This window comes from Leucoraja erinacea, chromosome 6 (assembly GCF_028641065.1).
Source record: "Leucoraja erinacea ecotype New England chromosome 6, Leri_hhj_1, whole genome shotgun sequence".
In the NCBI taxonomy this organism is placed as follows: Eukaryota; Metazoa; Chordata; class Chondrichthyes; order Rajiformes; family Rajidae; genus Leucoraja; species Leucoraja erinaceus.
Window position 1 is genome coordinate 58654699 of NC_073382.1, and position 70288 is coordinate 58724986.

The window sequence follows — 70288 nt, forward strand, 5'->3', positions numbered from 1 at the left end:
CTTTGGTTGCATGCTATCCAGTCACATTATGTTTACAATCAAGCTATACAGGTAGTGCAAGGAGAAAAATATAATACAGAATATAGTATTACAGCATTTCAGTATTAAAACTGAGAGAAAGTCCAAATTTAAAAAAAGCAAGAGCCACAATGAGATAGGTTAGATCACCATTATACCCTTGGCTTATTTATGGGAGGACTGTTCAGTGGTCTGAAGGAAGCGAGAAAGAAGTTCTTCTTAAATCAGGTAGTGTGTGCTTTCAAACGTTTGTCTCATCTACACGACGGGAGATGGAAGAAGAGAAAATGACTGGGTAGTAAATGGTCCTTGATTATGTTGGCTGCCTTCCCAAGACAGGATGTAAAGTAGATGGAGTTGATGGGGGTGATGCTGGTATGTGTGATGGAATGGGCTACATCGACAACTCTCTGCAATTTCTTATGATCTTGTGCTGCGCTCTTCCCAAACAAAGGCTTTCACTGCTGTATCTGTAGATGTTTGTAAGAGTCATTGGAGACATGCTGATTTTCCTTGGTCTTATTAATCTAATTTACAGAGCCAGGAATTGACTCAAATTCTCAAAAGCAATCTAACTAGATCATAGCTCAGTTCAGATTTTCAGTGTGGTTCATTTCTCCCACAAGAGCTACGGTGCACATTCCTCCCAAACCTAAAGTTACTTAGTAATAGTGTGTGTTTGTAAAATCCTCAGAGTTTACTGGAAGGCTAAGCAAACCAATGTTGGTTTCCCAGACAAACAGGATCTATTAAACTCAATCAGCAGCATTGGCATGCTCAACACCAGACACCAAAGTAGTCAGCACATGCCAAGTTCTGTGAGTGGAAGCAATTACCAAGCAGGTAGAGAAAAATATTTAAGGACGTAAAACCTTCTTGAAGAAATACAAGATTCTCATTAATTCCTCTGAGTCTCTGGCCCATGACTGTTCAATATCGAGAAGGACCATTTGAGATCGTGATGATTAGCATTAGCCTTGAGTTCATGCATTTGGAGTATACAGAAGTCCTGTAAAAAGAGCATGCTGCCTCACAAATCGCCTACTTGCCTGTCCGATCCATGGAAGAGCCTCCAATGGGATCTGGGCAGAGAATTTTCAAGTTCTCTCCCAAATCATACATCAATTCCAGCAGCTCCAGGAAATGTCCCACTATAACCATCATTTTCTCAGGGCGATTAGGGCCACATTTAATGCAGCATTCAGAGGCACAAGCACCGTGAGAATTTAAACATGGTTCTCAGAGCTCCTTCAATCAATCTGCATTATTTTCATAACACTAGTTCTGGAAGTTAAGTCAATTCAGAATAAATTCCTCCCTTACTTTAAAAGAAACATTCTTTATTCAACCTCGTTGATTTTGGCCTCAGCTCATTTTAAACGCAGCAATAATGTGTCCTTTTCTCTGGATTAATGTCCAGGATTTCCTTTCCTTTTTATGCTAAACGCAGATGTCTGTTTGCATGTATGTGTGAGTGCATGTAAATATGAATTATAGGTAATTAATTAAATCTGTTCCTATGTATGAGATGTTTTCCTAAACAAAAAAGGGTAAATTATCCCTGTTAATAGGCATACTATAGTAAGGATGCAAACTGCAGTTAAAACAACACTGGGTTTTAATTTAGACATGATATCTCTAATTATTGAATACATTTACAAGTTACTCTTCAATTGTAGTAATTTTGCATATTTCTGAATAGTCTGTATTGGGCAATATTGCTAGCATGTGGCATAAAGAATTTATGAAAATCATTAGTTTGAATGAAAATATTTTGCAAATAGACGCGCATCCTAACAATGAACATAATTATATGTTATCATAGGTTAGAAGTGTCCTTTCATTGTTCTGGGAGTCATTTATATTTGATATCATCAATATATCTTTCCCGGATGTATGGCAGCTTTTCTGCTCTTATGATACCCAGTTATACAAGGTAAATAAATATTGCCACTGATATATCTATAACATTCTGTATATATAACATGCCTGTAATATAATATAACATTATGTAATATAACATAATGTAATATAACATTGGATGCATTCTCTTGGTTGTACATTTTATGAAAATCTTTATAGATTACTAGACCAAGGGGGACCTGTTGGGTCCCGTCCCCTCAATGAGCGGTTGCGGTGCGGTGGGGTGGGGGGGGGGGGGCTGCAGCGTCTCTACCAGGCGCTAGCCCCGAGCTAGGCTGCGGCCGGCGTGGGCCCGAGCGAGGCCCGGAGCGATCTGAGGACAGTCAAAAGCAGCAGAGGGCCGGCCGATCATGGCTTCCGCGAGGGGAAGCCCACCCACCCACGTGACAGACGATCGGGCGGAGGAGGCAGAGAGACGGTCATATCATGTGACGGCCAGGTGTGATCGGGTTCACCAGCGAAGAAAATGCGGCATGATTCCCCAAGTCGGCGGAATCGCAGGTTTTCATAGACAGCCTCGCCCAGAGGTAGTAATGGCCGCCACAATCAACTTTCCATCGCGCTGTTCTGCGCCCTCACCTGCGCCCATGCGGCGCCAACGGACGTCGCTGCAATGTTCTAGAACTTCAAGGAGCCCAGTGCACGACCTGAGCAGCAGTTTAAAAATGCTAAGTGACAAATTTAAAGAAGTGAAAGTTAAGAAGCCAAGAAGTACAGAAGACAGACAGGGGTCACATCACTCGCAGCGCGAGCAGAGGCAGGCAGAGCCATTGTGACATCATCAGCGAGACCATCTTGTTTACTTACCAAGTTATTTGAAATTTTTTAACATTTTCATGAATAACTCGGGAAATAATGCATCAAATTTTCAGATGAGGCGATTTTTGACATCACGGCGTAAATCTCTATCAGAAATGTAAAAATGTCGCCGTTAACGTGTTGTGTTTTCGAGGAGATGTGAATCAAAGGCGAACAAATACACACACACACAAATACACAAATAAATACATCCACATCCAAAATCTGAGTTTTATAATTATAGAGATAAGATTAGATGTTGACAAATAAAAACAATGATAACTTGACAACTTTTTATTAAAACATAAAACAAAGAAAAGTGCTGCACAGAAACAGGCCCATTATTTACCCAGCCCAGCATGTCCATAATGTCTATGCTGGACATGAGGCCTATATACATTAATCTTATCTGCCTGCACATGATCCACAACCTTTGGGCGCATAGGGGATACACATTTAATGGATCCTTACAAAAGATAGGAAATGCACCAGGTTGTACGATAATGTGTAGGACCACCACACATAACATTCCAGCCAGTCCCTTATTATCCAAACACTGCAACAGACCCACTTCATAGACATAGATAGAAACAAAGAAAATAGGTGCAGGAGGAGGCCATTCGGCCCTTCGATCCAGCACCGCCATTCATTGTGATCATGGCTGATGGTCCCCAATTAATAACCCATGCCTGCCTGCTCCTCATATCCCTTGATTCCACTAGCCCCTAGAGCTCTATCTAACTCTCTCTTAAATCCATCCAGTGATTTGGCCTCCACTGCCCTCTGTGGCAGGGAATTCCACAAATTCACAACTCTCTGGGTGAAAATGTTTTTTTGCTCACCTCAGTCTTAAATGTCCTCCCCTTTATTCTAAGACTGTGGCCCCTGGTTCTGGACTCACCCAACATAGGGAACATTTTTCCTGCTAGCTTGTCCAGTCCTTTTATAATTTTATAAGTTTCTTTTAAGATACCCCCTCATCCTTCTAAACTCCAGTGAATACAAGCCTAGTCTATTCAATCTTTCCTCATATGACAGTCCCCCCCATCCCAGGGATCAATCTCGTGAACCTACGCTGCACTGCCTCAATCACAAGGATGTCCTTCCTCAAATTAGGAGACCAAAACTGTACACAATACTCCAGATGTGGTCTTACTAGAGCCCTATACAACTGCAGAAGAACCTCTTTACCCCTATACTGAAATCCTCTTGTTATGAAGGCCAACATTCCATTAGCTTTCTTCACTGCCTGCTGTACCTGCACGCCAACTTTCAGTGACTGGTGTACAAGGACAACCAGGTCTTGCTGCACCTTCCCCTTACCTAACCTAACCCCATTGAGATAATAATCTGCCCCCTTGTTTTTGCCGCCAAAGTGGATAACCTCACACTTATCTATATTATACTGCGTCTGCCATGTATCTGCCCACTTACTCAACCTGTCCAGGTCCCTCTGCAACCTCTTAACATCCTCTTCACAGTTCACACTGCCACCCAGCTTTGTGTCATCTGCAAACTTGCTAGTGTTTCTCCTAATTCCCTCTTCCAAATCATTAATATATATGGTAAATAGTTGCGGCCCCAACACCGAGCCTTGCGGCACTCCACTCGCCACTGCCTGCTATTCTGAAAAGAACACGTTCACTCCTACTCTTTGCTTCCTGTCTGCCAACCAATTTTCTATCCCTGTCACCACCCTACCCCCAACACCATGTGCTCTAATTTTAGTCACCATTCTCCCGTGCGGGACCTTATCAAAGGCTTTCTGAAAGTCTAGATACACTACATCCACTGGCTCCCCTTCATCCATTTTACTTGTCACATCCTCAAAAAATTCCAGAAGATTAGTCAAGCATGATTTCCGTTTCATAAATCCATGTTGACTTGGACTAATCCTTTTACTGCTATCCAAATGCCCCATTATTACCTCTTTAATAATTGACTCCAGCATCTTTCCCACCACCGGTCAGGCTAACTGGTCTGTAATTCCCCGCTTTCTCTCTTGCTCCTTTCTTGAAAAGTGTGATAACATTAGCTTTCCTCCAATCCACAGGAACTGATTCTGAATCTATTGAACATTGGAAAATGATCACCAATGCGTCCACTATTTCCAGAGCCACCTCCCTGAGGACCCTGGGATGCAGACCATTAGGCCCAGGGGATTTATCATCCTTCAGTCCCATTAGCCTACCCAATACTATTTCTCACCTAATGAACATTTCTTTCAGTTCCTCTACCCCCTTAGATCCTCTGTCTTCCAGTAAAGAAGCTTTTATTGACCTTCTTTATATTCCTGGCCAGCTTCCACTCATATTTCATCTTTTCAGCCATATTGCCTGTTTTGTTTCCTTCTGTTGTCCTATGAAAGTTTCCCAATCCTCTGGCATCCGGCTACTCTTTGTTGCATTATACATCTTTTCTTTTAGTTTTATTCTATCCATAACTTCTCTTGTCATCCACGGTTGCCTCCTGCTCCCCTTAGAATCTTTTTTCCTTTTTGGAATGAAATGATCCTGTGTCTTCCGGATTATGTCCAGACATTCCTGCCATTGCTGCCATTGCTGTTCCACTATCATTCCAGACAGGATCCATTTCCAGTCTACCTTGGCCAGCTCCTCTCTCATGCTTTCATAGTCCCCATTTGTTCAACTGCATCACTGATACTTCCAATTTAACCTTCTCCTTCTCAAATTGCAGATTAAAACTAATCATATTATGATCACTACGTCCAAGCAGCTCCTTTACCTCGAGTTCTTTTATCAAATCTGGTTCATTAGACAACACTAAATCCAGAATTGCCTTTTCTCTGGTTGGCTCCATTACAAGCTGCTCTAAGAATTTATCTCGGAGGCACTCTACAAACTCTCTTTCATGGGGTCTTGAACCAACATGATTTTCCCAGTCTACCTGCATATTGAAATCCCCCATCACCATAGTGGCATTACCTTTGTTACTCACCAGTTTTAACTCCTGCTGCAACTTACACCCTACATCCGGGCTATTATTTGGGGGTCTGTAGATAACACCAATTAGTGTCTTCCCTCACCAGCAGAGCTACCCCCGCCCCCCTCCTCTGCCCACTTGCCTGTCCTTTCTATAAAATGTATAACCCTGACTATTAAGTTCCCAGGCCCGATCCTCTTGCAGCCACGTCTCAGTAATCTCCACAATGTCTTATCTACCAACCTCTAACTGAGCCTCAAGCTCATCTACTGTAATTCTTATACTTCGTGCATTCATATACAATACTTTTATTCCTGGGAAAGAAAGCTCACAAAGGGAGAGGAGAGTATGCGAAGTGTAATAGGGATCGATGTGAAAGTTGAGATGCGTAAGGAATATACTTTTATTATCGATCCCTATTACACTTGGCCATACTCTCCTATCCCTTTGTGAGCTTTCTTTCACATTGATTCTGGGGTTATTAACGATCCCTTTAACTCTGTCCTTGACTATCTCATTTGATCCCCCCCACCCCACTGCTCGTCCTGGCCTAACAACCTGACAAACAACCACCCCCCCCCCCCCCCCCCCCCCCCCATACCCTCCTGAAGTCCTTATTTAGTTCAATCAGTGTTCATCTATTTAAAAATAATATATATATATATATTTCTTTTTGCATAAATGTTTTATATACCTTTGCATGCAGCGCTTCCTATTCCTCAAATTCTGGGAGGTCCGCTACCAGCTTTTATGTCTTGCTCTTTCTGAGTACGAAGGTGTAGAATGATGGCCATTTATAACTGCAACCTTTCTGGTTTTTTTTCTCCAGTACCTCTAATAATTGCAATGTAAAACTGGAAACTTGTGAAGTATGTAGCAGTATCATTTCACTGTATTGGTGAATGTTGGGGTATCAACATCCAGCCTCACATTTTTGGTCCTCTTGACCAAAAGATGACTTGCTCTAAATTTGTAATTATTTGATTTGATTATATCTGGCCAGTTAATTTTTAGCAGGTGGTGCAGCAGCAGAGTTGCTATCTTACCGCACCAGAGACCCAGGCTCAATGCTTGCCTGTATGGAGTTTGGATGTGGGTTTTCCCCGGGTGTTCTGGTTTTCTCCCACACACCATAGACTTACAGGTTAATTGGTTTTGGTAAAATTGTAAATTGTGCTTAATGTGTAGGATAGTGCGGGGATCGCTGGTCTGCGCGGAGTCGGTGGGTTGAAGAGATGTTTCCGCATTGCATCTCTGAACTAAAATAAATCCTCAGAGCAAAACCTAGTAATAATGCAATATTTTAAGTATTATTCTTTTGTTACTTTTTTCAATATTTTCTGCTTATTAACAAAAGGTAAATTGCTAATAAATGCTTCATATGAAATATCTTAAAATTATCAAAGATGAAACATGATTTTTGGCATGGTTTACTAATATGATGAAAAGCCAAGTTTAACCAATATTTCTGTGTCAACAGATGATAGAAGAAATTCTTCTTCGTGATTTTCTAGGTGATTTTTCTGTGCAACATCTTCAAAATGCCAGATCCTTTGCCAAAAAGTTTAAGAGTTGGTTGGGTGATGCATTGGAAGGCACGCCATTACTGTTGCAGTCACTTAAAATGAGAGGTATATTTTTGTGATTAATTAATTCTTAATATTTTACAGATATATATTCCCCTTGAGCCATGATCACAATGAATGGCGGTGCTGGCTTGAAGGGCCGAATGGCCTCCTCCTGCACCTATGTTCTATGTTTCTATGTATCTGTCATCACACCCCTCCTGCTTTTGGTTTTTTACACCACTGTTTTCCCCCAAATTACTGATTTGCATCATTTTCTGTTATTATTTCATGTTTTATAATGCCTCAGTCTCTCCAACTATTCTGAAGTTCAAGGAAACCCCCTTCTTATAAACCAATTCTGCCAACAACCTCTTTTGACCCATATTCTCCACCCTGATTTTTGACCTGTATCAATTTTTCCTTGATTTCTTTGATAGTCAAGCAATATTAATTTCCAACACGTTTACATTCAAAAGTACTTAACCTTGAGTTATATGGAACATAGATAGCACAAAGAATAGTACAGCACAAGAACAGGCCTTTTGGCCCACAATGTCTGTGTTAAACATGATGCCAAGTCTGAAGATAGACACAAAAAGATGGAGTAACTCAACGGGTCAGGCAGCATCTCTGGAGAGAAGGAATAGGTGACGTTTCGGGTTGAGACCCTTGTTCAGACTTCGGGCTGTTTGTTACATTGTTTAACACAGTATCATTGCACAAGTGTCGATCAAAGCAATTGCTTGTCAATATCAGTGGCCTTCCGCATTGTAACTGGCAGCCGGTGTTCTTAAAGAGACAGGTGTCTGATTACTGTGGGAACGTCCTTCCACTAAAACCAAAATCGGTTATAAAGAGGTCCGTAATAATGAGGGCAAACTGTACTCAACTTGTATCTACTTAACATAGAAACAAAGAACTGCAGGTGCTGATTTATACCAAAGATGGACACAATGTGCTGGAGTAACTCAGTGGGTCAGACAGCATCTCTGGAGAAAAAGGATTGGTGACATTTTGTGTCGAGACCCTTCTTCTGTTGAAGTCTGAAGAAGGGTCCTGACCCGAGGGGAGGGAGGGATTGGGGGAGCGTAGGAAGTGAGGGAAAATAAGAGGGAGGAGGTGAGGCGGGAGGAGGGGGAATAGAGGGAGAGAAGGGGGATAGTAGAGGAGGGGAGATTGGGGGAGGTAGGGAGTGGGCAATAGAGGGAGAGGAGGGTAGTGGAGAAGGTGAGGAGGGATAGTGGGGGGAAAGGGGGATTCTGATTCTGATTCTTCACCTGTCAGTACAAGGATGTGGCAGTTAGTTACAGCACCGACTCTCCCATTATGGATGATATTGTTAGCTTAACGTACACCAAGGAATAGATGTGAGACTCTAATGATCTCTTTGGCTCAACTGCTGGCATGATAAAATAAGTCATTGTGAGAGATCATTTGCCCACCTCCATTAAGCAATCAGAAACATTTAAGAGCTGTAGCAGGATTTTATTGAAAGGTGGAAATTCATGTTCTGGAATGACACTTGTTTCCACTTCCTATTGTTCTCCATAAAGAACTCCTAAAAAATCCAGGAAAACATTGTGTCAAGAATTCCATATCCTGGCACTTAATGATAGATGGTGCAATTCCAAAATTAATTAGAATCTTTATACTGGCATATCATTTTGCTACCGCTTTTTCTTTATGAATAATGTGTTTTAAATGTTATACATTTATCTGACATGACTTTAATATTTTTTTTAGCAGCTAATATGTTTGTCAATAGACTCCGAAGAAGAACTTGTATTTGCAATCTTGCAAAGGTAATGTGCACATAATACAATGAATACTTTTATATATTTGTTGGCGAAGAGGCAATAAGCATAAAACACACACAATCTTAAAAAGTATTTCTGTTATCAAATCAAATTCATTTCATAAGTTTATATAATTATATTTCTCCAGTTTATTTTTAATATTTTCTTCACCCTTTCAATTATAAATATCATGCGGTAACTCTGAGTAAAGAGGCTAACAGTAGTTTACATTTCAGAAATGTAAAACTATAGGAACAAAGAGGTCCTTCTGCAGTTATACAGACCCCTAGTGAGACCACATCTGGAGTATTGTGTGCAGTTTCTGTCCCCTAATTTGAGGAAGGACATTCTTGCTATTGAGGGAGTGCAGCGTAGGTTTACAAGGTTAATTCCCGGGATGGCGGGGCTGTCATATGCTGAGAGAATGGAGCGGCTGGGCTTGTACACTCTGGAGTTGAGAAGGATGAGGATTCTCATTGAAACATATAAGATTGTTAATGGTTTGGACATGCTAGGGGCAGGAAACATGTTCCCGATGTTGGGGGAGTCCAGAACCAGGGGCCACAGTTAAAGAATAAAGAGTAAGCCAGTTAGAATGGAGATGAGGAAACACTTTTTCTCACAGAGAGTTGTGAGTGTGGAATTATCTGCCTCAGGTGGAGGCAGGTTCTCTGGATGCTTTCAAGAGAGAGCTAGATAGGGCTCTTAAAAATAGCGGAGTCAGGCGATATGGGGAGAAGGCAGGAACGGGGTACAGATTGGGACTGATCAGCCATGAACACATTAAATGGCGGTGCTGGCTTGAAGGGCCGAATGGTCTACTCCTGCATCTATTGTCTATAAAAGTTGTACATTGGCAGCATAAGGTAATCTGCTGTATATTGTTTCCCCATTTATTTATGTTGGAAATCACTGAACTTTTAATTTGAGGTGGAGATAGCTCTGTTCAATTGGGATCAATGAGTTCCCAATTCATTTGGGAATTGGTCATAGCTCTGCCTGCACAGAACAGCATAAAGCTGAGAAATGGCTCCAGAATAACTTGCTTCCACTTCCACAGTCATAAATGCATCATAAAGCATGGAACATTGAGAAAGTGAGTGACATCCATGACCATGAATTAGAGGATCAATACTGCTCCCAGAAATAATGGCCATTCTACAAGTAGTGCACCACGATAAGAAGAATGAAAAGAGGACGTGTAGACCAAAATCACCTGGAGGAAGAAAGGAGAAAATTAACCTGAGCAGGAAACTCAAATATTTAACATGTGGATTGATTGAGCACTTCTCTCATCTATGCCTCAGTGGGGAATAGCTCCTTGAACGATTATTTGAGAGTATTTCATTTACTAAGAAGATGATGATGGTGGAGGTATACTGTGTGCGGTAGCTATAAAGCAGTCAAATCCCTGTTGCCTTTGACTGTATGGGTATAAGACAACATGTTCTAAACATAGTGCTAGAACTAACTCCGGGTCAGGCAACATCTCTGGAGAAATAGGATATGTGACATTTCAAGTTGGGACCCTTCTTCAGATTGAAAATAGGGGGTGGGGGGAGGGGGGTGTTTGAAGAGCTGGAGGTGAGAAAAGACCGGGACCAGCCTGGGTAAACCCCTTCTTCCTCCTAGTCATTGAACCAGTTCCTCAGTTCTCCACTTTATATCCCTCTTGAATTCACACCTTCCCTAGCCAACAATGGACCCACCAGGGCACCACCCTGCCTGAGGACATTGTGGCATTTGCTTTCCATTCCAGTGTCATCCCACGTAGTTTCTCAGTAGAATACCATGGTGGTAATATGGCAAGGAATAGGAAAATCAACCAATAAGCTAAACAGTGAAATGTCGATATTAACATGATTTGAGTATAGAAACATAGAAACATAGAAAATAGGTGCAGGAGTAGGCCATTCGGCCCTTCGAGCCTGCACCGCCATTCAATATGATCATGGCTGATCATCCAACTCGGTATCCCATCCCTGCCTTCTCTCCATACCACCTGATCCCTTTAGCCACAAGGGCCACATCTAACTCCCTCTTAAATATAGCCAATGAACTGGCCTCAACTACCTTCTGTGGCAGACAATTCCAGAGATTCACCACTCTCTGTGTGAAAAATGTTTTCCTCATCTCAGTCCTAAAAGATTTCCCCCTTATCCTTAAACTGTGACCCCTTGTTCTGGACTTCCCCAACATCAGGAACAATCTTCCTGCATCTAGCCTGTCCAACCCCTTAAGAATGTTGTAAGTTTCTATAAGATCCCCCCTCAATCTCCTAAATTCTAGCGAGTACAAGCCGAGTCTATCCAGTATTTCTTCATATGAAAGTCCTGACATCCCAGGAATCAGTCTGGTGAACCTTCGCTGTACTCCCTCTATGGCAAGAATGTCTTTCCTCAGATTAGGAGACCAAAACTGTACACAATACTCCATGTGTGGTCTCACCAAGACCCTGTACAACTGCAGTAGAACCTCCCTGCTCCTATACTCAAATCCCAGTGTCAGTCTTGACAGGGAAATCAAAATCTCAGTCCTCTAATGAGATAAGGATAGGCAGCAATTTCTGTATATCTGACAGTTTCATAATGACCCCAACTGATTCTGCACAGGATCATGGAGCAATATTAATTCTGGAGACTTTGCAGATCTCACATGCCTTGTTTAGTTAGCCTGAAATAACCTTTATAAAGGAATGGTACTATTGACAAAAGAAATACACTATATAAAAGATTACAGATTTTTTTTTAATTACATCATTTATCTATAATTTGTTTCCATTCTAGAGTATGCACACAGTGTTGAATAATCATCGAATGGTTAGCACTTTAAAAGCTGATTTGCGTGCTGTCATCAGTCAAGGGTTGTTGAATATCCCCAACAAGTCCACAGAAGCATTCGGCCATTCACTGGAAGAAGAAGGCAATAGTTTTGAATGGAAATGTAAGTACCTTGCTTTTATTTGTTTGATTGATAAGGGTTTGTATTACAATTAATAAAATCTGGTGTATAATGGAAAAGCAGTTGTGGAATCCACATGTGATGGTTCACCAACATTTTCAGTAACTATTACAAAACAATCTATGTGTGTATGAAGGGGAATTTATTTTCAAAAATGAAAACTGATGAATTTCACCTTTTATTTTATTTTTTTCTTTGAGAAATAACTTACAATGACTTCCTCCCTCCACCATTCTACTGTCCACAAAAATCTGTCTTTGACACCATAATTTCATCTATATATTGACAGCAACATCACCCAAAAGTACAATGTGATCATCCAGATGTACATTGAGGTCACAAAACTCTACCTTGCTTCCTATTTTATTCTATTTTAGTTGAGCAGTACTCTCTAAATTGTGTAGTTGTTTGTCTGACATATGGAATTGAATGGGCAGAAATTTCTGCTTCCTAAATATTAGCTGGCCATTAGTTAATTTCCCTTCTCGAGCATTGCTATTGTTATGATCTCACTGCCATCAGTCTCAGCAGAACCAGGCTGTTCATAACTGGTATTATATTAAATATTGGTGCCTGGATTAAAGAGTATTAACTATAAATAACCATTGCACAAATTTGGAATGTTTCTTTCTGGAGCTTCGGAGGCTGATGGCAACCTGACAGAAGTATGTAAAATTATGAGATGCAGAGATGTGGTAGATAATCAGAGCTTATCACAGGATGGGAATACCATATACTACAGGGCATTATTTTCCGGGGGGGAGGGGGGGGGATTTAAAGGGAATTTACAAGGCACGTTGTTTACACAATGTGGTAGCTGCCTGGAACATGCAGCCATGGCAAGTGGCGGAAGTAGATATGATAGCAACATTTTGGAGGCATTCGAATAGACATGTGAACAGGCATGGAAATGAAGGATGTAGCCAAGTTTAAATTGGCACCAAGGTCAGCATAGACATTATGGGCCAAAGAGTTTTCCCAAAGGGCTAGTTCCAGTGCTCTACTGTTCTATGAATTTTTCCATGTCGCCACTCCATCGGTTGATTTCTACCTCCGTAATATTCCAGGTCAACACTTGTTTTAGCTTCTTTGAAGCTGAAACCCTCGGCTTTTGCTTTTGTTACTTTATGTCTTGACTAATTTGACGCACCCCAATCCGACCAACGTCATTTTCCCTGCTGTAAACCTCAGATCATCAAAATGATTGCTGGCTTTAACCAAAATCATGTCAAATCTTGTTATTCCTTCACCTTTGTCATATTAACATAGTTGGACAATGCATCAAGCTTTAACATTCTCATTCCTGTTTCCAAATCCTTCCATGAATACACTCCTCTCTGATGACCTCCCACATGAGCACCCTCTAAGATATATGTGCTCTGCCAAATTGGCTTCTTGAACTTTCTTGAATTTAATTACTCCAACTTTGGCTGTGCTTTCAAGCCTCTAATCGCCAGAATATCCTTTCAAATGCTTTCTGTCTCTTTCTACCCTTCTTTAAGAAGCAATTCAAAACCAACCACTTCGCTAAGGTTTTGGTCAATTAGTCTAATATTTCCTTGATGAAAGCAGTCCTTGACTGGTTTTAAATTTGGTTAATAAAACCCAAAAGTGTTGTGGAATGTTTTGCCATATTAAAGACGGAACATGTATTTAACTTATTTTCATATTGCTGGTGCTAGTTTTGGCACACTACTAATTTGTTTGCATTGAATTTTTATTTGTACTTATCACATTTCAGTATTTTTAACCAACTTTCTAGAGAAACGAGAAAGGTTTTCAAGTGTTGTGCTCTAAAACAAAATGTGCAGATATGTACTAGATATGGATACTGCTCCCAACTATATAGGATAAAATGGGAGAGATGTTAATTAATTCTGTTCATGTTCATTCTGTATTTCTCTCCACTGTTGCTCTCTAACCCACTAGCTGTAGGACAGATTGAACAAGAAAGTGCAAAGACCACAAATTACATGTTCAGACAATATTGCTTCATTGCTGAGTTAGAGTGCAACTATGCATTGCGCAACATTAGTTCACCTCTAAAAAAAATGATGCTCAGATTACTAAAAGTAATAGTACAGACTTAATTACACAAAGAGCTGGATTGGCAATCTGAATCACATTGAGGGTCTCTCATGTGAAGCATACTTTATTTTGATTTTGTCTCCACGTGTGGACATATTGTGATCCTTTGGACAGGGGAGTCCTGTGGTGTGCCTGCTCTGTGCATGGAAGAGACACTCAGTCTGCGGAAAATGCAGAGCTAATTATAGCACGTCACGCACCATACATTTCCCCCCACCCCATGCCAGCAAAATTGAAATATTTGAGTGCAACTACGACCTTCCTTGGATACACACGTAGCACTGTAAATGGCTTGTTGTAAGCTCCCCCCAGTCTAGTTTCTGTCAATAAAATACTGAATAAAGCACTTGCGCCACTAAACTTTTTTTTGGATAACACAACACAAATTCCTCCATACAATACCTAACCACCACGGGTTTGATCCTTGTATCTGCTTGGCCAAGCCCTTCTAGCCTCGTGCAAGCAGAGACACTCCAAAAGATCTCACAGTCCCAAGCGTTCTTCCAGAAGATCGACATCGGACCTTGTGGGAGCTACCTTTTATAGGTCCCCGAATCTTGAGGGGCCGAACCACATGGTGGTGGGCTCTATACAGTTCAATAACATACATAGATTAGCACAGTACATGATAGACAGTTCCCAATAATACAGTAACTAATACAATGTATCTGACGAAGTTTCTAGGTGGAAGTTAATACAGATTAATTATGCAACATGTGCCTGGGGATTCAGACAACCCAGACAAAACGCAACATCTTAACCAATCGACTGTCCAAATGAAGCTTCGCAACATTATTTACACTATGTATATCTGGTTTGCAGTGACCCAATCAGTTCCATGCAATTTACACCTTATTGTAAGAATCTGCAGATGTCCCATTCTCTCCCTGCCACTCTTATCTAGACTCCAGACAAACTGGCACCATTCAGCAACTTGTCCCAGTTCTGCAAAAGGCACATTTCACTTGACCAAAATGGCCTAGCAGCACACAAGCCTTTACTCCATTTTAATGTCCTGGCATCTCCAATTTGGCCAGAATTAACATTCCTTCCTTTTATCATATATGATAAACCATCATTTATGATAACCAAATAATCAGATAATCAAATTATCATATATACATATCTGTGACTATTACATTTTCCATCTATTAACAACAACAAGACGATGATGTTTCTTCCCAGAATCTTATCAAACTTCCTGAGTTTTCGTGGGCGTAACATCACAATTTCCGTCTGATGAGTCTTCACCTCCCGAGTTTTTGTGGGTGCAAATTCCCTCCATCCATGTTGTTGCCCATTCTTCCATCCCTTTCCATTGTTGGACCTATAACCTGTAATTCCTCAAAAACATGGGACAAAGCAAGTACCATTATTGCACTAATGCTTTCCCATACATTCCACTGTAATGTACAAGCTCTTTTCTATTTCACTATCACTATTCTGCTCTATAATATCTTCTTTACTATCCTAGGATCAACACTAATCAGCCCTCTCCGTATTCACACGATAATCTTCAATGTATATATGATGATGGTTTCTCATATAAATTTCAGCTGGGTTCAGTCCAGATTTCCCTACAGGTGTGACACTTATTTAAAGCAAACCATGATGAATGTTTCAATTCAACCAAATTCAGTCTCAGCTTTCAATTTAACACTCTCTGTGTGAAAAATGTTTTTCTCATCTCGGTCCTAAAAGACTTCCCCCTTATCCTTAAACTGTGACCCCTTGTTCTGGACTTCCCCAACATCGGGAACAATCTTCCTGCATCTAGCCTGTCCAACCCCTTAAGAATTTTGTAAGTTTCAATAAGATCCCCCCTCAATCTTCTAAATTCTAGCGAGTACAAGCCGAGTCTATCCAGTCTTTCTTCATATGAAAGTCCTGCCATCACAGTCTGGTGAACCTTCACTGTACTCCCTCTATGGCAAGAATGTCTTTCCTCAGATTAGGAGACCAAAACTGTACACAATACTCCAGGTGTGGTCTCACCAAGGCCTTGTACAACTGCAGTAGAACCTCCCAGCTCCTATACGCAAATCCTTTTGCTATGAATGCTAACATACCATTCGCTTTCTTCACTGCCTGCTGCATCTGCATGCCTACTGTCAATGACTGGTGTACTATGACACCCAGGTCTCGTTGCATCTCCCCTTTTCCTAATCGGCCACCATTCAGATAATAGTCTACTTTCCTGTTCTTGCCACCAAAGTGGATAACCTCACATTTATTCACATTATACTGCATATGCCATGCATTTGCTCACTCACCCAACCTATCCAAGTCACCTTGCAGCCTCCTAGCATCCTCCTCACAGCTAACACTGCCCCCCAGCTTCGTGTCAAACCCGCAAATTTGGAGATGTTGCATTCAATTCCCTCGTCCAAATCATTAATATATATTGTAAATAGCTGGGGTCCCAGCAGTGAGCCTTGCGGTACCCCACTAGTCACTGCCTGCCATGTAACGGGTATAGCTTGGACCCAATAGCAGCACAGAATCAGGCAGGTATAATTGGTAATGAACCTTATTACGATACTGTAACACAGAGTAGTAACACAGGAATGGGTACACCGTACTCACACAGAGGCTCAGGATTGAGCGAGGGTTCCGAAGAGGGGCAGGCAGGAGACGTAGTTGGGGTAGCGGAAGGTCCGGTAACCAGGAGATCCAACACACGATGCAAACAAACCAGCGAGGGACAGACGAAAGGAGAGTCGAAGCCAGGCAGGTAGTCGTGGAGCCGTTGCAGGGATATACCAAACAGCCCAGGAGATGGGCAGACAGAAACCAGGTCGGGGACAGAAGGCTGAGGTGCTATCCGGGAAGACGACAGGACGGAATGGTCAGGGGCTGGCAGGTTCGAATCCGTGTAGGCAGTCGGGAAATCGCTGGAGAGTCTTGCATGAATGCCGAGAACAATCTGGTACTGTGTGAACAGTGAGGAGAGTCTATATACCGGGTTAATAGGTGATCAGAGGCAACTGAGTGCAACAGGTGAGGAGAGTTAGACTGATGAGAGCGAAGTGGCAGGCAGGCAGGTGAGGAGAAGGAGGGACCGGTGGAAAAGTACTGGGAGGTGAAGTTGATGAGAATGAGGAGAGGGCAGACTATGACATGCCATTCTGAAAAGGACCCTACTCCTACTCTTTGCTTCCTGTCTGCCAGCCAGTTCTCTATCCACATCAATACCGAACCCCCAATACCGTGTGCTTTAAGTTTGCATACTAATCTCGTATGTGGGACCTTGTCGAAAGCCTTCTGAAAGACCAGATGTAACATATCCACTGGTTCTCCCTTATCCACTCCTCATCCTTGAAAAATTCTATAAGATTCGTCAGACATGATTGACCTTTCATAAATCCATGCTGACTTTCTCCAATGATTTCACCACTTTCCAAATGTGCTGCTATCCCATCTTTAATAACAGACTCTAGCATTTTCCCCACTACCGATGCTAGACTAACTGGTCTGTAATTCCCCGTTTTCTCTCTCCATCCCTTTTTAAAAAATGGGGTTACATTAGCTACCCTCCAATCCTCAGGAACTACTCCAGAATCTAAAGAGTTTTGAAAAATTATCACTAATGCATCCACTATTTCTGGGGCTACTTCCTTAAGTACTCTGGGATGCAGCCTATCTGGCCCTGGGGATTTATCGGCCTTTAATCCATTCAATTTACCTAACACCACTTCCCGACTAACCTGGATTTCACTCAGTTCCTCTATCTCATTTGGCCCCCCGGTCTACAGTTGTTTTAACTAATCTTTTTCTCTTCACGAAGGGTTTCGGCCCGAAACGTTGCCTATTTCCTTCGCTCCATAGATGCTGCTGCACCCGCTGAGTTTCTCCAGCTTTTCTGTGTAACCTTCTATAAAAAACCTTTGCAGTTTCCAAAACACAATGACCAACGTCTAGCAGATTCACACCTTCTCACACAATTGTACATTCAATCTTTCCCACTCGCTAGTCAAATCACTCTACTCAATCGCTCTATTCAATTGTTCAACTCAATCGCCTATTCAATCGCGCTCTCAACTTTCTTATCAGCTCGATCACAATCACCTCATTCAACTTTCAGCCTGTAATCAAAGAATCTCCGGTCTCCCAAACTAAGGCTCTTAATATTTACATTTTAGCAGCAATCTCTCCCACTCAGAACACTAAGTTCACAAAGACAAATAAACCCGAACCACGCAAGTAAAACTATAATCAAACAAGAAACCATTCCCTCAATTTCAAGTAGACCAAGACACACCCCAATATAAACTACAAGCATCCACTTATTATGATGATGAATCACACACTCTAATAAAACGGAACGATTTCTCCCTCGACACAGCGATCGAAAGAATACGAACCCTGATCGAACCAACATGAATCGGATTCTAACAATACTAACAATCCCGATTTAAACAAATACCATATATTCAATTCAAATGCACTTTTACCCCAATTATCTAACAACCAAAATCCTTAAGCACTCACACAGACAATACAAGTAGCGGTCCGTGATCTTAACACACTCTAAAATTTCTTACATAGACAAATATTTATACAGTTCGGATCCGATAAAGATACTAAAAATGACAATGCTGGAAATTTAGTCAACCTGGGCCTGCACTTCATCCTCCAGCACCTAGACTGCCAGGGGACCTATGCGAGGATATTGTTTGTTCATTTTAGCTCTGCATTCAACACCATTGTGCCAGAGCTACTACATTCCAAACTTTCCGAGTTGACTGTGCCTCAACCCCTCTGTCGGTGGATCACCAGCTTCCTGACAGACAGGAAGCAGCATGTGAGGCTGGGAAAGCACATCTCGGACCCACAAACCCTCAGCATAGGAGCACCCCTCTCCACTACTCTCTCTACATCAATGACTGCACCTCCATTGACTCCTCTGTCAAGCTTCTCAAGTTTGCGGACGACACAACCATGATTGGACTGATCCAGGATGGGGAGGAATCTGCCTACAGACAGGAAGTGTCACAACTGGCGTCCTGGTGCCATCCCAACAACCTGGAGCTCAATGCTCTTAAGACAGTGGAATTGATTGTAGACCTTAGGAGAGTCCAGTCAAAAACAGAGGATGTACTTCCTGCGGCAGCTGAGGAAGCACCATCTGCCACAGGCAATGATGGTCCAATTCTGTACGGCCATTGTAGAGTCTGTCCTCACCTTCTCCATCATGGTCTGGTTTGGCTCAGCCACCAAGCACGACACCCGGACACTGCAGCGTATCTCGCCAATTGGATACCAAATCTGGGTTGGGATTTTTACCTGTCTGAATTTATAGTTATTAACAGCACTATGTGCTTATTTGGTTCATTATTGCTTATTTAAAAGAATATATTGGAAAGATCTACCCACAGCTGGCTGCTCACCTTTCAAAATTCATAGATACGTTTAAGATAATAGTTTTTAGACTTTAGATATACAGCATGGAAACAGGCCTTTCGACCACCAAGTCCACGCCAACCACTGATCAGCCCGTACACTAACCTGCACACACTATTTGGGTTTTTGACAGGATTTGTGATGCACAGATTTTCAATTATTTTTCACTGTAAACAGTCTTGTTGAATCTTGTTGATCTAAGGCCTTTGTGTGGTTCTGATGAGGTGCAGAAAATAGCACAGTTAGCCATGGGGTAAGAGACAGTGGTATCAAATATCACTGGACCACCACAAGCACCATATTTAACCATGTCACCATGGGTGCTTCATTGTGTGACTTTGGGAGCCTTGGCGCGTATGGACATGTTTGACTGCCATGCAGTTTATACATTGAACAAATAGTTATGTTTTCAAACTAAACTAGCAAAAATCAAGGCAGTGATATTCTGAGGGAACAAAACAATGTCCAATGAAAGTGCAAAAAAGCAATACAACTAATAGAAATGAAGCCAGAAGCATTTGTTATGCTGACAAATCTTCATACGCCAGATATCTTATTAATGTTTTCCAGATTCTAAATAATTCAAAGCCATCAGAAATATCTGAAAGCTGCAAATTTAAGAAAAGGAACCAGAAGCCAGAAGCAGGGGGAAACAATCAGTGAATGCATTGCTTAAGTAAAGAACTTAACTCAAATGGCAATGTGATGGCATTATGGATCATGCGTATGTGATAGCTTTGTGTGTGGGGTGATAAAGAACTCGCAATTCTTCAATCCTATTTCACACCTGCTTTTATCTCTGGCCTTTTTTCCAACCATCTTCCAGTCAACCCCCCCCCCCCCCCGCCCCTCACCTGTGTCCACCTGTTACCTGCCAACCTTTATCCAGCTTCTCTGCTCTTCCAGCTTTCTTCTCCCCCTCTACAATTAGTCTGAAGAAGGGTCTCGACACGAAATGCTACCTATTTATGTTCTCCAGAGATACTGCCTGACCTCCTGATTTACTCCAGCACTGTATCCTTTTGCCCATTAACCAGTATCTGCAGTTCCATATTTCTTCAAAATGACAGCAGAAAACGTCATTCTTTGCAGCTACATTCTGACAATGAGAAATTGGTATTATATCATAGCAATTCTACAAGAAACAATACCAATCAAAATGATGTCATCACAGCCAAGACACCTATTCAAGAAAGTTCAGACAAATATCATTGTTGGAAATCACTACCAAAATCATGAGAGGAATAGATTGGGCAGTCGCACAGTCTCTTGCCCAGAGCAGAGGAATCGAGAACCAGAGGACATAGGTTTATGGTGATGGGGGAATGATTCAATAGGAACCTATTAGGAACTTTTTTACACAAAGGATGATGGGTGCATGGAACGAGCTGCCAGAGGAGGTAGTTGACCCAGGTACTATTGCATTGTTAAAAATCATTTAGACAGCTACATAGATAGGACAGGTTTATAGGGATATGGGCCAAATGCGGGCAAGTGGGACTAGTATAGTGGGACATGTTGGACAGTGAGGGCAAGTAGGGCCAAAGGGCCTGTTTCAACGCTGTATGACTAAATGAAATATCTATTCTGGTAAATGGACTACACAGTGCAACACACCAGACAACAAGTACAGCTGCCCATCATTGTAGCATACTGTGAATACAGATCAAGTTTAATGAAAAAACACTGGCTGGGTAAACTCATGACAGTTTGTAAGGTTGGTTTTGCACACTGGCGTGTCAAAGACTCATCATGACGCATTGCTGGAAAGACGCAATATGCAGATTCATGACAGACTAGATACAAAGTCAGCCTATGGTTAACTAAATGGTATATTTCTGAAAACTGATCAGGGTGGGCCACACAGATCGTATTGTGCCGAAGGCAGACACAATGGTGCAGCTGTGTGGAGATTACAAAGCCATTATAAATCAAGTTGTAGGTGATGAATGACATCCATCACCTACAAGACTGGAAGAAAAATATTCATAAAACTGGATCCCTCCCATTGCCTGTGCACAAATGACTGTTGACTAAGGCAAGTAGATTCAGATAGACAATACAAATCACGCCCAAGGGAAATATTTTATCTAAGTACATGTGCAGACACAAATCTTTTCATTCATGTTTAGTTTTGCTGCATCACTCACCATTTCCTGACTGCTCCTCTCACACCACTCTGAGGTTTTCACCTCCAGCACTTCACTGCTTCCAAACACTGTCTCCTCATTGCCTCAGTCACTGTCTCCTCATTGCTCCAGTCACTACTTCAGTTAGTTTCTTCACTGTCTCCTCACTGCTCCCATCTCTCTCCTCACTGCCTCTATCACCAGTGGCGGACTGGCCAGGGTGTCAGCTTGCCCGATAGCAAGTGGGCCCCTGATAAAGTAGGCCCCCTATATCAAGTGGGCCCCTGATGAAGTGGCTGGCAACCAATATTTATAGACCCAGTCTGCCACTGCCTATCACTACCTCTCCACTGCCTCAGTCACTATATCCTCGCTGATTCAGTCTCTGTCTCCTCATTGTCTCCCGTCACTGCGTCTTCACTGTCTCCTCCTTTCAGTCTGGAAAAGTGGCTGACCTGAAAAGTTGTTTGCCCATTCCCTCCACCGATCTGCCTGAGTTCCTCCTGCACTTTGTGATCGGCTTAAGATAAGTTCCTACAGAACTTTGTTGTTTGCTTAAGATCAATTCCTCCAGCATTTGTTACTTGCTGGTTGATTGCTCTTTAATGCAAATAAAAGTTTAGGATATGAAATTTGAACTCGGTGTTGCTAGTAGCACAGTGACATTGTAAGATTGATTTTTTTTAATTGACCATTGTTTAAAGCAGCAGCATGGGAAACTCAACAGATTGTGTTTGAGACTGACCTGCAGGAAAATAAGTCACAATTTTGGATCAGTTGGCATTTCTCTTGTACTTGAGTCAGAAGATTATACTGTAGGTTCAGATATTCTGCAGAATGTGGTTACTAGATGTGCTATTCACAGGTTGTTTTAATAGCAGTAGATATTGATTATAGTCAGAGAGTGGTGAATCTGTGGAATTCATTGCCACAGAAGGCTGTGGAGGCCGTCTATGGATATTTTTAAGGCAGAGATAGATAGATTCTTGATTCGTATGGGTGTCGGGGGTTTTGGGGAGAAAGCAGGAGAATGTGGTTAAGAGCGAAAGATAGATTTTCCATGATTGCACGGCAGAATAGACTTGATGAGCCAAATGGTCTAATCCTGCTCCTATCACTTATGACATGATTCTACTTTTGTATTAACACCTGAGCAATTTATCAGTATCACACTGATTTAACAAGGGATGTCGGGATACAGCTCGGAGTGCATGCATATTGTGAGCTTTACCAGGTGGAGAAGTCCTCTGGTAGCTCAATGCAGGGGTATCTGGTCCATCCTTTAGTTGATCCTTTACAGCAGAGCTTGATATTCTGAGTGTGAGATGGAAAAAAGAGCTGATGAATGGGCGGTGTAGGCTTTTGTTGCATAATATTTGAATAGGTAAGTGTGCCGCAACTACTTGGCCTGAATCAGTGATTCTGTGGCAGATCAGAAAGAAATATCCAATGGTTCATGTATAGCTTGCATTCAGTGTTGTGCACATAGAAACATAGAAATTAGGTGCAGGAGTAGGCCATTCGGCCCTTCGAGCCTGCACCGCCATTCAATATGATCATGGCTGATCATCCAACTCAGTATCCCGTACCTGCCTTCTCTCCATACCCTCTGATCTCCTTAGCCACTAGGGCCAAATCTAATTCCCTCTTAAATTCAGCCAATGAACTAGCCTAAAGTTGATTTTGGCGAGACCATCTTTCCAATATCTCTGAGCTGAAAAAAGTTCTTCAAATCCGGTTTTAAAGATCTGACCCCCTGCCAAAGCTGTTTCCCCTTGTCCTGAAGTGGAAATCGGGACAATCTACTTATCTAGCCTGTCCAACCCCTGAAAAATTTTGATTTCTATAAGCTCCCCTCTCAATCTCCTAAATTCTAGAGCGTATAAACCCAGTCTATCCAGTCTTTCTTCATAAGACAGTCCTGACATCCCAGGAATCAGTCTGGTGAACCGTCTCTGCACTCCCTTTATGGCAATAATGTCCTTCCTCAGATTTGGAGACCAAAACTGTACGCAATACTCCAGGTGTGGTCTCACCAAGACCCTGTACAACTGCAGTAGAACCTCCCTGCTCCTATACTCAAATCCTTTTGCTATGAAACAGTGTTGTGCATCAAATTTAAAGTTGACCGTATAGGACCAGAGAAGCTAACCATGGGTAAGCTATTTTTTCAAACGTGATTTAGAATAATTATAGTAATATGAACACAGCTACAAAATAATTGCAAAAATATTTCAAACCACAATACAGCTAAAGTTGATTTTTGCGCCACATCTTTCCGATATAACATTGAGCTGAAACGCTGCAAACCATTGATCTGACCCCCTGCCAAGAATATTTCCAGTTGTTCTGAAGTGGAAATAGATGCTACTTATTGACAATGGGCCTGAAAAATGATTTCACGTGCTGCACCAGTGTCAAGAGAACACTATATATTCTCTCTGCATGTGAAAAACTTGAAGACATTTTAAGGCACTGAGAAATTGGATTGCGCAGGTTCTTCTTTTTAAGCAATTCATTTTCAAGGAAAAATCATTTTCAATGGAAAGTATGGACTTTCAGCCATTTCATTTGCATCCCAGACTCGCCTGATTGGCAGATGGTACAGGTCATGCATGTAGAGAAGGGCTTTCACAACATGCGAGGCTTTTATCTTTGAGACGCTTAAAAGGGGCCTGCGCTATGGAAGCGTTCGGTAGAGCTGCTCCCTCACAGTGTCAGAAGTCCAAGTTCAATCCTGTGTGAACTGCTCTCTATGTGGAGTTTGCACGTTCTTCCTGTGACTCTGTTTCCTTTAGGTGCTCTGGTTTTGTAGGTTAATTGGTCTTTCCAAATGGACCCTAGATCTTTACGAGATGGGACTCTTTTCTCATTTCAAGAATTACAGTCGAAATATCACCTGAAAGGTAATCAATATTTCAGATATCTTCAAATTCGAAACTATCTGAAAACATATACCCAAGACTACCAAACTTTGCTGCCAGATATACGAGACGAATGTATGAATAGAAATTCGGTCAAACAAGTTCATATTTGTATAACACCCTTTTAAATATAGAAATCCCATCGTCAGAAGCAATTAGAAGAGCCTGTGAAGAGGAACTAGACCGAAAAGGCAGATGGGAAGAAAACCTTTTATATATACACAAATATATATAACCTTTTATCTCCTTCAGGAAGCAACTACCCTGTATAACACATTCCTTTGCCTCTTGCATAAAATTACATAATTTTTGGAGAGGAATTTTTGAAATTCTCTCAAAAACACTCAAAACAAAATTGGACCCCATCACAGAATTGATTATTCTAGGTACATCTGAAGCCTGCTTTGAACTATCATTATTTCAAAGATGTTTCCTCAATTATGGCCTGATAACGGCGAAAAAAACGAATACTAAAATTTTGGAAACCTACATCTGGTCTCTACTCTTAAAATGTGGATTACAAACATGTCTGAGACGCTGCATCTTGAAAATATTAGACTTGTCTTAGCAGAAAAACCAGAGCATTTTTCGAAGACATGGACACCATTCATTGATTACAAGGATAGTATGGTGCAACACAATTTTGGAGTTAAATCTAATTACGGATTGGGTGATGGGTGGGGAGGGATGCGATGCAGGTATATCATCACTTTTTTTCTTTCTGTTTTTGTCTCTTTATTTCTCTGTCTTCCTTATTTATTTTACATACTCACTCTTTGGCAACACCACTTTGGTAGTCTAGGGGTTCTATCCTTGCACATTCCACTTTCTCTCTATCTTAACTACAGCTAAAAGTCAAAATTGAAGCTGTACAATAACTGTATTATGTCATATGCCGTTGGTTATATTTTTGTACACTTGCTTCTAATAAATAACAAATAAATTAAGAAAAACAAATTGACCCTAGTGTGCAGGGATTGGATGTGAATGCGGGATAGTATAGAAACTAGTGTGTATGGGTGATTGATAATTGTCATGGTCTCGGTGAGCCAAAGGGCCCATTTCCTCTAAATTAAATGTGTCCAGTATTTCTACCACTGATTTGCCATCTCTCTCCCCTTCCAAAACCTAACCCCACTACTGATTTGCATCTGCTGATCTTCACTCTAATCCTTCCTTCCTACTCAGTTTTCGTCAACACACTCTAAACCCTTGTGACCAGACTGGATTTCCTTGGTACGCTCCCTTTAAAACCTGCGGTATGCATTGCGTTGCTGGTACTGACCCCCCCAAATGTCAAAGAGGTCCACAGGAGGCATTGCTCAAAAATGCAGCCAGCATCATCAATCAGCCAAGACCCACACCCACCCTGGTCACACTCTCATTTCACTCTTGCCACTGGGAAGAAGGTAAAGAGCCTGAAAACTGTAACATCCAGGTTCAGGAGCAACTTCTTCCCAACTACCATCGGGCTATTAAATGCCACAAATTCCAATTAAACTCCAAACAACAAACTGCCTTGATTGCACTAGGGACTTCAGACTTTGTCTTGTTTTCTGCACAAATTGTTGATTGAACTTTTTAATATATTTTTATTATATTATCTATTGAGACTGTGTTGGCAAAGCTGTTGTGTTGCTGTAAGTGAGAAATTCAAACGTTCCTTTTTGGTATATATGGCAATAAAACACTCTTGATTCTTGACCTTTGACTCTTGGCCCTGGCTTTGGATGTCAAAAAATGAATATTACAGTAGTGGACCTTGAAAGAAAATGGTTGATAACCCTCTGCACACCACCTCAATAAAGTGAAAAAATAGGTAATTTGCAATTTCTTATAATGTGCAGCTAAAGATAACAAAAGTGTAAAACTTAATATCAAGACCAATCGTTCTCATTTATTCAAGAATTCTAGAATTTCAGAAATCTCTGCTAATTTGACTTCACAGTTCACTGCAATGCACTTTGTTTTGTATGGTAATTGCACTAAAAAGTCAGTTTGCTGCCGGTAATAATTGATAATAGACACACAGAGCGGTGCTATCTGCTCTGGTTTATAACATGGATATTTTAAATCCATAAATCGGTCCTAGAAAAGCATTTACTTTCACATCAGAAAATAAAATGCAATTCTGAACAGTCTGCTGTAATTTCTTCTTCTCGCAGGTTTTGATAGTCTACTGGCTTTACTGGATTCTGCTGCTGATATTAGAGCTTACTTTCAATGCGTTTCAACTCTGGTGCATCACTTTGTATTTCAGGTGAGTTATTTGCCAGACTTCTCATGATCCTATTCCCATTTCTTTGGTGAAGGTTTATATCGGCCTTATAACTTTGCTTTAGTCGCATATAACTGAGCATTTGAATGTAAATATTGTATGGTTTATCACCCATTCCATTCATAAAAAGATGTTACTTTTTCAAGCAACTTTGTTCCAAGAATTCAGCAACACAATGATGAATGTACTTCATATTTCAGCCCAGCATCTTCAAGGAGGAAGAGTTTACACAATTAGCTGCAAATTTCCAGCTGAGATGGAACTACTTTTTCTCTGCGATAAGCCGTGCTTTAACATTGTCAAATGCAGAATCCTTTGGTAAGACATGCTGCAAATACCTATGCTCCTGCATGTCCATGACTTATAAATGCAGAGTAAAGAGAAATATATATTTTTAAAATTAGAACTTTAGACTTTAGAGAAACAGAGCGGAAACAGGCCCTTCAGCACACCGAGTCGGCGCCAACCCGGGATCACCCCGTACACTAACACTATCCTACACAGGGACAATTTACAATTTTTTTTACCGAAGCCAATGAACCTACCAACCTGTATGTCTTTGGAATGTGGGAGGAAACCAGAGCACCTGGAGAAACCCCACAGGGGGAACACACACTCCATAGTGACAGCACCCTCAATCAGGATTGATTCCAGGTCTCTGGTGCTGTAAGGCAGCAGCTCGGCCACTGTGCCACTAGAAGCTTCTAAGCTACAACTTGTCTCAAAAATAGCATTCCTGTATTTTATCATGCATAGAATATAGAATATGGAACAATACCACACATTGTACAGGCCCTCATACCCACAATGACAATGCCAAACACAATGCCAAGTTAAACTAATGTTCTTTGGCTGTATCTCATCCATAACCCTCCGTTCCCTGCATATCCATGTGCCTTTCTAAAAGCATCTTAACTACCTCTATCGTGTCTGCCACCATCGTGTGTTCCATGCACCCACCACTCTCTGTGTAAAAATACATGCCCTGTATATCTCTTTTAAACATTGCCACTCTCACTTAAAGCTATGCCATCTACTCTTTGACATTTCCATCCTATGAGAAAGGTTCTGACTGCCTATCCTATCTAGGCCTCTCATGATATTATACGCTTCTATCAAGTCTCCCCTCAGCCTCTGCACACCAGAGAAAACAATCCAAATTTGTCCAACCTCTCCTCTCCTTATATGATAAATATCTCAATATTTTTAAATCATTGCGAATTTAAAAAGCACAGCAATTAAAATGACCATTGTTTAGAAAAACAATTCAAGACTTTTTGTATAAAAAAACAACTCTAATTTTAACAAAATGGTTTAATGTCTATTTATATTTAGACTAAAAATGAATCACAATTTTATTTAACAATCTATGGAATGAGATCTGGAGATATGCATTTTTCTAAGGAATCTGATACTTGTTCAATAGGTTCATGGCACTTGGTGAACCTTCTCATTTCTGAGTACCTGACACATGTACTCCAGTCCTACATGGAAGAGGAGATGGAAAAGTCAGTACCAGAAGGCATAGATCAGCCATCACATGGTGCAATTCAGGACCCTGACTTGGAATCTGTTCTCAAAACAATTGCAGCACCATCAGAATCCCTTCATGTAAAACCAGAACAAATAAGTGACAAGGACCTTAATCTGCAAGGTATCAACATCAAGCCTTTGGGACTCCAAATTGATACTTTGACTGGCAACAAGGTAACTTTAGTCTGATTCATAAAGGACTAAATTATGTGGTGAAAATAACTTTAAGGGTAACACTACTCTATATTGGACAGTCACTTTTGTTGAATGAACACATGCAGTTCAATTACAAAATATCAGAAGTTGCTGTTCAGCGATGTACAGCCAATGTAAAAATATCTTACTGTCTAATTGATAGTGATAGAAAAGCATAATTCATTCTCCTGTCATTGTTAATAATTATCTGTAGAACGTTTAAAATGTTAAGATGCTTTAAAGCTTGTGATTATTTCTTACAGATAATTCAAGTTTTGGTTGAAGATGAGCCAAGTAAAAGTACCCTTAAGCTGAATCTGTCATTAGGGAAGAAAGCAGTTGTCGCTTTAAAGAATGGTCAGACATTTGAAATCCACACATCTATGATGCCGCAACAGGTTGCTAGTGACATGCAGATATGAATGACTAGTTCACATTACATACAATGAAGATGTTCAAAAAACCCGAAATAGCATTGCTGCAGGAATGCTGTGATTTGGTAATATCTTACACTAAGGTGTAAGTGTAACCATTTCTAGAGAATTAACTTTAAATATATATTGATTTGATATTGATTTCTGATCAAACAAGCAAACAATTGTAAATTATACTACATAAAGTCGACTTTATGTAGTATAATTTACAATTGTTTGCTTGTTTGATCAGAAATAGAACTTTAGTTTGGAGAATCAGGGTGGGGAGAAGACATGGCAATGAAATTCAGATTTCTGTGATTCAGAATGAAAAATCAATTATACAAGCAGTCATCCACTGGCCATAAATATAATTTTCAAATACAAGGTTTATTCAAAATCAAAAGCTGAGTGTAAATGAAATGATTTTGTATAGCATGTTAATTGAAGAAAAATAATAAACAATTCATAACATAAATTGACTCTTCTTTCTTATTTCAAATTATTTTAATAATGACTAATTGTTAACAAGGAAGGTTCGATTGTAATCATGAATTGTCTTTCCGCTGACTGGTTAGCAGGCAACAAAAGCTTTTCATTATGCCTCGGTACACGTGACAATAAACTAAACTCAAACTAAATTAGAACCTGTGTTCAACAAGGAACTTCAGATGCTGGAAGATCGAAGGTACACAAAAATGCTGGAGAAACTCAGCGGGTGCAGCAGCATCTATGGAGCGAAGGAAATAGGCGACGTTTTGGGCCAAAACCCTTCTTCAGACCCTGTTTGGTAAATGGACTGCCCACTGAGTTGCCAGTGCAACAACGTCGGAGAAAAATCAACCATCGTTCATGTCCCTGGAACTTGTGCAGCGCTGGATGTCAGGTTTAAAGATGATTGCGTTTATTTTGACATACTCCAACACTTTTTTCAACACTCACTATCAATAAAGGATGAATACCTGCCATTCAAATGTGGGGTTACATGGCTATAGGAGCATCACTCCAAACTAATAAGTCTGTTTTTCTCCTACAGTGTGTCAGAAGGAACTGCAGATGCTGGTTTAAACCGAAGATAAACACAGAAAGCTGGAGTAACTCAGCGGGTCAGGCAGCATCTCTGGAGAAAAGGAATAGGTGATGTTTCAGGTCAAGACCCATCTTCAGATTGATAGGAGGAAGTGAAACGAGAGATATGGAACAAATTAATGAATGATATACAAAAAGTAACAATGATCAAAGAAACAGTCCATTATATCTTCTCCCGCAACCGCATGAGATGCAACACCTGTCCCCACACCTCCTCCCTCGACTCTGTCCAAGGACCCCAACCCCTTCCCATGCCCATACTGACATTTCTGTCCTGGGCCTCCTCCATTGTCAGAGTGAGGCCAAACACAAATTGGAGGAACAAGCACTTCATATTTTGCTGGGGCAGCTTACAACCCAGCGATATGAATTTTGATTTCTGGAGCTTCAAGTAACACTAGCATTCTCTCTCTCTGTCTCTCCCCCACCTTAGTTGTCGCACTAGTTTCACTGTCGTCCTGTTGAAACATAGAAAATGTTGAGTTTCATTGTCCGTATAACTCGTTATCACCGAGCCCACAGCCAACAATGGACCATTTCCTTGATCATGAATGGCACCTAATACCCACTGATGGTCCAAATAAATAGGATCCTTAGACATTCAAACATCCACTACTTTAGGCACCTCTTCAGGAATTAGTGATAAAGTGTACACAGAAATTGCTTGAGATGTCCCTATTTTTTAATTATAGAGATTTATTCATTGCTGGATCTAATAATTTAAAGACATTGATGTTATATTTGAACCACAAACCACAATGGAAAAAGTGACGATAAACTTTAAAAGTTAATATTTCCAAACTAGGTTTGACGACCCTAAATTCATCTCAACCGTTCCTCCAGCTGCATAAAGAATCAACTTCAATCCTATTTATTTTTACATTTCCAAAAAAATATTACCTAACCTGGAAGGAATAACCCACGCCACATTGTCTCGACCCAAAATATCACCCATTCCTTCTCTCCAGAGATGCTGCCTGTCCCACTGAGTTACTCCAGCACTTTGTGTCTATCTTCGATTTAAACCAGCACCTGTGCAGTTCTTTCCTAACCATGCATTTACATGTCCTTTTGATTAAGGAAACTTACTCTCTTTCTAATGGAACTTTGATTTATTTGCAGGGCGGTGTCAATTAGATCGATTATCATGAATGCCAACTAAAGGGTAAAGGACGGTAACACGATTTCAACGACACAGTACATGGAATTTCTCACAGAGGGTGATGGGTTTATGGAATGGGAGACCAGAGCACGCAGTTGAGGCAGAAACAATAACGTATATAAAAGACATGTGGACAGGTACATGGATAGATAACTGAAGAAGGGTTTCGGCCCGAAACGTTGCCTATTTCCTTCGCTCCATAGATGCTGCTGCACCCGCTGAGTTTCTCCAGCTTTTTTGTGTACCATGGATAGATAAAACGGACTTAGAGGGTATGGGCCAAACACGGGCTGGTGGGACTAGTATAGATGGAGCACCTTGGTTGGCATAGGCAAGCCGGGCTGGTGTCTATTTCCGTGCTGTAAGACTACGACTCTATAAAAACTGTTCTCTAATTGTTATTCGTGGTGATTTTGAGTTGGAGGCGCTGCCAATTGAAGACTACAAGGCTGGACAAGCGAGAGAGTGCGCCTTGCAGCCGCTGCCAGATGGTGGTGCTTTGAAGTCGAGCGGTGGGTACTGTGAGAGGGAAGGGAGTGGAGAAGTGTTTTGAAGTGGCTGTTTACCAGCGGCCAGTAGACATGGCCGGCTTGTCATTGTTTACCGTGCTGTTGCTGCTGGCCTGGGTGGCGCACCGCAGCCGCGGCTATGTGATCGTCAACTCCGTGTCCTGGGCCATCACCAACCAGGAGGAGACGGTGTCTACTGAGGACGACGAGGAGGAGGAGGACGGGAATGTGCTGCCCAACAGGCTCTTCCAGAGCGGCGGCAGCATCTGGAAAGCCTCGTACCCCGCCGCCGCCTACCAGCAGCGGCAGCCACGGCGGCGGGGGGACGGCGAGGGAGAGTCCCGGGCCGTGGCGGCCGAGATGCCGAGTCACAGAGAAGCGCTCGGCTTCCCCTCCAGGATGTTCTCGTACCGCAGGGACGGCCAAAGTGTGGAGAGGTCGTCCCCCAAGCAGCCTCAAGGGAAAGCCCGGCTCGCCCGCCACCTGCTCAGCTCCAGCACCTGGGGATTCCTGGCCACCCTCTCCACGCTGGACAAGGTACAGCCCGCCCCCTTCACACCCAGCCTCGTTGAATTGGGGTTAAAAGTGAAATAGCTGGACCGTGCTGATAGATGCAGCCGTGAACACGCTGCGGCAAAGTTGGGCAACGTTTAAGAGATTGTTTCCATCCCTTCAATAAGGTTGAATGAAGTGAACAGAGTGGTTGTGTATTGCAAACAAATACCATAGGTTTCTTACACTTTGCGGTTCCCAACAAATTATACATGTTGTAGGGTTATAGAGCACTGAACCAGGCTCTTCGGCCCAACGTCGGCCGGGGCTATCCTACCAACAACTGGAGAGCAATCCTGAGTGACCATCTACCTCATTGGAGACCCTCAGACTATGTTTGATCCGACTTTACGGGACTTTACATTTTTAAAAACTCTTTACATTCTGGAGTAGTTCCTGAGGATTGGAGGGCAGCTAATGTAACCCCACTTTTTAAAAAGGGAGGGAGAGAGAAAACGGGGAATTACAGACCAGTTAGTCTAACGTCGGTAGTGGGGAAACTGCTAGAATCAGTTATTAAAGATGGGATAGCAGCACATTTGGAAAGTGGTGAAATCATTAGACAAAGTCAGCATGGATTTATGAAAGGTAAATCATGTCTGACGAATCTTATAGAATTTTTTGAGGATGTAACTAGTAGAGTGGATAAGGGAGAACCAGTGGATGTGTTATATCTGGACATTTAGAAGGCCTTCGACAAGGTCCCACATAAGAGATTAGTATACAAACTTAAAGCACAAGGTATTGGTTCAGTATTGATGTGGATAGAGAACTGGCTGGCACAGGAAGCAAAGAGTAGGAGTAAACGGGTCCTTTTCAGAATGGCAGGCAGTGACTAGTAGGGTACCGCAAGGCTCAGTGCTGGGACCCCAGCTATTTACAATATATATTAATGATTTGGATGAGGGAATTGAATGCAACATCTCCAAGTTTGCGGATGACATGAAGCTGGGGGGCAGTGTTAGCTGTGAGGAGGATGCCAGGAGGCTGCAAGATGACTTGGATAGGCTGGGTGAGTGGGCAAATGCATGGCAGATGCAGTATAATGTGGATAAATGTGAGGTTATCCACTGGTGGCAAAAACAGGAAAGTAGACTATTATCTGAATGGTGGCCGATTAGGAAAAGGGGAGATGCAGCGAGACCTGGGTGTCATGGTACACCAGTCATTGAAAGTAGGCATGCAGGTGCAGCAGGCAGTGAAGAAAACGAATGGTATGTTAACATTCATAGCAAAAGGATTTGAGTATAGGAGCAGGGAGGTTCTACTGCAGTGGTACAGGGTCTTGCTGAGACCACACCTGGAGTATTGTGTACAGTTTTGGTCTCCTAATCTGAGGAAAGACATTCTTGCCATAGAGGGAGTACAGAGAAGGTTCACCAGACTGATTCCTGAGATGTCAGGACTTTCATATGAAGAAAGACTGGATAGACTCGGCTTGTACTCGCTAGAATTTAGAAGATTGAGGGGGGATCTTATTGAAACTTACAAAATTCTTAAGGGGTTGGACAGGCTAGATGCAGGAAGATTGTTCCCGATGTTGGGGAAGTCCAGAACAAGGGGTCACAGTTTAAGGATAAGGGGGAAATCTTTTAGGACTGAGATGAGAAAAACATTTTTCATACAGAGTGGTGAATCTCTGGAATTCTCTGCCACAGAAGGTAGTTAAGGCCAGGTCATTGGCTCTATTTACGAGGGAGTTAGATGTGGCCCTTGTGACCAAAGGGGTCAGTGGGTATGGAGAGAAAGCAGGTACAGGATACTGAGTTGGATGATCGGCCATGATCATATTGAATGGCGGTGCAGGCTCGAAGGGCCGAAGGGCCTACTCCTGCGCCTATTTTCTATGTTTCTATGACTGCGTCCAACTGCTGTCTGGTTCGTTGATCGGTTTGCTAGATATGAACTGTTTTGGGAGAGAAAAATGCTCACGGCAGACCAAACGTGTTAAACAGAAATTGGTCAGGTATTGAGCTTTACACAGTGAGAAATCATGTGAAAATATCACTGAATTTAATTTTAAATTTATGTAACTGCTTGTTATGCTGTTTAGTTTGGAGATACAACCAGATAGTCCACTGAGTTTGCACCGACCAGCGATTTTTGTTTTCCTATTTGACAATTTTATTTGGCGGCCAATCAAATGCTGTCTCTAAGGGGGTGGCATCCAATCACCAACCAGCTTGCCTTAAATATCCCATCCAATCAACAAATAGGTCTCCTCCCGTCCAATCAGCCGCTGTCTCCAAGGGCATTGTGTCCAATCACATAATTAGCAGCTACGGTGAATGTTGGAAGCCAGCGGAGCTACTGACAGTCAAACAGGAGGGAGCAGGAGAGATTCACACAGTGTAGAATCCATAGCACCTAATGTACAATTTCATAATATATACTAAATAACTGGGCTGACAGACCTTGGCTGGGAATCTGGGGTTCACCAAAATTGTTCCCAATTGGGCCCCGCACCCCCTAAGGCCGGCCCTGGGAATGGGTGACATTTTTGGCCCTTTAGAAGGGTCTGCTACGGTCAGGCAAACGCCTCCGTTGCCATGTTGTGAGAACGGAGGTTGAGAAGGAGTTTCTTCACAGAGGCCATTAGGAATGTAAACTCCTATCTCACCAGGGACTAACTTTACTGTACCATTCTACTGCTTTTTTTTAATTGCTGGTGTTTTTTCCTTTTTTCCTTCCACCCACAATATTTAATATGTAAAAGAATATGTGATTCTGTTCCATTCTGTTTGTAGTTTGTTTGTTTTTTTTTGCACAATGTCCGTGAGCATTGCCACTTTTCATTTCACTGCACATCTCGTATGTGCATGTGAGGAATAAACTTGACCTGACTTGACCCGAAACGTCAGCCATTCCTTCTCTCCAGAGAATACTACCTGTCCCGCAGAGTTAATCCAGCATTTTGTGTCTCTCTTCGGTTTAATCCAGCATCACCACTTCCTTCTCACACAATGAGACCCAACAAGATGACTTTGAAGCTAGTACCACGCAGGTGGGGGAAGGACGGAGAGAGAGGGGATATTAAAGAAATCAATATTCATACTCAATCGTGGAAATTAGTTGATATCTATAATTAAATTGATATTTTGTTCACCTTTAAATGTAAGTCTTGGATTCATGTATCACGGGAACAAATAAGCAAATGCAAGATGGTAATAATAAACTACAAATTAACTTCAGAAAATGAAACCTGTAGAGATTAATTTTGCCCTTCACTTTACAAAAAATAACCTCAGGGATTATGCAGTAAATGCCATTCAAATACTCTGCAACCTTGGGATAATATTGTTCGTGTTCAAATCGATAGGTAAGTCTTGATTTGTTCAATATTATAATTAGTTCAAAGATACAGCGTGGAAACAGGCCCTTCGGCCCCTCGAGTCCGTGCCGACCATCGATCACCCATGTTATCCTACTTTCTCGTCCAATCCCTACACACACTAGGGGGCAATTTACAGAGGGCCAATTAACCTACAATCCCGCACGTCTTTGGGATGTGGGAGGAAACCGGAGCACCCGGAGGAAACCCACGCGGTCACAGGGAGAACATGCAAACTCCACACAGACAGCACCCGAGACCAGGATTGAACTCGGGTCTCCGGCGCTGTGGGGCATTAATTGTAATGCTAATAATTGGGCCTCCGCTGATATGCCGGGATGATTACCCAATATTACTGATTATTAATCCAATGTATTATTGATTATATATGTTGCGCCCATTCTCCTTTATCTGTACATTGTGAGCGGCTTGCTTGCATTTACCAGATAGCACGCAACAAAAGCTTTTCCCTGTACCTCGCTACAGGGGGCAATAGTAAACTAAATCAATCTATTTACATGTATCTGTGTGTTGTTGCTTTAACCGGCCTGTTAAGGTGCAGCAACTGAGAATGTCATTGTTCTGATGTCGCTGCACACAACTAAACACTCTTATCTTCATTCTACACTTGAAATTACCACAATGACATTTAAACGACATTTGGACAGGTACACGTGTAGGAAGGAACTGCAGATGCTGGTTTAAACCGATAGACACAAAGTGCGGGAGTTATGCCCCTGTCCCACTTAGGAAATCTGAACGGAAACCTCTGGAGACCTTGCGCCCCACACAAGGTTTCCGTGAGGTTCCCGGAGGTTCCGGTCACTCTCCATGAGTCACCAGAGGTTTCGGTCACTTGCCTGGAAAGTCTCGACCGAAGCGTGAGCTGCGTCAACTGATCAAAGATCCTATAGGATCTTTGCTACCGACCACACACACACACACACCACACCACACAAACACATCGCGAAGGTGGGGGCCTGGGACAGCAAAGGAGCACTGTCTGCCCGATGAAGAGGAAGGTAAACGGCTGCCACAGAGCACGATAAATCCTATCGAGAGCGCGGGAGGGAGGGAGAGAAGGACAGAGAAAGGGAGAGAAAAGGGGAAGAGAAGGGGGAAGAGAACGGGCGGGAGAAGGAGTGGAGACAGTTTTTAAAAGTTTAATAAAGTTAGCGGGCATTTTACCTTCCAGCAGATCTTCTAGGTCCTGAAATACAATACAATTTATTTGTCGTTTGGACCCCGTTGAGGTCCAAACGAAATGTCGTTTCTGCAGTCATACATACAAAACAAAAAAGACCCAAGACACAACACAATTTACACAAACATCCTTCACAGCGCATCTTCTCCTCGCTGTGAAGGAAGGCAAAAAAACCATATCTCTCCCCTGCACCAAAGGACAGGCTCTTTAGTGAAAACTCCAATGAGCCAATCAAAATGGCCGGTCAGCGAAGGAGATGGCCTTCGACTGCCTGTAAGCAAATAGCAACCCCACTCCATTGGCTTCGACCCAACGCCAACCTATTTTTAGTCAAGGCCGGTTTTGGGTTTTTTGAAATAATCGCAGGAACATAGAAGAAGCCTCGACTATGCGAAAACCACTTTCCACCATTTGGGAAAGTGACCGGAACCTCTGGGAACCTCACGGAAACCTTGGGTAGGGCGCAAGGTCTCCAGAGGTCTCCGTTCAGGTTTCCTAAGTGGGACAGGGGCATAACACAGCAGGTCAGGCAGCATCTCTGTACGGAAGGAATTTGATGACGTTTTGGGTTGAGACCCTTCTTCAGACTGAAGGTCTGATTAATTGGCTTGGTATAAGTGTAAATTGTCCCTAGTGTGTGTAGGATAGTGTTAATGTGCGGGGATCGCTGGTCGGTGTGGACTCAGTGGGCCGATGGGCTGTTTCCGCACTGTATCTCTAAACTGAACCCTGTCCGGCTAGCAGGACTGTGTAGGGCAGAGTGTCGGGACACGGTGACATCTGGCTCTGATCTCCACAAAGCCAATCACGTATCGAGCAGCGCCGCAGATCAATGGGCCTCTGGTGCTTGGAGTCGGTCCACAGACACAGAGAGGAAATTGGATGTTACTCCGGCTTTTTGTGTCTATCGGCAACTTGGCGAGTGGGCTGGACAACGAGTGACACAGCTGGTCATGGCTCCCCTGATCTACGCTACTCTCATGCATTTATGGGCCTGCCCCACTGAGGCGACTCTTTAGGTTGGTCAACATGGGCCAAATGTTTGATTATAATCTGGTTTCCATACATTGATTTTGAAGCATTCATGCATGGTGGAGGTATAATGTAGTCATAGAGTGATACAGTGTGAAAACAGGCCTGTCGGCGCAACTTGCCCACACCCGCCAACATGTCCCAGCTACACTACCTGCTTTTGGGTCCATATCCCTCCAAACCTGTCCTATCCATGTATCAGTCTAACTGTTTCTTAAATGTTGGGATAGTCTCTGCCTCAACTACCTCCTCTGGCAGCTTGTTCCATACACCCACCACCCTTTGTGTGGAAAAACTTACCGGTTAAAAAGTTACCTCTTAAAAATACTTCATACAAAAAACATTGAAATCATACTTCTACAATGCACTAAAACATGATTTTAATACATCAAATTTCAAAAAGTCCCTACTGTGGAAGGGGGGGGACACACCCTCCCTCCACTCGGTTGCACCACTACCTCGCCGGGTACCCCCAAGGCAAGTGATCAGTGATCGCTCAGCCCTTCCCCCACTTTCAAAAACGCTCCGCAGCCCCTGGTTCAGACGGAGAACACTGCCAGATGTGAGCGGGGAACTGATCCCAGTTGTCCATGATGTCTGGATCCCAATGCTCAGCGCTTCGTGTTTCGGAGTTGGCTAATGTTATTGATTTGTAATTAGCCTGATTTGTAATTAGTTGACAAAACCTTAATTTATTCATCCGGAATATCCAGGGAGATGGGATAAGTGTAATATTTAAATGACATGCAAGGTGTCAGCCTGTCTGTCACAACATACAGCCCCAATAACCCATTATTTCCTTCAGTTAAATATTGGGAAGGTAGCACTACTGTCATTTGCCACTCAACTATTATGTTTGTTTACCTCACTGACTATTTCTAAACTCGCCCCCCCCCCCCTCCCCCCCCAAATTCCTTTGACAGGTTGAATAGAAATGTCCCCAGTCTCGTTGTTTTATTAATTGAACGCGTAGATGAACATCCTCAAGAAGTGTAATCAGGTGGAAACTGATCCAGGTGCTATGATTAAGTGCTTGTTCAAAGAAGGGGCATATTTTAAAGGAGTGACAGAGATACTTGCAGGAGAATGTGTGAGGAGGTTATTATTTGTCTTTAGTTTTAGCATGAACCAGGACATCTGAAGATTCAAAGTTTAATATACTAATTGTGCTGATACTGATTCCAACCAACGACGTAATGAATATCATCCATTCCGGAGGTTTTATTTTTCTGATGCCATTTAAACTTCACTTGGATTTCAATCACTTCAATGTAAAAATAATTGGGAATGGGGAGCATTGGAACAAGAATTTGCTCTCGGTACATATTAACTGCAATATTATAATGTATGCACGTTGGTAGGTGCAATCAAAACAAAGATCTTTTTATCATTGTTATGTTATGAATACCACAGAAAATATTATGTACTCAAGATCACATTTAATAGAATAATACTGCTTAAATATATAGTTATTGGAATTCGCATTTCGCAAAAGTCCCAGCTGAGAGGAAGACAGCAAAATACTGAAAATATTGGGGGTGAAAGTGTCTTTGGGGCAGTTTGTTAGGAAAATGAAGGAAATCGTAACAGAATATTTATACAGCTGAGTGAGTATAAATTTATGGATGAGAAATTGTGTTCAACCAATTGATGATGACTTTGACAAAGTAACTAGCATGTCAGATAACAAGGAAGCCAATGGATGTAGCAAATTTTGTTATACAAAATTTGGTCCGTGAAGTGCCCCATAGAAAATTACCACATTAGATAAGCACCTGTGGACTTGAATGTAATAGGTTAAGTCCAGGGGGTCAGATATGGGGCTTTATGTGTGGGCCAGATATATTGTCAGTGCAGAGGGGCTAGGAGCAAGGCCAAGTGTGCATCCAGAGTCAAGGTCTGGAATGTTACTAGGTGTGCAGTCAAAGCTGGGACAATGGGAGTGTTCAGCACTGGGAACCTAAGCAGGTAAACAGCTATGATCAGGATAGAATAGGGGGCCAGGTGTAAGGCTGGACTCGGGGTCAGGAATGAGAGAAGGTATGCAACTGGAATCGGGGTCAGGAGTAGTACCAGGTGTGCAGTGAGACCCAGGTTGGTCAACATGGGCCAAGTGTTTGATTATAATCTGGTTTCCATACACAAATATACTAAGATCATTCATGTGCTGCACCTGTTGATCAGAGCCAGGCTCTTCTGTGGAATGTAATTAGGAATTTAATTTAGCCTAACCTTATTCACAGCTAATCCAATTTAAAGCATAAATATTGCATTCAAGTGTAAATTAAAAGACTCGCAACAATATGCACCAGATTGCTCAATTTCAAACTGAAAAAATGCAAAAGCTCCGTACACACCCTGCAATGTATTAAAAACAACTTTCTAGGCCAGCTCAATCATTAAATCTGTGGAGATATGATTTTCATAAACAGTATAAGAAATGTTGCACTTCACTTGGGTGTGTAAAATTGCATGTGGCTTTTAAGCACCCTTTTCTGGCTGAAGATTAATGAGAGCATTGTGAGGTTGAAACAGGTAAGTGAAGACCAATGTTTGGATTATTTATTGGGCCATTAGCTATCTTGACCGTATATAGAAGGAATGACTGGCATGAAGGATGGCATGTTCTTGGCAAACACAGGGACGGTACATGCCATACCTGAGAACTTGTATGTTGCTGATCTGAGGAACCTAGTGCTGTGTGCTCAAGCTACAGAGAGACAATCTGTGTTAGATATAACTGAAGCATAAGTAGGCTGTTTGGGCTGATCAATTCTCAATTTCCAAAGATCTATCTATACCATCCAGATTAATACCTAAAATCTATCAAAGGAATGGAGGGATAATGCAGGAATGTGATCTGATGCATAAGGGCAGCCTATATATTAATGAATGGATGAGCAGGCATGAAGGGCCAAATGGCCCGCCTTGCTTTTATTACTTATGTTCTTAAGTGGTTTTGAAAATTCTCAAACATCAGCAGTTTGATAACAAAGTATAAAGATTTACAGTTCAGAGTAATTAAATTTGCCTTCCAACACACCTCTATCTTGAGATTGTCATTATTTACCCCATCAATTTCTTGTAGAATCTAATTTGTTTTAGTAAAATTGTATCGAGCAAGTAAAAAATGCAGTGAGTGCGAGTTCAATTGTACTAATTTGCGACTTCTTTATTCCAACAAAATCCTTATCCTCAACGATGAAGGAGTCCAATATGTGAGTGTTGAGAACCAGGCAGAAACATTTGCAAAATGTAGAAAAAAGGAACTTTAACTATGTTGAGCCAAAAGTGATCCGCTTCCTTTAAAGGTCCCCATATCATTGATTTTCATCTGAGGAGGGGGAAAAAAGAGGAGAGGGGAGAGGAGGGGAGGGGGAGCAGGGGGGGGGGAGGGCTGGAGGGGGGGAGGGAGGGGGGGTGAAGACATGGGGAGGTGAGGAGGGGAGGAGGGGGAGAGGAAAGGGGGGGGGGGGGGGGGGGGGGGGGGGGGGGGGGGGGGGGGAGAGAGAGAGAGAGAGTGCCTTTTTAATTCAACCCAAACCCAAACAAACAACCATTTGCAGGCAGTGCTTTTTTTTACCTCTAACCATATTTTCATTTTCAAACCAAATTAAGGGTACTCACAGTGCTGTAGACATTTGTTCAGTGTCATTCAGAGTTCTGATTGAGGCACACCACTTGCAGAGACTGAGGCACACCACTTCCTGGTTTTATAGTCCCTCCCCCTCCCTCCAGCAGTGGCAGCAGAGAGAATGGGGAATTTTGTAAAAACATTAATATCTCTGTCAATTTTCATCTACGGGTAAAATCCTCGGCACATATGCGGCGGAGGGGGGCTCTGAGCGAGGTGGCCAAAAATGACGGCCGTAGGTGGTGGCGTTCTCTCGGAAATCGCAGCACAGATGGCCAAAACCGGTCAAGAACAGACTTTTAGTAATATAGATAAATAGCATGTCAACAGGAGGCTATTGTTTCCAATGATTGTTGGCAGGTTAACCGAATAGTTGAAAAACCTTGACTACTTGTGTCGTACAATTGATTCTTGTCCTCAAATGTAATGCATTAACGGTGCTATCTTTTTTACTTACATTTTCTTTTATTATGTGATTGAGGTGCCAAAATACTTGACAGTACCAAGAGTATTCTAAGTCTGAACATTTAGTCAAAGCCTTGAATAATACATGTGTCCACATTTAGGAAGAAACACTATAATTAACCACGCTTGTGGGAAATGTGTCATTCTGTTAAACAAAATGATGCTCTATTGCACAAAATCACAATGCACAACTTGCTAGCACAGTAATGTAATACAAAATGCTTTCAAAGGTCACATTAAGAAAAGCTGTCTGATGACTAAATCTGAGTTGCTAAATTTTACCTATAACAGATTCAATATCTGACAAAATAGGATGAATCCCCATGGAATACAAATAAGGAGTTCCCTTCTCATTCAAAATTGGTTGACCTGTTTTCAGATTCAGAATTTATTCCCACTTTTTTTCTGATTACCTTCATATCCTGTGGACTGTCTGGTCCAGTCTTTGCTCTCGTCTGTAAATTGCAGATGCAATCCTCGTTTTCCTATTGTGGGTTTGAATTTCACTGGGCCTGACCTGTTTATACATTGTTTTGGTACTGTCTCTACAGATCTGTCCATACTTTTTTTAAATGAAATGTTTTCTGGCATGAGATGTAATACGGAGAGATTGATGGTCATTCCAGGAGAGAAAGGGAAGCTCAGAGGAGGAAGGGCTCAGCTACTCCCGCCTCTCCAAGCCCACAAACATAATTTTAAAAAAAAGTGAAATGGTTAATTTTTAGTTTAGAGATACAGCGCAGAAACAGGCCCTTCGGCCCACCATGTCCGCACCAACTAGTGATCCCCGCACATCAACACACACACACACACACACACACACACACACACACACACACACACACACACACACACACACACACACACACACACACACACACACACACACACACACACACACACACACACACACACACACACACACACACGGGACCATTTACACTTATACCAAGTATATCAAAGTATCAAAGGTATTTTATTAGTCACATTCACATACACCAAGGTGTAGTGAAGTGAAATGCTTTTTGCCATTTTGCAGCACACAAAAAAAAATACAGACATAACACCAATGAGAGTCTTAAACACAAAGAACATCCCCCACAATGGCTCCCACCATGAGGGAAGGCACAAAGTCCAGTCCTCAACCCCAGTTCACCCACAGTCGGGCCTATTGAGGCCTCCACAGTTGCCTCTACGGAGGCCCGATGTTCCTGGCAGTTCTCGCCGGGTAGTGGTGCTCCGGCGTCGGGAGAATCCTCACAGCGGAATGGGAACCCTGGAACGGCCGCCTCCGCACTGGAGGCCACGGCTTCCGAAGCCAACAAGGCCACGCCGGTTGGAGCTCCACAACTGGCGATCTCGTCGCGAGATCCCAGGCTCCCGGTGTAAAGTTCAGCGCCACTGCCCGCAGCTGGCCGCTCCTCAGACCCGCAGCTCCGCGAAGTTGTTCCCGGCGGTCTCAGCTCACCGGAGCTCCAGCGCGGCAACCCAGGCAAGGCATCGCCCGCTCCACGATAGCGCTCCAGCGCTGTGCCGCCGCCGAAGCCGAGGTTCTGGGCGGTCCCCGACAGGAAACGCCGCTCCAGGCCCGCTGGTAGGCCGCGAGGACGGGTCGAAGCTGCAGCCCGGAGAAAAGCTGCCTCTCCAACCAGGTAGGGACCCTGGAAGGTAGTTTCCCCCTTCCCCCCTCCACCCCCCACATAAAAAAAGTCTAGACCTCCAAACAAAACACTTTAACTAACTAAAAATAAAAATAAAACGGTGAAAAGACAGACAACTGCTGGCAGGACAGCCGCGCACAGGACAGCATTATGTACAACAAGCCCAAGCCAATTAATCTACAAACCTGTTCGTCTTTGGAGTGTGGGAGGAAACCGAAGATCTCGGCGAAAACCCACGCGGTCACGGGGAGAACGTGCAGGCAGCACCCATAGTCGGACCTCTGGCGCTGTAAGCATTGTAAGGCAGCAACTTTACCGCTGTGACACCCTGCCACACTGTATTATTTGGTTTTAGTTCCCATCCATAACAGTTGCCTTGGTTGTGGTCTGTTTCTTGCGAATGAAACATAAACCAAAGGAATAGTTAGAGCTCAAGCCGGGTGCTGAGCAGCCAGGTTGTTGTCTCTGCGTCAATGTCTACCAGGCCCTGAGCTCCATTTGGTGGGTGGTAGAGCGGGCACCCAGAGATGACATGGTTGGCTGTCTGTTGTTCTGCTCCGCATTCACAGGCTGGGCTCTGGCGGAGTTGTTCAATGATGGATATCATAGCACTGGTGAGACCTTTGACATTCAACTGTAGTATCCCAGCATCCTTGCCTTTGACGGCTACTGCTGCCCGCTCTGAAAAGAGCGCGAAGCTTGACTCAGGGCTGCGTCACTCAGTCTTTGTCCTGTCCTTGGTTTGGTTTTGTGCTATTGGCATCTGTCTCCACAAAGTATTCCACAAGAGAAGACTAACTGGATTAACAGGAGAGACCACGAGAAGGTTGCCGACATCTCCCTCAGTTCTGGTCGGATGGTACCATTGAGCCCCAATTTTTCCAATACCTTAAGAGTGACATTGATGGAATCTGGAGTGAAAGAGACAAATTGTTGAAAGAGCTCAGCTGGTCGAGCAGCATCTGTGGAGATAAAGGGATAAGTCTGAACAAGGGTTTCGACCCGAAAAATAACCCATTCTTTCTCGCCAGAGATGCTGCCTGCCCCGCTGAGATACTCCAGCTTTTTGTTGTCTATCTTCAGTTTAAACTAGCATCTACAGTTCCTTCTTACACAAGGGATAATTAATGTCTCAGGTGGGTCGTGATGCAGGGTTACAACTCAAAACGTCAACTATTCCTTTGCCTCCATAGATGTCGCTCCAACCATTGTATTCCTCCAGCTGTTTGTTATTTTTTTCAAATATATATGAAGCTCTCAGTTGCCTCTTCATGTGCCTCATGAAACCTCCAAACAAAAATAGCCCTGGATGATGAAACGGCCCGAAACGTTGCCTATTTCCTTCGCTCCATAGATGCTGCTGCACCCGCTGAGTTTCTCCAGCATTTTTGTGTACCTATAATTTTAACCTTGTTTGGTTCATCAGATGGGAGGTGCCGACACATGGAATTAAAATCTAGGCTACTGTTTATATAGTGCCTTCTTTTACTGCCTTCCGTGGACACTATGTAGCCTAACCCTCACTTTAAAAGCTTTAGATAGTGTCCAATAGTGTACCAGCTTTTTTATAATTTGTTTGCAATCTGTTGTCCTGAGTATGAATGCATTTAGAGCTATCGTTGGTACTCTTTAGAAAGAGCCATTTAATCCCTTTGACTGGCCACAGTCCTTGTGATGATGTTAAACATGAAGCTGCAGATGCTGGTTTACAAACAAGGCAAAGTTCTGAAGTAACCCAGTGGGTCGGGCAGCATCTCTGCAGAACATGAGTAGGTGACGTTTCTGGTCTTCTTCAGACTGATTGTGGTCTTGGGGCGGAGGGAGAAAGCTGGAAGAGAGGAAGGGCAGGACAAAGTCTGGCGATTGATACTTGGAAGCAGGTGAGGGGAGTTTTAAGATGGTTGGACAGAGATGAAAAGACAAAAGGTGTGAGATACGGATAGAAGTGCGAATTTTGAAGCCAGAGTGGGAGGAAGAGAAATGGGTGTATGACCAGGTGGGGCACAGGGAAGAGAAGAGGGAGGGGAGGTGGAACATATGCTGGTCCTCCAGTTTGTGTGTGGGCTCACTCTGGCAATGTAGGAGGCCCAGAACAGGAAGATCAGTATGGGAATAGGAAGTGGTGTTAAAATGATTAGCAACTGGGAGATATAGTAGGCCTTGGCGCAATGAGCGCAGGTTTTTGGCGAAACAGTGACCAAGATCTTGTAAAGGCGGCCATATCTGGAAAACTGCAATGCAATAAATGAGGTGAACATAGAGGACCAGAGGATCTCTGGTGAAGGTGGTGTTAGTAAGGAATTCTAGTGTATTACTCGTGCAGTGATAAAAGGATAATTCGGGTTGATCTGTCCAAGGGGGAGACTTGCAGGTAATGGTATTCCCATGGCATTGTCCCCTTATGCTCATTTGGCGGAGTTTGGAGGCGTTACAGTGGCACAGCAGTAGAGTTGCTGCCCTACAGCACCAGAGACCTGGGTTCGATCCTGACGACAGGTGCTGTCTGTATGGAATTTGTACGTTCTCCCTGTGATCTCGTGGGGTTTCTCCAGGTGCTGTGTACAGGTTACTTAGCTTCTGTACTTCTGTACTAGAAGGTTACTTAGCTTCTGTAAAATGTCCCTAGTGCATAGGATAGAACGAGTGAACAGGTGATGACTGTAGATTATGCATGCATGCGGGCACAGTGAATATCAAGTACGATGGCAGAGAAAAGACCTGGCAGATACGGAAGTCCGGAAGTGGCGGTGCTGGTGAACGGCTGCGGCTCGCCTGCAGTCCATTTGTTTTTACTTTTTTGTGTTGTTTTTTTTCGTTTTGTCTAGCTAAGTTTTTGTTTTTTTAGGTTGCGTTTATGTGGGGGGGGGGGGGGGGGGTTGAAACGGGGCTTGCTGTCTCTCCCTTCGGGGGAATGCAACTTTTTTATCGTACCCCCCTTCTCTGCCTCCATCTGCGCTGAGGCCTAATGGCGGAGTTGGCGACCTCGAGGCTTCGGAGGCAGCCTGTCAGGACTCGCCCGTGAGGGCGGCCCAGCTCGAGGGTAAGGCGCTCCCGTCGGGGCGGCCCAGCTCGAGGGTAACCGCACTCCCGTCGGGGCGGCCTGGTGCGGGGCTGAGACGCTCACATGAGGGCAACCCGGCTCGGGGCTGGAACGGTACTCCGGTGGCTGAGACGGCGTTCTGGCGACGGCGGCCTGAGTCCGGGGTTTGGCCGCGTGCCAGTGGACGACGTCGTCAACAGCTGCGTCCGCTGGACTGGAGGGCGGCAGCTTCGATCACCCCGGTCCGCGGTGTTTGAACCGGCCCGTTCGCGGAGCTCGGTGAGCCGTGGGACTGACTTGCCATCGCCCGGTGGGGTATCTCCTCAGCGCAGAGGGAGAAGAGGAGGGAAGAGACTGCAGCCCTAAGATCTTTGCCTCCATCAAAGTGAGGAGGTGCTTGGTGGACTCACTGTGGTGGATGTTAATTTGTGTTTACTGTCTGTTCTGTTGTCTATTATTGTATTATTGTATGTATGACTGCAGGCACAAAATTTCGTTCAGACTGAAAGGTCTGAATGACAATAAAAGAAATTCATTTCAATTCAATTCAATTCAAGTTCTAAGGTACTATTATTAGCCATACCATTCCAGAAAAGTGGGCAGTTACCCATGACTCAAGACTTGAACCAATGAAGATGCTTTGATGGGTCAGTAGGTGAACTACACATCACATATTACTTTGTTTTGCTCGTGTATCCATGCATTTGATGGGTCCAATATTGACAAAGGAACCTGCATTCCCATAATTTGCCATAATGTTATATGGGCCAGTTATTCATGATCTGTCATTTGTTGTGTGGGGCTGTCTTAATAATGGCGATGTTTGCAGAGCATGGTCAAGAGAATAGCTAGTTCTGGAATCAGATGCACCACATTTAGTGTTTCCAAATGTTACATCACCGAAAGGCTGCAGACCTTGGCTCCAGCCACAAGCCTATCCTCATTTCTAACGGTCGAAACAAGGAACTGCTGATGCTGGGTTTTTTTTTTTAATGGACACAAATAGTGGAGTAACTCAGCGTGTCAGGCAGCACGCCTGGATAACATGGATAGGTGACGTTTTGGGTTTGTGTTTGAAGAATCCTGACCCAAACCATCACCTATCCATGTGCTCCAGGGATGCTGCCTGACCCACTGAGTTACTCCAGCACTTTGTTTCCACATTCCTGATCGCTGGTGTTGCAGACCCTAACCCCATCTCTGACCACACAGCCAGACCCTAGCCTCAGCTGTGTTCTGGTCCCATTGACCCTAAACACACACGCAGCGTGCATTCTGGAGCCCTGCCTCGCATTTTGAATGTGATTGAACAAGTTGCAGGATCACAAAAAAATTGCAAACCATCAGATTCTGGAATATTGGTATTTTATTGTTCAACCTGCCAAACTGCACCATGCCCAGCTGTATAATTCCATAAAAATCTAGAATCAAAAACAAATGAACAAAATGTTGCTAATTGGCCTCCAACCGCCAGTCAACGCAAATTATGTGTAGCTGAATTTTAATTGAGAAGCAAACAAATAAATCAAAACCATCACAAAAACCTGCATAAATACCTCATGTTTGTCATCATTAGCTGCTGACATTTATAATCCTTTCTGTAATATTTGCATTTGTTGATATCAGCATTGATGCTCCCGATTAGTTATTTTATTCAAGGTGCTTTATGCGGCTTGAGTCTGGATGGTGCCATATGCTGCATCCAGCTGCTCAATCCTTGACCACCCAAAGCTCTTGTGATGGGCACAGGAAAGTAAACCCTGACTCCTGCCCTTTTGCAACCTGTTCAGAGATGAAATTTAAATTTGGTTTTAAAACCTTGATTATGGCCCAAGTTTTTTGGCAAAGCTTAAGCTCAGTCTGCCAACAGCATAAAACACAGTAGGAACACATTGAGGTATATATGGTATTACTGCAGCAGAACAGCATTATGTCACAATGCCCAAGAATAATATTTGACTATGGTTTGACACGTGTGAAGCAAGATAGCAAAAGCAGGATTTTCCTGGTTTTTTGGGGGGGGTTTTTTTGTGTGAACACAGCTGAGGCTAGGGTCTGGCTGTGTGGTCAGAGATGGGGTTAGGGTCTGCAACACCAGCGATCAGGAATGTGGAAACAAAGTGCTAGAGTAGCTCAGTGGGTCAGGCAGCATCCCTGGAGCACATGGATAGGTGATGTTTTGGGTTGGGATCCTTCAAATACAAACCTGAAACATCACTTATCCACGTTCTCTAGGCGTGCTGCCTGGCACGCTGAGTTACTCCACTACTTGTGTCCATTTTTTTGGGGGAACATTACACCTGTCAGATTTTTGCCTTCAAATCACATTATTTAAATATTTTTAACATCCTAAATTCAGTCTACATACTAATCAGTGAAGCTGCTTTTTAAATAATTTTTATTTGTATCTTGTTCTCCCACTCGCTTCTCTGTTCCCATGCCACGCAGCAGGGAAATGCACAGAGGTTGTGGGGTGAGGGCTAATGGATTGGAAGTTGCAGGAAGCACTAACTACGTCACATGATTAATAGATAGAGCCTCTTTTTCCTTGAAGTTTCAGGAGAAGAGCTTCACTGGCACAGAGGTAGAGTCGCTGCCTTACAGCGCCCGAGACCCAGGTTCGATCCTGACTCTGGGTGCTGCCTGTACGGAGGTTGTACGCTCTCTCTCTGACTACGTGGGTTTCTTCCGGATGCTCCGTATTCCTCTCACATTCCAAGGACGTACTTGTCTGTGGATTAATTGGCTTCTGCAAATTGGCCCAAGGGTGTAAGATAGAACTAGTGTACGGGGATTGCTAGTCGGCATGGACCCAGTGGGCTGAAGGGTCTGTTTCCACGCTGTATCTCCAAACTAAACAGACTGAGAGTGTCAGGTTAGATGGTGTGTAGTGGAGGCTGATTGGTGCAGGCTGCAGAGTTGTGTACTTTTGCTAGGATTGTTTAACCTGGCTGGCTTTCCGGTCACTTTATAGTTTTTGGTGGTGAGTGAGTGTGTTTTGACAATATACACCCCATCCTCTCTACCACATATTCCTGCCCTGGAACTCAACCCCTTCACTCATGCAAAGAGTCTGTATCACCCCTTGTATCCATGTGCCTCACCATTAAGCTGAGGGTCAACATTTGCCTGTCCAAGGTAGAAAATAGATTGGGGCCCAGAATCTAAATGACAACCATTTAAACCTACACATGAGCTGGAGAGTGGACACAAGTGGTTATTGTGAGAGTTTGGCCAACATTGTGGGTCCAAGGACCTGTTCCTGTGCTGCACTGATCTATGTTCCTGGAACTGACTGACTCTCCATGTGTCATTGCAAAATAACTTTGCCATGTGAGATAACAGGATACAAGCTGATACAAGATGCCTCTGTACTTTTAGTCATGGTAGTAAAACTACTTAGCATGTCTTCCAGTAGCTTATGTGGGACATGCAAACCATACAACTTCACTTCCTAATCCAAATGAAGTATAGAACTGTGATTTATCCGCAGTGCTGTCTTGCTCACTCTTGAACCTGAAACATGATTCTGTTTCACTTTCTCCAGCCGCTGCCTAACCAGCTGAGAGTTTCCACCATCTCCTCCTCAGTTGTATTCTGTAGGACTTCTTCGCAGCATTAGACTCCTAAAGAACAAAACAATTACAAAGGTGGAGATGGCATGAGGAGGATACATACATCACACACAATTTCAAGTAATAAAACTATCTACAGTACAATACAATACCGTTTATTGTCATTTGAACCTCAAATGAAGTTCAAACGAAATTTGGTTTCTGCAGTCATACAAGGAAAAAAAACCAAGACACACAATTTACACAAACATCCATCACAGTGAATCTCCTCCTCACTGTGATGGAAGGCAAAGTCATTGTCTGTCCCCTGTGTTCCATTCTTCTCCGATGTTAAAGCCCCCGGGTGGGCGATGGCAAGTCCCGTGGCCGTTAAGGCCGTGCCGGGTGATGTAAGGTCCTGCTCCGGGTCTTGATGTTGGAGCCCCCGGCGGGCGATGGCAAGTCCCGTGGCCGTTAAAGCCGCGCCGGGCGATGTAAGGTCGTTTTCAACCCCGCAATTCGGGCGGGAGAAGTTGCCGTTGTGGGAGCTCCAAAAAGCGGTCTCCCACCAGGGACCCGTGACTCCCAATGTCACCGTCTACATGTGTCAAGAGTGTTTAATTGTCATGTACCAACAGTGGAATGACACAAACCTTACCTGCAACAGCATGACAGGCCTGTCACCATTCTACAAATAAATAATACTAGACTAAGTGGGACCTGTTGGGTCCCATGTTCACATGGGAGGGCCGGTCCCCCAATGCAATATTCCACCTCTCCACCAATTCGAATATTGGTGGCAAGTGGGGGGGCTTTCTGGAACGCTGGTATGGGTTCTTGGGGTGGCAGCTCAGTCCCTCAAGCCTGATGTGCTGGCAGCTCACTCAGGGCTGGTGGGCTGGCAGTTGACTCATGGCTATTCCTTGAAATTCCATTTCATGCAGGGTGCCAGGCCACCAAATTTAAATCCATTTTCCTACCATTTCAAACAGGGTCCAAGGCCACCAAATTCAAGTGCAGTTTCCAACTGCTTCAAGCAGGTGCAAGGCCACCGAATTCAAATGCAGCTTCATACCATTTCATGCAGGGTGCAAGCCCACCACATTCAAATGCAGTTTCATACCATTTCAAGCATAAAACCACACAAAACACCAAACTCACAGTTTAGTAGACAATCAGTGTGTTCAGTTCATTCACAGATCAGACAGAGGCGTGACCTCTCCCCCATCATGCAGAGACTGAGCCACACCCACACTTCCGGATTTTATAACCCCTCCGCCTCCCACCGGAAAAGGTGTGGCCTTCTTAGCGTGATTGACAGGAGAGAGATTCTCAACTTTTTTAAAACACTAATAACACGTTCATTTTTAATTGATGGGAAGAATCCTCTGCACCTGCTGAGCAGAGGGGGACTGAGTAAGATGGCCAAAAATCACAGCCGTAGGTGGTAGCGTTTTATCTAAAATCAATATGAGGTGCAAACAGAAAGTTACCCGAAGCACCTAACCCACCATTTGCAGTGGTGCCTTTTAACTTCAAGCCAAAGCACCCAAACCACCATTTGCAGTAGTGCCTTTTAACTTCAAGCCAAAACACCCAAACCACCATTTGCAGTAGTGCCTTTTAACTTCAAGCCAAAGCACCCAAACCACCAATTGTAGTAGTGCCTTTTAACTTCAACCCAAAGCACCCAAACAACCATTTGCAGAGCATTTTTACTTCAAACCAACCATATTTTCATTTTCAAACCACATTAAGGGCTCTCACAGTTGAGTAGACATGTATTCAGTGTTGCTCAGAGAGACATGACCCTCTGGCTTCCTCCACCTTGCAGAGACTGAGTGAGGCACACCACTTCCGGGTTTTATCGTCCCTCCCCCCTCACACCAGCAGGGGCAGTAGAGAGAATGGCAAATTTTTAAAAAACATTATTATTTCTCTGATTTATCAATGGGAAGGCGGAGGGGGGCTCTGAGCGAGGTGGCCAGGATGGCCGTAGGTGGCGGCATTCTTTTGGAAATCACAGCACAGCGAGCCAAAAGTGGTCAAGATCAGAGTTTTAGTATAGATACATCAGACAAAAAAAACAATAAATTAATAACCTAATAAAGAAAGCCTGTAATGCAACCAAAAACAGTCCATGAAAGTTCATATTTGAGTTTAGTTTTGTGTAGTGATCAAGAGCCTGATGGTTGTTGGGAAGAAGCTGTTCTTGAACCTGGAGGTTACAATTTTCAGCCTTATACCTTCTTTCTGATGAGAGGAGTGAAATGAGAGTGATGTGGGTCTTTGATGATATTGGCTGCCTGTATTTTTTTGCTAAATGCAAGAAATACATAATTGTCAGAAATTCTGTTCTGTACTGCTCTTTGCTGTGAAATGACTATTCCTTTCAATTCATGTCACTCCATATGTTTCCACACCTTGCTGGCTTTAAGTGATTTCTTAATCACTTACCCTGCTTGTTATTTTGTTTCCTATTTTAACCTGTTAATGGCAGTAAAGGAAAGGGAAATGGGGTGCAATGAAGATTAGTGTTTTTGTGTGTATTAATAAAAAGCAGTTAGTGTAATATAAAAACACGCAGGTTTGTAGGCTAATAGGCCCTTGGCGTGTGGGATAGAATTGCCCTTGGTGTGTGGGATAGAATTAGTGTATGGGGTGATCTCTATTTGGCACAGACTTGGTGGGCCGAAGGGCCTGTTTCCACACTGTATCTCTAAATTAAACTAAAATTATTCCATAGTGTTATGAAGAAAGTATTTGAAAGAAAGTACCTGTAGTTGTGAGAATGCCTGAAGTTGTCATAAAGGGCTCCTTCTCTAACATTGCAGGTTGTACCATCAACTTTTTCTTGCTTAGTCTGTGGAACTTACTTTACATGTCACTTCTTCACGTCTCTTCACAAGTAGGGGAGAAAAAGCGTAGGCTCGGTCATAGTGTTGCTGAACACCTCCATTAATCTGCCTAGAACTACATGACCTCCCGCTTGCTAAACACATTAACTTCCCCTCCCATTCCATAATGACCTTTCTGTCCTGGGCCTCCTCCACTGGCAGAGTCAGGCCCAACGCAAATTGGGGAACAGCACCTCATATATCGCTTGGGCAGCTTACAACCCAGTGGTATGAATAATGACTTCTCTAACTTCACGTAACCCTTGCTTTCCCTCCCTCTCCATCCTTCCCCCATCCTAGTTCTCCGACTAGTTTGACTGTCCTCTTGACTAAATTTTACTTTGTATGCCTCGTTGTCACCTTCCCCTAGTTAACAATGATTTATTCTACATTTTCCTTGAGCTTCGCCCCCTTTGACCTCTTGTTTTCCATACCCATACCTCTCTCTTCCTTCTTCCCCCTGATGAAGGATCTTGACTCGAAATGTCACCTATTCCTTCTCTCCAGTTAGGCTGCCTGTCCCGCGGTTACTGAGGTGTTGAATGAAAGAATGTAAGAATGAAAAATGTCTATGGATTTAACATGAATGAATTTAACTTGTTTCTAGATCAAAGGACTGCCATTTGGAAACATTTTCATGATCAGCGATGGCTCCCCAGACAACAGTACTGGTGCTCCATTCTTTTATGTCAGTCGGCAAGACAGAATTGTTGAGGATCTCATGATTAATTCCGGCGTTTCATTAACATTATCAGAAGCTGAGCCAAATTACTGCAGGTATGTCCATCTCTTTCTCTGTTGACCCCTCCCCCTCTCCCTCTCCCTCCCCCCCCCCCCAAAACCCCTCTTTCCCAACAATTTTCCCCTCCTTGTTCCATTTCCCACTCATCTGTCCTGACAATCTCTTTGTTTCCACTGGGAACCTGAGGTTTTTAACAGTGCTCATCCATGGGAAATGGCAAATTATTTCAAGCAAGTGGCAGTCTAGGTAAAATATAGCAATTTATTAAAGAAAGGATGTACCAACTTAATGATTTGGGGGGGGGGGGGGGTGCCTGATCAGCCTTTAAGAGTAATCTTACCAACTATCCAGCAACGTAGTAATGCTGTTCATTGTCTGTGATTGCTACTCACATACCTGTACTTCAAATAACAGAGTTCAACGAGAGGATTTGAGTTTAGGAGCAAGGAGGTCCTACTGCAGTTGTACAGGACCCTGGTGAGACTGCACCTGGCGTGCAATTTTGGTCTCTTAATTTGAGGAAGGACATTATAGCTTTTGAGGGAGTGCAGCGTAGGTTCACCAGGTTAATTCCCGGGATGGCGGGACTGACGTACAATGAAAGAATACGTCGACTGGGCTTGCATTCGCTGAAATTTTGAAGGATGAGAGGGCATCTTATAGAATAGAAACATATAAAACTCTTACAGGATTGGACAGGGTAGATGTAGGAAAAGTGTTCCCGATGTTGGGGTAGTCCAGACCCAGGTCACAGTTTAAGAATAAGGGGAAGATGAGGAAAAAAAGGGAATAAGGGCGTATTACTTGAAATTGGAAAATCATTTGGGATAAACAGTTTCAGGGCAGATAAGTGATGCAGAGGCAGATAAGTAATTTGCAGGTGGAATCGAATAGTGTGTCGACAAATGATACTGCCAAAACGAAAGAGGTATTTAAGTGAGGTACACAAGGAGGGCCATGAGTGATTTTGTTTTTAGTTGACACTGCAAACGTTTATAGAAAATACTGCAGATGCTGGAAATATCGAAGGCAGACAAAAATGCTGGAGAAACTCAGCGGGTGAGGCAGCACCTATGGGGGGAGAGGGAGAGAGAGAGAGAGAGAGAGAGCAAGCTAAGGAGCGCTAAGGAGCAGCTGGAGTAAAGTAAAATGTTTGAGCTGCATCGTGCTGAGATTTAGAAACAAGGACTTGTTTAGAAAACAAGGCACAATGTGCTTGAATGCTCAGAGGGTCAGGCTGTATCTCTGGAGAACATGGGTAGGTGATGTTTTGAGTCGGGACCTTTCTTTAGACTGATGGGCTGAGGGAAGCAGTGTGTGATGTTTGTCCAAATCATTCCACTGGAAGATGAATGATAGTTGCAGGAAACAGGAAGAAACCAGCAGAGACAATGAACTGGAATCAGCAGAACAGCTCAAAACCAGTTCAGAGTTGCAAAATAAATTCTAAATTTGCTGTCTGGTATATGAAATAACTAGATTACAACACAAACAATGCCCAGATTATCTAAAATAGACAGGAAATAGTTTGTGAATTATCTGAGTGCTGATGGAAGAAATTCTGGAAATCCAACTGCTGTCAGGCTGGCTTTCCCATCAAGAATTGATGTTTCTTTAGAGACAAAAGTCTAATGTTTATTGATCTATAATGCACTCTGCATGATAATCTCATGAGGCAAGATGAGTTAGTCCCAACGCAAGTGTGTTATCTTGGTTAATCTGCGAGTTATTTTTTGTTGTATATTCACTTGCTATATCTTATCTGTGCACAGGCAAAATCTCATTAACGCTGAGGATCCGAGATGCAGCAGACTGACTCTGACAGGTCAAATGGTGACTGTGCCCTCTGATGAAATTGAATTTGCAAAGCAAGCCATGTTTTCAAGGTTTGTCATTTTTGTCAGACTGATTATAATTCCATCTGTAAAATAGTGCCCTTCATTTGCATCTGCACATATTAACAGTCAATGTTTCAGAAATATTCTGCACTACGAGGAAGAATGCAAAACGGATTGCGATGTGCTTTTTATCAAAAAATTCTTCTAATGCATTTACATTTCATACCAGCTGAGTTTATTTTTATTTATTTAGAAATAAATGGCTTGACTTTCTTTAAACAGAGGGTAAACCAATTTTGATTGTCCAGCAGGACTTTGTTGAATATTAACAGCTGATCTTATTCACAATTATACGTCTCATCTTTTAGTTGAGAGAGTTTTTAAATTTGGTTTTCCTAGGAGCCCTGTAAAAGCGTGTTGCATTGGCCTCTTAACAGTGCAGTCATCTCCTTGCCTCGCTCTCAATGGTATAGACAGCTAAATGAATAGGCCATTCACAACTGATGAGAATAATATTTTCCAATCGCACTTTTCAATATAAACAAAATATACAAGAAAGTCTTGGCTAGCAGCAGTTGGGTGGCACAGCGGCACTGCAGGTGGAGCTGCGGTCTCACAGTACCAGAGACTCGGATTAGATCCTGGCCTCGGGTACTGTTGGTGCCACGGCCAGCATACTCTCTCTGAGACTGTGTGGGTTTCCTCCAGGTGCTTCAGTTTCCACCCACATCCCAGTCGTGCAGGTTTGTAGGTCAATTAGCTTCTGTAAATTGCCCCCAGTGTGCAGGGAGTGAAGGCGAAAGTGGAATAACAGAGTCATCGTGAATGAGTGATTGATGATTGGTGTGCACATCCTAAATCCTCAGGATCCTGCTCCTTATCTGTTTCATCCCCTTTCTGACTTGGCTTCCTCCACCCCACAGCTGTTTCCAATCACAAATCTGAGATGGTACTTTGTGTGGAGATATAAGTAAGTAATCCAGAAATAAGAAAAATCTATATGTATTTTCATGGAAGATAGTCAAAATGCTGGAGTAACTCGGCGGAACAGGCTGCATCTCTGGGGGGAAAGGAATGGGTGACCATTCAGGTCGGAACCCTTCTTCTTACCCAAAAGGTCCCCGATTCCTTTTCTCCAGAGAAGCTGCGACCTGCAGTTACTCCAGCATTTTGTGTCTATCTTCAATATAAACCAGCATCTGCAGTTCCTTCATGCACATTATTCTCTATTTAATTTGTTCTTACAGGCGATGGGCCGTTATGCTGCTAGATTAGGAGTATAACTGCAATTAATAACATGAATGTATAGTGAACTAAATTAACAATGCATCCTCTGAGGAGGATTCACTTGGCAGAACTGCCAAGACAAATGAAAAATGTTTTATGCACGTGGAACTATTCATAAAAGTACAATTGTTGCAGAGCAGGTACAGACAAGAGAATGTTCTGTAATGAACTTGGTATCTGTTGAAACATTTATCTGTTTGTGCCAGCAGGCATCCAGTGATGAAGAAGTGGCCTCCAGAACACAATTGGCTCTTTATGAAAATGAATATTCGACATGTGTGGCTCCAGAACTGGTTCGGGGCGGTTGCTGTAATCTCGGTCGAAGATTATTTCAAAGTCAACCCAATGAATATTGTGTAGGTTCTAAAAGAGCATATCTAAGAGAATAAAACATTGTTTACAGTATTAGCGCATGCCCATTATGTATCTTTGGGCTGGAAGAGCTTCTTATTCCCTTTTGGGCATACCTGTTCAATAGAGAAGGAGCAATTTATTAAAACATTTATTGATATCAAGGCCAGCAATGATTGTCCATCCCTAATTGACCTTGTGAAAGTGCAATGACTGTATAGCTCGGATGGTGCAGCTGACACCATGGTCCTGTTTGTTCTGGGCTATTTGAAGGACTTAAGACCTGGTGTAATATGGCAGCTTTGCCTGTTCTTCTTGCCAATATTTCTTGCTTCTGCCATTTGTAACCGCATTGGTATGTGAGCTTGTGCTGCAAGAAATGTGTTACTATACCTCAATTCTGTGTTGTGTTAATATAGAGTGTAAGATCGAGCTTTGAAAAAGCTTATTATTTTGATAAAATTCAGTCTGTAGGATTTCAAGTTTGCTTTTCTACCCTGAGATGAACTCACTGCAGCATGCAACTTTCAGAATTTAATTACAGATTGTGGTAGTTTGAATTATTTTGTATCAATATATATATATATATATATTGACTGTACTGCTTGCTTTAAAATATGTTAAATTTCCGGGCAGAACATTAATTGATCGTGGCAATTTGTGATTCATTTGATATGATTCAAGTGCAATCTTAAATTTTGACACAATACTGTAATAAAATGAACCATGTGATCCCAGCAATCATTTTGCCTGACCAATAAAGAAAAAAAAAATTGCTGTGCAGAACAGGTACAGGCAACAGAATGTTCTGTAATGAACTTGGTATTTGGTGAATCACAACCTTTTGTGCCAGCAGACATCTCAATGATGAAGTGGCCTCCGGTGGTTTCAGTCTACTGCTGAGCCATGCATGAAGCCTTCATCAAACATTTTTTTAATGTACACACCACTTTTGATTCCCCTTCTCTTTCAGTTAGAGCTGTTGAATTGTCTGTGGTATTCATTATAATTTGTAATAAAACTGCATGCTTCACATTTGGCAGGCGTATCTTAATGTGTTTTAAAGGTTTTTCTCCAAAAATAATTGAAAGGGAAAATTTGCACAATTTGATTTCTTGGGTATGTGTAATGTGTAATGAATAGTTTTCTGAACCTAAAAAATGGTTAAAGTATTGTAGAAAAAAGCTCATTTCCTTTCCATGTAATCTTCAAATAGTCAACTAAGCCATGCAAGTTAATTATTAATATTGACATTTTCATCAGTGGAATTTTGTGAACATGTTGCAAAGTTTCTTTTGTGTATGAATCCACAGCTCAATCTTTTATCTCTGCTTTGACTGTCTCTCCCACTGTGAGTTTGTTTTTAAATGCCAGGCAATTTCCCTCATATCTCTGTGAAATTCCTTCCAAGTTTTTACTTAATTATATTAAAGGCGTGATAAAAGGGCAGATGGTTATATATTATATATCGTGCTAATATAGTTAATACTGAAAATGTGTTTATACCATTTTACAGCACTTTCCTTGGAGATACAACTTGAATCATCCAGAAAGGTCCAAAAATTATTGCTGAGGTGCATCCCAGTGAGAAATGAATTTTGAGTACATATAAAATGTGTAGGTGTGATGGTGCTGCTTATAAAAACAAATTGCATACAGACTATTATACACTAACACAACTGAGTAGTTATAAAAAAGCTGAAATATTTATGTTGTTGCCAATTTGTCATTGTAGAAAATAATTGAACTAGGAATCAGTTTAATAGCGAAAATAACTCGGGGATATTTACAGATGTATTTAGCTCAGAACATAGGAAACCAATATTTGTATAATTATTTAGGAGCAACGCAGTGATAGAGTTGCTGCAGTGCCAGAGACCCGGGTTCAATCTTCACTAAGGGTGCTGACTGTGAGGAGTTTGTACATTCTCCCTGTGACCATGTGGGTTTTGTCCAGGTGCTTCGGTTTCCTCCCACATTCCAAAGACATACAGGTTTGTAGGTTAATTGGCTTCAGTAAAATTCTAAATTGTCCCTTATGTGTAAAATAGTGCTGTAATCGATGGTCAGCGCAGACTCATTAGGTCAAAGGGCCTGTTTCCACGCTGCATCTCTAAAAGTCTAAATGATGATTCTTTATGTATATATTTCTCAAATTAGCTTCCCTATACAGAATGGGATGATGTAAATGGTTCTACTATCTGGATGGGAGAATTGGTTTTACTGATGTAACTGCAAGGAACTAACGTACAGCTATCTGCTTTTGTTTACGATCTCTAAAGTTTTCAGTGCACACTCCCAGAGTGCAAGCTCTGTTGCTGAACATTGATAGTGGTGTCCAATGCATCCTTTTGTTAGTACAGTTCCTTTGAATGGCATTGCTGGAGATCCAATTATAAGCCCAGGCAGAGAAAAGTCTTGTTATAGAAACCAACCCGCTAATGGCCGCAGAAGGAACAAGTGTTTCCATGTAAAAATGTGATCTGCAAATTCATGTTCTATCAAGAACACGACATCTCTGATACTGGGTGTTCAGCCGAATGTCACTACTGTACCGTTACGAAACAAGGACAAAATACTTTAAGAGGACACCATGTAACTAATTATACACTTGGCTTTAAACCAAGTATATAACAAAAAGAGAGATTAACCTTATCAGTTATGAATTCACTGTTGAGTAAAACTTAATATTCCTCTTGCCCAGTGGCCATTGCTTCCTAGTGCAGAAATGTGGGTAGAAGAACAAATTCTAGTTGTGGAATTATATAGCATGGAAATAGGCCTTTCATCCCAACATCCATGCCAAGCAAGATGCCCCATCTAAACTAGTCCCATTTGCCCTTGGCCCATATCCCTCTAAACCTATCCATGTATCTGTCTAAGTGTATTTTAAATACTGTCATAAACACTGTCTCGACTACTTCATCCATATACCCAACGAGTGAAAAAGTTGCCCCTCAGGTTTGTATTAAATCTTTCCACTCACCCTAAACCTATCCCCTACTCTAAGCAAAAGTCTCTGTGCAATCACTCTATCTATTCTATTCCATTCTATTCTTAATTATTATTCCATGTGAAAAGCAGAATAAAAATGCCTCTAAAAATATTAAATTCAAATAAATAAGAAATGGATTTTACCAGAAATTTTTTCACTGGTATAGAAGATAAAGAATTAATGGAATATCATTTTTACTTACGTTAATTAATGCACAATTGTTATTTTGGAATATGGAGCTATTCATTAAACTTGCTCCATCAACTGAATGTCTTGAGGTTGCAAAACGTACAACAAAAAGCATTTGTTCCACTCTATAAAAGCACTGACTATTATCATGAAAACGTTGTCATATTGATTCTTACCTTACTGCATTCACTGGGAAACAAAAACCATATATTCAGCGAAATATCACAGAAGAATATTTTTTACAGAAATCTGAAGATAGAAATTCAGTGAGTATGGATTAGCTTGATTTTTTTTAAAAGATATTGAGTGGATTTGTAAATCATTAGTTAACTATAATTTCATAATTTCTCTCTTTTGGATGTGGGTGGATTTTAAATAGGGAATAAAGAAATAGCAAAGGCATTTAACAAATAATTTGTGTCGCTCCATGAAAGATTCACATAAAACTAAGAAATACTGGAGAACCAAGAGTGACAAAGTCAATTAATTTACAATTGAATTTGTTTTTTACATAAATACTTTGAAATAACTTATTGAGCCTGAGAACATTTAAGTCTCAAGTACCTGAAGATTTACATCCCGTTGCTGTTAAAGAGGTGTCAATAGAATTAGTGGACACTCTGGTTATCATTTCCCAAGTTTCTATCGACTGTGGAACGATTCCTGCACATTGAAGAGAAACATATGTGACCCCCCCACTATTTTGGTTACAGTTTTGGTCTCCAAATCTGAGGAAAGACATTATTGCCATAGAGGGAGTGCAGGGAAGGTTCACCAGACTGATTCCTGGGATGTCAGGACTGTCTATGAAGAAAGACTGGATAGACTTGGTTTATACTCTCTAGAATTTAGAAGATTGAGAGGGGATCTTATAGAAACTTACAAAATTCTTAAGGGGTTGGACAGGCTAGATGCAGGAAGATTGTTCCCGATGTTAGGGAAGTCCAGGACAAGGGGTCACAGCTTAAGGATAAAGGGGAAATCCTTTAAAACCGAGATGAGAAGAACTTTTTACACGCAGAGAGTGGTGAATCTCTGGAACTCTCTGCCACAGAGGGTAGTTGAGGCCAGTTCATTGGCTATATTTAAGAGGGAGTTAGATGTGGCCCTTGTGGCTAAGGGGATCAGGGGGTATGGAGAGAAGGCAGGTACGGGATACTGAGTTGGATGATCAGCCATGATCATATTGAATGGCGGTGCAGGCTCGAAGGGCCGAATGGCCTACTCCTGCACCTAATTTCTATGTTTCTATGTTATTCAGGGAGGGAGAGGTTAAAAGGGAAGTTCTCAGAAGTGGGAAAGTGGGACTAGAAAATAATATTTCTTCCGTGATTTCTCTGGAATCACAATGGTGTTTGCAATTGGAGAAAAAAATTGCAGGTGTCAAAATTCTGAAATATAAATTAAAATTGTTGTAGCACTCTGCAGGACAGGACAGCACCCATGGTCACGATCTAATCCGGTATCTTGGTGCTGTGAGGCAGCAGTTCTACCAGCTGCACCATTGTGCTGCCGCATTTTGAGAGTGATCTATTGCCAGTAGTTGAAAACAAGCCGAGCCTTTGAAGGATGCAACCAGAGCAATGTTTAGCTTAGTTTAGAGACACAGCATGGAAATGGGCCCTTCAGCCCACCAAGTACATGGCAACTGTTGATTACCTGATACACTAGTTCTCTGTCATCCCACTTTCTCATCCGCTCCCTACACACATATTCAGGGCTTTTTATTTACAGAGGCCAATTAACTTGCAAACCTGCACGTATGTCTTTGGGATATGGGAGGAAGCTGTAGCACCTGGAGGAAATATTAGGATATTTGAACACCTGTGAACAGATTTTTTTTAAATGGTTGGAACATTTTCGAGCATTTAAAATAACATCCAAAAAAAAACACCCAAAGAGTGTAGAGAGCAGGATTTCATAAGATTGTCATAGAGCATCGTGTCCAGCCTTTTGATCACAAAATGTATGCTGCTCAAAATAATAAAATAAAAAAAAAACAAGAGTAATTTCATATAAAATGCCAGAAGAAATGAGGGGGAGGGAAGATAATAAAAAAACGAACAAACTGTAAAAGAGAGGATCGTCCCCTTTGGGCGGCACGGTGGAGCAGTGGTAGAGTTGTTGCCTTACAGCTCCAGAGACCCGGGTTCAATCCTTACTATGGGTGCTGTCTGTATGGAGTTTGTACATTCTCCCCGTGAACTGCATGGGTTTTCTCCAGGATCTCCTGTTTCCTCCCACACATACAGGTTTGTGGATTCATCGGTTTGGAAAAATTGTAAATTGTCCCCAGTGTGTGTAGGATAGTATAGGTGTGCGGGGATCGCTGGTTAGTGCAGACTCGGTGGGCCGAAGGGCCTGTTTCCATGCTATATCTCGAAATGAAACTAAACTAAATCCTGTCAGAAATGGCGGATGCTGCTTAGTAAAGGGCTTTAGTCGATTGTGGAAGATTATGTGGTGAATGGAAGGAATGAGAAAAGTTTGTCATCACTCATTCAAACCTTCAGCTTCTCATTCTGTCAGGATTGTATCAATCCTTTGACACATGCAACTAATGGGGTAGAATGTAAACCCAAATGTGTTGTTCCATAGAGTCATACAGCACAGAGCAGACCCTTTGGTCCAACTTATCCATGCCAACCAAGATGGCTATCTGTTTGGATAGCATACAGCACAAAGCTTGTCACTGTACCTCGGACAATAATAATAAATTTAAACCTTTCTCTAGCAGATCGTTCCATATACCCAGCACTCTCCTTGTGGAAAACGTTGCCTCTCAGATCCCCTTTATATATTTTTTCTCCCACCTTTAATCTATGCCCTTTAGCTTTAGACTTTCCTGCCCAATGTCCTGTTTGCCTGCGTTTGGCCATACCCTTCCAACCCATTTCACTCCATGGGCGGAAATCACTTTTAAAACCTGGGGGGGACACAATGAGGCCTGACATCTTGGACAGGGGTCGGCAACCTACGACCCACGGGTCGGATCCGGCCGGTAACCTGAAATCATCTGGCCCGCAGGCGTTTTTTTTTTTAATTAGTTTTCGCGACCTGGGAACTGCAGATAGTCCCAGGGCACGCAGGCGACCTGGGTGCTACAGCCAGACCTGGGGCAAGCGAGCTGTCCTGGGACTGGCTGTAGCGCCCAGGTCACAAAACATGGGGGAGATTGCCCCTCACCTCTCAAAACATGGGGAGGACAGGTCCCCCCGTCCCCCCAGGATTTCCGCCCATGCATGTACATATCCAAATGTCTTTTAAACATTGCAGTTGTACCTGCCCCTACAATCGCCCTACTCCTCTACTGATTATCTACATATGGTATCTGTTTGGATAGCACGCAGCACAAAGCTTGTCACTGTACCTCGGACAATAATAATAAATTTAAACCTTTCTCTAGCAGATCGTTCCATATACCCAGCACTCTCCTTGTGGAAAACGTTGCCTCTCAGATCCCTATTATATATTGTTTCTCCCACCTTTAATCTATGCCCTTTAGCTTTAGACTTTCCTGCCCAAGGAAAAAACTGCGACCATCCACCTTATCTACCTCAGCGTATATTCCAGGGGAAAAAGGCCCAGCCTATCCATCCTCTTATAACTGTTAAATACATCTACTGGTAGTACGGAGGCGGCCGTTCCAGGGTTCCCATGCCGCTGTGAGGACTCTCCCAACGCCGGAGCACCACCACCCGGCGAGAACGGCCAGGAACATCGGGCCTCCGTAGAGGCAACTGTGGAGGCCTCAATAGACCCGACTATGGGTGAACTAGGGTTAGGGACTGGACTTTGTGCCTTCCCTCTTGGTGGGAGCCATTGTGGGGGGATGTTCTTTGTGTTTAAGACTCTCATTGGTGTTATGTCTGTATTTTTTTGTGTGCTGCAAAATGGCAAAAAGCATTTCACTTCATTACACCTCGGTGTATGTGAATGTGACTAACAAAAACCTTTGAATACTTTGAATAAGGTGATATATACTCTTCCTATACAGAGTTTACAATCTTTTTGTTATTTGTGTACCATCTTTGTTATTTTGTCAGTTTTGTTTGCAAAGCACCACTGCCAATTACTGCCAATTACTGCAATGCAGCAGCCATGGTGCGATGGGGAGAATAAATAAATAAATATTTTGGACAAAGACTGTAGCTCTGAAGAAACACTAATTCTGTTCCTTTCCTCCACAGAACCTGTCTGTCCAGCTGCGTAGATTTAGCATTCTCTTGCATCTTCACTGCCCTGTGAATACAGAAACAATTACAGATCAACAATAAATGCTGGCATTGCCCGTGGCGTCCACATCCAATGAGTGAATATATTTTTTTAAATGAGTCATTGTTCGCAAGGCCATGAAATGGAATAGATCAGCCTTTCAGAGTCTTGGGTGGTGATCATAATATTTCACTAATTTCTGTCCAAGCATGTCGGTAAGATTTCACAACTCATATTGATGATATGACAAGACATAGAAAACATGCTGGAAACTGAAATAAAATTATGTGACCACAACATGAGAAGATTTGATCGGGAAAAAAATCAAAGCACAGCTTTTTGCTACAAATGGCCAAATTTAATGCGCTTGAGGAGAAAGATGAATTAAAGTAGGTAAAGAACAGCAGGCCAGAAGTGCGCCTGAGTGCCTAAATGATTGGGTGGAGGGTGAGAAGAAGGGAGTAAAGATGATCATTCATAAAGTCAGAATTTATGTCCCATTCTCGATACTGTGTTCTAAATCAAAGTTATCCTATTTGCTTTATGAATTATCATCTTTACTCCCTTCTTCTCACACTCCGCCCAATCATTTACGCACTCAGGCGCACTTTGGCACTTAGGCGCAAATTGCCATAGTTAATGGAAAGCAGTTAAAGTAAAAGCAAGTGGTCTTCTCATGGTGAATGTTTACGACAGATCATGGCCAGATTGGATTCCTGGGCCCAATAATGCAGAGTTGTTTTATTTTGCAGGTTATTTGTTAATTTCTTGGCTTTCGGTCCAACTGGCAACTAAACTAAGCTTTCTGAAACTGTCACATATTATAGCTCCTATAAAAAGGCCGTTGATATCGTAAGTATTCTTTATATGAGGTCTTCAATAACAATTTTATATACAAATGAATAAAGGGGGGGGGGGGGGGGGGTAGTTGGCTGACTTGTATTGTGGACTGAGTACACAACTCAGTAATTTCTCTCAATTTTGGGTAGAGCAGTTACAACACCAAATTAGTGGTGCCTCCTACTTGTGCATCCAACGCTTCTGTAGAAATTGATAGGATGTAGAAATTGGTAAGAATCATTACCGATATTCTCACCTCAGAGCAGAATATTTTGCAAACTTCATGATCAATGCTCTACATTACAATGCACTTCATTGCATCACATTTTATGATGGGCTTAATTTCGCCATGTAGGAAATGATTCAGCTATTACTCAGTCGCAGAGACAGAGCAGCGAAAATACTTCACATGGATAGTGTCGGTGATCGACGGCCATCCATGATCATGGCGAAAATGTTAGCCCTGATGGACGGGCACCGCCCATGTCTGCTCTTCAAACAGGCGTTCCTCGAGCAGATGCCCGACGAAGTCCAACTGATGCTCGCCGGAGACGATTTCAGCGACCCCCAGCACCTTGCGGAGGGAGCTGACGAATTGTGGGCACACAGACGACGGGACGTTTGTGCCTTCACCCGCTCCCCTGTCATAGCGCAGGTGCAACCGAGACGGCATCGGGAGCAAGAAGAAGCCCAGCCCAGCCCCGAAGAAGCATCGCCGCTTCCAGTGGTCTACAGCCGACGTCGCAGGTGTTACTACCATCAACGCTACGGACCTGAAGCCCGAAGATGCCGGAGCTCGTACCAGGGAAATGCCTCGGCCGATCGCCCATAGAGGCGAACGCGATCGGCCCAAACGAACGCCTCTACGTCCACGATCACCATTCCGGCCACCGTTCCGGCCACCGTTTCCTGGTGGACTCCGGTGCCCATGCTAATATCCTGCCTCCGAGCGCCCGAGATACTCGCGCCGGTAAGGTAGGACCCGTCCTCTCGGCTGTTAATGGGAGCGACATTCGCATTTACGGTACACGGTCCCTGGACTTAAATTTCGACTCCCGCCCGTATAGGTGGAAGTTCACCGTTGCTGACGTCGCCCAACCGATCCTGGGGGCCGATTTCTTGCGCACGTTCTCCTTGTCAGTCGATGTGCGAGGCGGACGCAGGGACCCGTGCCCTGCCAAGCCGCGCGTTCCGTCCACGCCCCTGCAGCAACTCGACGAGGTAGCTGAGATCCAGCAACCTTTCGAAGCCCTGCTCGCTAACTTCCCTGGGTTGCTCACGCCCCGGTTCAACGGGGCAGTGCCCCGTCATGGTGTGGTCCACCACATTCTCACCGGGGGCTCACCGGTTCACACCCGCGCGCGCCGCCTCCCGCCCGATAAACTGCGCATCGCACGAGACGAGTTCCAGCTTATGAAGGACATGGGGATTTTCCGGCGGTCGGATAGCCCTTGGGCTTCCCCGCTGCACACGGTGCCCAAAGCGTCCGGGGATTGGAGACCTTGCGGTGATTACAGATGTTTGAACGCGGTAACCACAGCCGATCGAACATCCCGAACCCAGTCCCGAACATCCAGGATTTCTCGGCTCATCTGGAAAGCGCAACCTTTTTCTCGAAGGTCGACCTTAATCGCTGGTATAATCAAATTCCGGTCCAACCCGATGATGTCCCGAGGACGGCCACCATCACCCCTTTCGGCCTTTTCGAATGGCTAAGAATGCCTTTTGGCCTGAAGAACGCTGCTCAGGCATTCCAAAGGCTAATGGATCAGTTTGGTCGGGGTTTGCTGTTAATATTCATTTACCTCGATGATATTCTGGTCACCAGCAGCTCACAGGCAGAGCACGTCAGGCACCTCCGCCTGATTTTCGAACGGCTGCGCGAACACGCGTTGGTGATCAACCCTGCGAAGTGCCAGTTCGGATTGCGTTCCATCTCCTTTTTGGGTCACAGAATTACCTGCCACGGCGCACAGCTGCTGCCTGAGATGGCCGATGCTATCCGTCGCATCTCGAGGCCTCTATCTGTCAAGGGCCTACAGGAGTTTATCGGAATGGTTAACTTCTACCACCGATTCGTCCCGTCAGCAGCCGCCATCATGCGGCCGTTGTTCCAATGCCCGGCCGGTAAGCCTAAGGACCTGATCTGGTCCAAGGAGGCAGAGAAGGCGTTCGAGGGGGCTAAGACTGCATTGGCCAACGCCACAATGCTGGAACACCCTAGGGCGTCAGCCCAAACGGCCCTCACCGTGGACGCCTCCGATGTCGCGGTAGGCGCCGTCCTCGAACAACGAGTAGGTAGCCGCTGGGTGCCGCTGGCATTTTTCAGCAGGCAGCTGCGGGCCACCGAGATCAAGTACAGCGCTTTCGACCGGGAACTCCTCGAGCTCTACCTAGCGATCCACCATTTCCGTTATTTCCTGGAGGGGCGCGCGTTCACCGCATTCATGGACCACAAGCCACTCACGTTCGCTTTGACCAAGGTGTCCGATCCCTGGTCTGCCAGACAGCAGAGGCACCTCGCCTACATTTCCGAATTCACATCTGATATTCGGCATGTGGTGGGGAAGCTGAACGTTGTGGCTGACGCGTTGTCCCACCTGGCTGCACCCAAAGTTTCAGTGTTAAGTCTAGGCGTGGATTATGCGGAGCTGGCCGCTGCCCAACAGACAGATGCCGCATGGAGGTTTACCGCAATGTTGAATCAGGGCTCAAGCTGGCTAAGGTGCCCTGCGGTGCCGCCGGCCTGCGAGTCCTATGCAATATCTCCACAGGCAAAGCCCGTCCCATTGTCCCGGTTGCTTGGAGGCGTTGGATTTTCGACACTATCCACAGCCTAGCGCACCCATCCATTCGCGCCACCTCTACCTTGGTCACGGCCAAGTTCGTTTGGCATGGGTTGAGGAAGCAGGTCATACCATGAGCCCGTTCCTGCATCCCTTGCCAGACTTCCAAGGTACAGAGACATGTGCGCCCGCCCGTGCAGGCGGACGGCAGGTTCCTGCACATCCATGTCGACCTGGTGGGTCCCTTGCCGTGTTCGCTCGGGGCTATTCACCTGCTGACTGTCGTGGACAGGTTTACCCGGTGGGCGGAGGCAATTCCGTTAACGGATACCTCCGCTGAGGCGTGCGCACGGGCCATCGTCTCAATTTGGATCGCTTGTTTCGGGGTTCCCTCTGATATCACTACTGATCGTGGGGCCCAGTTCACGTCCACCCTGTGGAGTGGTATGGCGCAGCTGTATGGCGCGAAGCTACACCAGACCACCGCGTATCACCCAGAGTCCAAAGGTTTGGTTGAGCGTTTCCACAGGCACCTCAAGTCGGCGTTGAAAGCTCGACTCACCGGCCCCGATTTGGTCGACCAGTTGCCTTGGGTCCTCCTAGGCATCAAAACCATGCCTAAGGAGGACCTCAACGCCTCCTCGGCTCAGTTGGTTTACGGCTCGGTTTTGCGAGTTCCTGGGGATTTCCTGCCTGTCCCCCGGGATCATGAGATCCTGGCTTCGGCGTTGTTAGCTGACCTTCGCGAGTGGGCGCGCGCTTTGGTCCCAGTTCCCACTTCCCGGCATGGTTCATCTGCGGTGCATGTTCCTACTATGTTACGGGATTGTGCTTATGTTTTCCTTCGTGGGGATGCTCAGCGCTCGCCGTTACAGCAGGTGTACGAGGGTCCATATAAGGTGCTGAGGACTGGTACCTCGACGTTTACGTTGGACATGGGTGGCAAGGAGGAGTTCGTCTCCGTGAGCCGCCTTAAGCCAGCACACGTCGACGAGGATAGCCCAGTGACATGGCTACTCCGCGGCGTAGAGGACATCCACCCAACGTTTTGCCGCCCTCTACACCTGTTACCCCCGGTCATGTTTCTCCGGTCCCCTCTGTTACGCCCGTCCCTCGTTCGCGTTTTTCGCGTCCCTCCGGTTCTGTTTTGCCGGCCCCGACTGTTCCGATCGCCCCGCGACGTCGGACTACGCGTTCTGGTCAAACAGTCCGGTTACCCGTGCGTTTCCGTACCCCGGATTCTGGGGGGGGGGCATGTAGCGGCGCCTGCTGGCGCACGCAGGTATCGAACCCGGCTTTCAGAAGCCGCAGGCACGTGACTCAAGTTCAAGTGAGTTTATTGTCATGTGTCCCTGATAAGACAATGAAATTCTTGCTTTGCTTCAGCACAGAGAACATAGAAGGCATGACTACAGAACAGATCATTGTGTCCATATACCATAATATAAATATATACACACATGAATAAATAAACTGATAAAGTGCAAATAACAGGCAATGGGTTATTAATAATCAGAGTTGTGTCCGAACCAGGTTTAATAGCCTGATGGCATTGGGGAAGTAGCTATTCCTGAACCTGGTTGTTGCAGTCTTCAGGCTCCTGTATCTTCTACCTGAAGGTAACAGGGAGATGAGTGTGTGGCCAGGATGGTGTGGGTCTTTGATGATACTGCCAGCCTTTTTGAGGCAGCGACTCGGGAGGGGCCGCTTGTCGAACGTCAAAACGTCAAATAATCCACCAAGTCTTATACGTCCCGTCAATGAATATACACATGCCCATTCCCAATCAGGGCGGTGGGCGTTTTAGGGAACGTGAAAGTGTATTTCGCATTTGTCAGAACTGGTCTCAAATGCTATGCAGAATAGAACTTCAACAAGCACTTTGCAATGCAATTTGTCCGTGACCTGATTGTGACAAACTTACATATAGTTCCGGCTATTGCTC

General features: G+C 43.4%; 2 protein-coding genes across 2 annotated transcripts; both read left to right on the forward strand.

Annotated features, from left to right (window-relative positions):
• The first annotated feature begins 369 nt into the window (after positions 1-369).
• Positions 370-29549, forward strand: LOC129698422 (DNA-binding protein RFX8-like). Its single transcript, XM_055637568.1, has 9 exons — positions 370-393; positions 1844-1954; positions 7163-7313; positions 8994-9052; positions 11833-11989; positions 26717-26811; positions 27030-27147; positions 28256-28536; positions 28821-29549. The coding sequence occupies exons 1-9, from the start codon at positions 370-372 to the stop codon at positions 28977-28979; spliced, it is 1155 nt and encodes a 384-aa protein (XP_055493543.1). The 3' UTR covers positions 28980-29549.
• A 1711-nt stretch (positions 29550-31260) lies between these two features.
• On the forward strand, positions 31261-58767 carry creg2 (cellular repressor of E1A-stimulated genes 2). The gene is made up of 4 exons (XM_055637156.1): positions 31261-32267; positions 53708-53877; positions 55615-55728; positions 57177-58767. The coding sequence occupies exons 1-4, from the start codon at positions 31803-31805 to the stop codon at positions 57325-57327; spliced, it is 900 nt and encodes a 299-aa protein (XP_055493131.1). The 5' UTR covers positions 31261-31802; the 3' UTR covers positions 57328-58767.
• Positions 58768-70288: the final 11521 nt, after the last annotated feature.

Excerpts from the sequence above, each read along its gene's own strand:
- creg2 (XM_055637156.1), top strand. The coding sequence starts at position 31,803 with ATGGCCGGCTTGTCATTGTTTACCGTGCTGTTGCTGCTGGCCTGGGTG. Across the intron at positions 32,268-53,707 it reads CCCTCTCCACGCTGGACAAG|ATCAAAGGACTGCCATTTGG; the intron begins GTACAGCCCGCC and ends ACTTGTTTCTAG. Across the intron at positions 55,729-57,176 it reads AAGCAAGCCATGTTTTCAAG|GCATCCAGTGATGAAGAAGT; the intron begins GTTTGTCATTTT and ends TTGTGCCAGCAG.
- LOC129698422 (XM_055637568.1), top strand. The coding sequence starts at position 370 with ATGGAGTTGATGGGGGTGATGCTG. Across the intron at positions 11,990-26,716 it reads CAATAGTTTTGAATGGAAAT|GTTTTGATAGTCTACTGGCT; the intron begins GTAAGTACCTTG and ends TTCTTCTCGCAG. Across the intron at positions 26,812-27,029 it reads TGCATCACTTTGTATTTCAG|CCCAGCATCTTCAAGGAGGA; the intron begins GTGAGTTATTTG and ends TTCATATTTCAG.